Source organism: Hypanus sabinus, unplaced genomic scaffold, assembly GCF_030144855.1.
Source record: "Hypanus sabinus isolate sHypSab1 unplaced genomic scaffold, sHypSab1.hap1 scaffold_221, whole genome shotgun sequence".
In the NCBI taxonomy this organism is placed as follows: Eukaryota; Metazoa; Chordata; class Chondrichthyes; order Myliobatiformes; family Dasyatidae; genus Hypanus; species Hypanus sabinus.
In genome coordinates, this window is record NW_026780320.1 from 138,376 (window position 1) to 210,464 (window position 72,089).

At 45.9% G+C, this 72,089-nt stretch overlaps 1 protein-coding gene across 3 annotated transcripts; it reads left to right on the top strand.

The window, feature by feature from the left end:
- Nucleotides 1-3,865: 3,865 nt before the first annotated feature.
- On the top strand, nt 3,866-32,778 carry LOC132387798 (NACHT, LRR and PYD domains-containing protein 3-like). 3 transcript variants are annotated; one of them, XM_059960176.1, is made up of 11 exons: nt 3,866-4,181; nt 13,843-13,935; nt 19,316-19,410; nt 20,288-20,454; nt 21,171-21,342; nt 21,441-21,506; nt 24,822-26,559; nt 27,665-27,751; nt 31,962-32,132; nt 32,288-32,455; nt 32,620-32,778. In XM_059960176.1, exons 3-11 carry the CDS (start codon nt 19,350-19,352, stop codon nt 32,705-32,707), a joined length of 2,718 nt encoding a protein of 905 aa, XP_059816159.1. In that variant the 5' UTR covers nt 3,866-4,181; nt 13,843-13,935; nt 19,316-19,349; the 3' UTR covers nt 32,708-32,778. The 3 variants fall into 3 exon arrangements, with proteins under 3 accessions (XP_059816159.1, XP_059816160.1, XP_059816161.1); XM_059960177.1 differs by lacking the exon at nt 31,962-32,132; XM_059960178.1 differs by lacking the exons at nt 3,866-4,181; nt 13,843-13,935; nt 19,316-19,410; ... (1 more) ...; nt 21,171-21,342; nt 21,441-21,506 and adding an exon at nt 22,104-22,199.
- The last annotated feature ends 39,311 nt before the right edge of the window (nt 32,779-72,089 follow it).

Here is a 72,089-nt window from a genome sequence, read left to right on the forward strand (position 1 = left end):
GTGAGGGAAATTTGTTCACCGGAAGGAGAAATCTATATTCATGCCATCAGACGGAACATAAGGTTCTGATCTTGGACACTGAGGGTGGACTCATCTTGGCACAAGATGGGTTGACACGTCGGAACGGGAAAGGGAATCGGAATTGAAATGTTTGGACACCGGAAGTCCCCCTCGGAGCGGATAGTTCAAAGGTTAATTTATTATCAAAGCAGGTATCCATAAAGAACGCTGAGTTTTTTTTCTTTTCCAGAGAACCAAACAAAGAAGACATGAAAGTCGATCAGAGAGAAAAAAAATGAAACTCCAACCCCAACCTCCCGCATAAAAAAAGAACGGCATCCCGATTGTCAACCCCGTAAACCCACCCCTCCGCACAAAAGAAAGAAAATAGCCACACCCGGTAAAAGAACACCCCTGCCCCGCACAACTGCGGAGGAGCCGGTGTCGCCAGTGTAGAGGCGGCCACATCGGGAGCAGCGGACACAACAGGCGACCCCGGAAGATTCACAGGTGAAGTGTCGCCTCACCTGGAAGGATGTTTGGACAACGGAGAGAGTTCGACCGTCCGGCCCTTTCATTGTGACACCCCGAACTCCACATCAAATCCGTCCAAACGAATCTGGGCGAACTTTAATGACCAATAAATATAATTCCTCTCAGCGATCAGCAGTCTGAGTGATTCCCAGACTCTGAGAGGAAGGGGTATCTATGGTCCACACTGTCAGGGTGTTGAGTTTACCGGGAGACAAAGATTGCAGGGACGAGAGGTGTTCTGTTGACTGATACTCTGTGTGTGGACCCCGCTGGCAATTCTGGTGTTGTGACCCGAATCGAGACAAACACCACGCTGCCCACTCCACCAACAACACGGCACAGCCGGACACATAACAGGGGACTTTACATCCCACAACACTGGATTCAGTGATGAAACCCGTGATCAATGTTGTTGTCCCACCGAAATCATGAGAAACGACCATTTACGTGTTTTTTTTGTGTTACTAAGGTTTATTTTATCCCGTTTGATGTCAGATATAACCTGAATGGAGGAGGGTACAGTCCAGTGTGGACACTAAAATACGTAATAATTCTTTTTGTAGTCTCAATAATCCTCCGTACAAAATACAATGTTAACTTACCATGGATGTAAAAATAGCTAATGGCTAAGGGAAAGAGTGCCTCAATAATATACTTACTTAAACCAATGACAGCTTCCACAGTGACTAGTGATATTTGCACAAAGTAAACTGCTGAGCTGCTGCTAATTAGTGGAATTTATTCACAATTAGTAAAAGTGAAGGCAGCGTCTTTATCACCACCACGGAAACTGATACAGGAAAAGACACTGTGATGATCTTTGCAGCGTGGAGCACATTGAACTTCTAGATGATGCAGGAGAAATCAGCTTCGCTGAAAAATATGGTGGCACTGTATCAGACTACTCCTGATCTCCAAAAGGGATAATTTCTTCTCTCAGAAATAAAATCAACTGTCTCTTCCTCCCAATCATCCAGCTGATCAGTGTCAACAGCTCCCCGGGGCTCTAAGCGTTGGAGGAGCCGGAGGAAGGTTTCAGTGATCCTGAAGGCTTCGTGGATGATGCTATCTCCGACGAGGAATTGCCGGGTGATATTTTAAACAATCAACCTCCAGAAGATAATGGAATCGATTCTGTTATTGTTGTGGATAATGGACCACAAGTTGAACCAGATTGGCTAGAGAAACGTCGAAATGTTATCCAGAAGATCTTTTCCAAGTTTGGGGATATTACAGATGGATTTTACTCAGGGACAGATGGAAGACGATAGGGAATACAGTTCACCAGCTTTTGCTGTGGGTGCGGTAAAAAGATGCAGATGGCTGCAAGTTAGACAGCAGCAATACCTTTCGTGTCAATTTCTTCACAGACTTTGATAAGCACATGGGTATTGATGATTGGGGAATTCCAGAGAAACAGCCTTTCAAAGATTTTGGGAATCTTCGATACTGGATAGAGGATCCCGACTGCAGAGACCAATGCAGTATTATCTATGAATCCGGAGACAGAACAGCTATCTTGTGGAATGATATTAAAGAACCAGTCAGCGTGCACGCTGGGCAGAAAAGCAACATTTCATTTATGTGTTTTTAAATAGGAGTGCTCCCCACAAGTGACGTCACACAGGCTCCCTCACGCGCTTGACGTCACACATGGGCTCCCCACACCGGGATCTGCACTCACGTGCGCGGTGTCTTACGTCACCGGTGAGCTCCAGCATTATCGGTTTAACGGCTGAACTACTATTCGCGTGACCAGCCCTTCCCCCACCGCCGACTGCCCACGCTGCAGTAGCTGCGCTATTGTCATTGGTGCGCGGGAATGTTAATCACTGGTTGCACCCAATAGAGGAGACGGACCAGCGGAGAGGGCGTTATCCCGGCTGAGTTCGTCTCCAGCTGTGGAGCCGAACTCTCGGAGGAGCGGAACAAATCCCAAAGTAAATTTCCTGTTTTTTCATTTATTTCCATTTCCCTCCGAGGGAAGTTGGGGGCGTTTGTGAAGCATCTCCGACGGCCGGAGTCTGATGTATCGCTGAGAGGAAGGAGACCGCTCGGCCCATCGGTTTGATGCCGGTTCCCCATGGAGGGAGAGGGGTGATTATATTGAAAGGATGAAGATGGTGAGAGAGGGGGCGGACAGAATGTTTGTCCCGGTGGGGACAGGAGGGGCTCATCAGTGGAAATGTCTGGGCGCACGGTGGCGTCGAGCAGAGAGATTCACCATATTGGGGGCAAACACTGGCAGACTGTTGCCCTGCAAGCGGAGCCAATGGTCCGGGCAAAGTGACTATTATTAGTGATTTGTTGAGATTGTACCTGGAATATGGTGTAAAATCCCGCTCCCCATATTAACACGGGTTATACAGAGCAAAGAACAAACTGCCGGAGGAACTCAGTGGGTCGGGCAGCATCTGTGGAGGGAAATGGACCGTCAACATTTCGGGCCGAGACCCTCCCTCTGGACTGAGAGTGGACGGGAAATAGTCAGAGAAAAGAGGTGAGGGGTCGGGATGGGGCAAGAGCTGGGGAGTGAGAGGTGGATCCAGGTGAGGGGGGAGGTGGGAAGGTGAAAATAATGACGGGGTGGGAGGTGAGTGGTTGGGGCAACACGGGGCTGCAGAAGATGGAAATTAATTCAATAGAGGATTAAAAAAAAGGCTACAGAGTATTTGTTATAGAGAGTGCAATGAATATTCACTAGACTGATCCCTGGAGTGGTGGGGTCATCATTTGAAGAAAGATCAAATGCGATAACCCTTTCATTTAGAGAATCGAGGACTGAGAGGTGAACACATTGAAATACTCAACATCATTTCCGGTTGAAACAGGGATCCCAGTCTCTGAAAAAGGGGGTGGACAATCCGGGACTGAGATGGGGGGAAATGACTCCACTCCGAGGGTGGTGAATGTCTGTAAATCCACACCACAGAGGGTGGTGAAGACTCAGTGATCGTGATCACGTAAAACAGAGGCCGGCAGATGTGTGGAGTCCTAAGTGATCGAGGAAATGAGGATCGGGCAGAAACATGTGGATGAGATGGGAGAACATCCGCCATCTTGCTGATGGTTAGAGGGGCTGAATGGCCACCTCCTGCTGTTTCAGTGTTCCTGTCCGGTGATCCCGGAGGAATGTGAAGAGGAATGAGTGTTTATAATCATAGACTGATTTAAATGAAACTTGCACATTTCCTGTGTGGGTCTGAATTGTGTGTCGGGATGGGATGGGAATCGAAACTCTAACTCTGTGACCTGGGGATGGAGGGAAAAACTAAATACGCATCTGTTGTAAATAGGGAAATAATTAAATAATATGGGAGATGCGGCGATGGGTACGGCAGTGTATGAAGGGCGAGGAGCAGTCACCGGATCACGTGGGACCCTCCAGCGTCATGTGATCCCGTTTAGCTCAGATCGGCAGCAACATCTGCGGGTTTGATTCCGAGGCCCCGCCCACCACCTGTTGACGCAATAAGCACATTGCGCATGCTCACAGTCCCGGGGTCCGGAGTGTTGTTTTTTCGTTCTGTGTGGAAGCGGGTCGACAGAGGGATCGGGATCGGGATCGGGAGGGGGTCCTCGCCCCCTTGGACTGGGAGCCGGAGACGGATTATTCTCTGCGGGGCAACACCAAAAATTTCCCTTCGGTGAGTATTGACGCCTGTCCCGAGCGGGGAGGTCTGACGTTGGGTCGTGGATTAACTTTCCTGAACTCAAACAAAGAAAATCTGCAGATGCTGGAAATGCGAGCAATGCTGGAGGAACTCAGCAGGCCGGGCAGAATCCAGGAAAAGAGTACAGTAAACATTAGCGGCCGAAACCCTTCGGCAGGTCTGGAGAATAAAAGGTGGGGGTGGGGATGGAGAGAGAAACACAAGATGATCGATGAAACCTGAAGGGGGAGGGGATGAACTTTCCCGAACTGGCGGCCTCGCCTCGCTTCCTTCACAGAATCTGCCGGGGTCGGTCTGGGTTGTGAGACCTTCTCACCGAACCGTCTGAGATGAGCCGCCGCTCAGCCCGTTGTTCTGGTCCTATTAGCAGGATGAAGTAAAACATGTTTCTATCTTGTTACCGACAGAGAATTGTATAATCTGTGTTCCGTGTGTTATCTGAATGTACTTTCCTGTGATGCTGCCACAAGTCAGTGTTTCTCTGTACCTGTACCTTCCCGTACTTGTGCACTTGGCAATAAATTCAACAGGACCTGAGAAATCTCAGTGAGATTTGATTAGTGATGATCATCTTGGCAGCTCGGTAGGTCGAATGTATGAGACAGTACACTGTTAAATGCAAAACCCTGAACAGTGTTGATGATCAGAGGGATCTTAGACTCCAAGTTCATCGCTCCCTGAAAGAGACTGCACAGCTTGATCGGGTGGTTAAGAAGGCAAAGGGCATGGTTGTCTTTATTAGTTGAAGCATTGAGTTCAAAAGTCGTGAAGTTGTGTTGCAGCTTTATAAAACTAGTTAGATCACATCTGGAGTGTTTCATACAGTTCTGGTCGCCCCCATTCTCGGAAGGATGTCGGGGCTTTGTACAGGGCGCAGAAGATGTTTACCAGGATACTGCCTGGATTAGAGGGCATGAGCTATAACGAGAGGCTGGACAAACTTGTGTTGTTTTCTCCAGAGCGGCGCAGGCTGGGGTGAGACTGGATGGACGTTTGTATGAATTTCAGAGACGTCGATACAGCAGTTAGACAATATCTTTTTTCTCAGGGTTGAAATGTCTAAGATAAGTGGGGGGGGGGGGGTAGGTTAAAGGAGATGTGAGGGGCGAGTTTGTGGTTCCCCACGGAGTCTGCTGGGTCGGTCGCTGGAATTTTCCCCCTGGGGAGACGCTCCGCTCTGATGACACAATAATCACCCTGCGCGCTCACAGTCCCCGGGTGGGCGGTGGTTTGTTTTCATCCCGTTCGTTGTTGAAGCGGATCGGGAGTGGGGGGAGGGGGTCCTTGCCCCCTCGGGCGGGGAGCCGGCGGAGAAATCAGTTTCCCATCGGTGGATATTGAGGCCCGTGTCGGGAGTCTGATGTTGGGCAGTGAGTCCCGGTAACTTCCCCGAACTGTCGGCCTCACTGAGTTATTTCTGAAATCGGTGTTTGTTACACGTGATTAGCAAATGTAATTGAATGCAGCACAAGGTCCGGTAAAGACAGTCACTACAGTTTTAGTTTCAATTTACCAAATGACCGCTGTGTTAATCTCTGTCAGAAGGAGGCTCAGCATTTAAAGTTGAGTGTGTAATTTCCTGTTTTGGTCATGTTTGGAGAGCCTCTTCCTCTGTTGCCGGGAATAGCCCACTTGACCTGCACGGAATGGTGGACGTTTTTTCGCTCTCTGGTCACGCTCCCTCAATGAGCACAGCGGCCTCGGGAGCAGATGTAACAGACTGACAGTGGGGTGGGGGATGTTGTGAGCATTGACTGTATCGATTGTATTAACCCTGTGTTGGAACGAAGACAAAACTGATGAATGTGGGCATTACATTTGTGTAACTTTGTTCAGGCCGTCACGAACATCTTGTAATCAGTCAATAGTTGTGCATCATTTAAAGTATAAAGAGAATATGCTGGAACCGTTCAGCAGATCGGGCAGCATCTTGTACAGTCCCAGTTTTGATACTGGGTCTTCTAGTGTTTCTCTTTCCACACTTCCAATCTAATGTACAGAGTTTCCAGCACTTTCAATTTCATATGAGAAGTATTTTATTCCTGTTGGCCTGATGTCCAGTTGTGCTGGGCAAGATCCCATTTAACAGTAAGATTCGTCAACTCCAGATATGCCACCAGATCTGAGTCCACTATGTGGACATTTGTATCTCACAGGAGGCTGTACAAACCCGTGTCCTTTTCTGGTGCTGAGGTCACTGACGCCGCCTCCCCCTTCCCAATCGGCACTCGCAGACCATGCTGGTGACAGATGTCCCAGACTCCGGGAGTTTGTAATAACCACAATGTTAACAGTAAGATTAGACAGTAATTAATGTGAATATCAATAAATACTCATCGGTAAATATGAATATTAATATTCATAACAATATGATTAGTTAATAAAGGGCAATTAATATGAATATTATATTAATATTAATGTAATCTTGAAAGGACACGCGAACTGAGCTGTTTGATCCGCTGGACCAGATCCTCCCTTTTTACCCGGGGTAGAAATGTCTATATCAAGATTCATGCATTTTAAGTGAGAGGGGTAGTTTGAAAGGAGATGTGGGGGGAAGTGTTTTTTTCACACAGAGTGGTGGGTTGCTGGAATGTGCTGCCTGGGGTGATGGTAGCCCCAGATATATTGGAGACATTTCAGAGATGTTTAGATAGACACATGAATGTGAGGGAAAATTGTGTAGGCAGAAGGGATTAGTTTAGTTGGCAATTTGATTAATTAAATAGTTTGAGCACAACATTGTGGGCCAAATGGCATGTTCCTGTGCTGCACTGTTCTATGTTCTGTGTCTCTTGTCAAAAGGTTTCGGGGTTACAGAGGCAAAATAAGTGAGTGGGAACAACAGGTCAGCTGGAGGCCAATGTGGGAAATTTGAGATCACCCACTTCTATAGGACAAACCGAAACCCTGAGTGTGATCGAATGGAGATGGACTGAGGTGCATTGGGTAGGGAGGGAGGCCCAAGGTACATTGTATTTATTGCAAGAGTTACTGGGTATAAGAATGAAAATGACCTTAACAGTTATTTGGGCTTTGTTGAGATTGTACCTGGAATATGGTGTAAAATCCCGCACCCCATACTGACACGGGTTATACAGACCAAAGAACAAACTGCCAGAGGAACTCAATGGGTCAGGCAGCATCTGTGGAGGGAAATGGACCGTCAACATTTCGGGCCGAGACCCTCCCTCTGGACTAAGAGTGGACAGGATATATTCAGAGAAAAGAGGTGAGGGGTGGGGATGGGGCAAGAGCTGGGGAGTGAGAGGTGGATCCGTGTGAGGGGGGAGGTAGGAAGGTGGTGAGAGTGACAGTGGTGGGAGGTGAGTGGTTGGGGCAACACCGGGCTGCAGAAGATGGAAATTAATTCCATAGAGGATTAACAAAAGAGGTCAGAGTATTTGCTGGAGAGAGTGCAATGAAGATTCACCTGACTGATCCCTGGTGTGGTGGGGTCATCATATGAGGAAAGATCAAATGCAATACCTCTTTCATTTGGAGAATCGAGGACTGAGAGGTGAACACATTGAAATGTACAACATCATTACCGGCTGAACCAGGGATCCCAGTCTCTGAAAAAGGGGGTGGACTGTCCGGGACTGAGATTAGGGGAAATGCCTCCACTCCGAGAGTGTTGAATGTCTGTAAATCCCCACCACAGAGGGAGTTGCCGTCTCAGTGATCGTCCTCACATAAAACAGAGGCCGTCAGATGTGTGGAGACTGAAGGGATCGAGAAAATGAGGATCGGGCAGGAACATGTGGCTGAGAAGGGAGAGCAGCCGCCATCTTGCTGACGGTTTGGTCAGGGAGGGGGGCTTTTTCTCACCTGCTGTTTCAGTGTTCCTGTCCAGTGAGGAATGTGAATAGAAATTAGAAACATCGAAAAACTACAGCAGAATACGGCCCTTCGACTCACAATAATGGGCTGAGCATCTCCTTACCTTAGAAATTACCCTGGGTTAACCATAGCCCTCTGTTCTTCTGTGCTCCATGTACCCCTCCAGGAGTCTCTTTAAAGACCCTATTGTATCCACCTCCACCGCCACCACCGGCAGCCCATTCCACACACTCACCACTCTCTGTGTAAAAAAACTTATCCCTGACATCTCCTCTTCCAAGCAATTAAAACTGTGCCCTCTTGTGCTAGCCATTTCAGCTGTGGGAGAAAGCCTCTGTCTGTCCACACGATCAATGCCTCTCAACATGTTCTACACCTCTATCAGGTCATCTCATCCTCCGTCGCTCCAAGGAGAATAGGCTGAGTTCACTCAACCTATTTTTATAAGGCATGCTCCGCAATCCAGGCATCATCCTTGTAAATCTCCTCTGCACCCTTTCTATGGTTTCCACATCCTTTCTGTAGTGAGGAGACTAGAACTGAGCACAGTACTCCAAGTGGGGTCTGATCAGAGTCCTAAATAGCTGCAATATTACCTCTCGGCTCCTAAATTCAATTCCACAATTGATGAAAGCCAATACACCGTATGCCTTCGTAACCACAGGGTAAACCTGCACAACTGCTTTGAGCGTCCTGTGGACTTGGACCCCAAAATCCCTCTGATCCTCCATACTGCCAAGAGTCTTTCCATTAATACTGTTTTCTACCATCATGTTTGACCTACCAAATGAACCACTTCACACATATCTGGGTTGAACTCCATCTGCCACTTCTCAGCCCAGTTTTGCATCCTATCACTGTCCCACTGTAAACTCTGACAGCCTCCACACTACTCACAACATCACGAACCTTTGTGTCATCAACAAACTTACTAACCCATCCCTCCACTTCTTCATCCAGATCATTTATAAAAATCACGAAGAGTAAGGGTCCCAGAATAGATTCCTGAGTCACACCACTGGTCACCGAATTAGTGCTTATAAACATAAAATGATTTAAATGAGACTTGCGCAGTTCCTGTTTGTGTCTGACTTCTGTGTCGGACCAGGATGGGAACTGAACCCAAAACTCTGTGACCCAGGTGTAGTGGGATGGGATATGGAAGATGCAGAGGGAAAATTACAAATGTAGCTGTTGTAAATATGAAATAGTGTTGTAGATGACGCTGTGGGTCGGGCAGCGTGTGAGGGTCGAGGAGCAGAGTCACCGGGTCACATGGGAGACTCTCCACCTGTCACGTGACCCCATTTTGCCGCAGAGCTGCAGCATCTGCAGGTTCGTTTTTGAGCCCTGCCTTCCGCACTGATGACGCAATGTTCACACTGCGCATGCTGAGTCCTTGAAGAGTGGTATTTTCCGTTCGTTGTGGAAGTGGGTCAGCAGTGGGATCGGCATCGGGAGGGGTTCCTTCTCTGCGGAGCAACACCGACAATTTCCCTTCGGTGAGTATCGAAGCCGGTCCCAAGTGGGAGGTCTGACGTTGGGTAGTGAGTTAACTTTCCCAAACTCAAACAAGAGAAAATCTGCAGTTGCTGGAAATGCGAGCAACGTGTACAAAAGCCTGGAGGAACTCAGCAGGCCGGTCAGAATCTAGGAGAAGAGTACAGTCACATTAGCAGCCGAAACCCTTCGGCAGGACTGGAGTATAAAAGGTGGGGGTGGGGAGGGAGAGAGAAACACAGAGTGGTCGGTGAATCCTGAAGGGGGAGGGGATGAACTTTCCCGAACTGGCGGCCTCGCCTCACTTCCTTCACAGAATGTGCCGGGGTCAGTCCGGGTTGTGAGACCTTCACACTGAACCGTCTGAGATGAGCCGCCGCCCAGCCCCCGTTGTTCTGGTCCTGTTAGCAGATGATGTAAATATGTTTCCATATTGCACAATCTGTGTTCCGTGTGTTATCTGAATGTACTTGCCTGTGATGCTGCCACAAGTCAGTGTTTCTCTGTCCCTGTACCTTCCCGTACTTGTGCACTTGGCAATAAATTCAACAGGACCTGAGAAATCTCAGTGAGATTTGATTAGTGATGATCATCTTGGCAGCTCGGTAGGTCGAATGTATGAGACAGTACACTGTTAAATGCAAAACCCTGAACAGTGTCGATGATCAGAGGGATACGCTTCACTGAACTCAGAGAAATTTCTTTAGCCAGTGTGGGTGAATTTGTGGAATTAGCAGAGGCAGCATTGGAGGCCAGGTTGGGGGTATTTAAGATGGAGGTTGATATGTTAATTGGATGTGGTGAGAAGGCCGGGGAGTGGGGCTGAAGAGGGAAAAAGGATCAGACATGATTGAATGCTGGAACAGACTCGATAAGCCAAATGGCCTAATTATGCTTGTATGTCAGTTCATTGTTGGGGAGAACCACCCATGGTCTGTTGATACATACTTAATGACTGTTGTGTCTTCTCCCCAATGGTGTGGGTGAGAAAGGAGTATGTCTCGGGTTGTGGGGATCTTTGATTTTACAGAGGGAGTGGGAAGTCCAGAAGGAGTTCATGTAGGGGAGACTGGTTTCTGTGATGAGCTGATCTGTGTCCGTAACTTTGCAGTTCCTTGCGGCCATGGGCAAAGCAGTCACCATACCAAGGCGTGGAGTATCCGGATGGGAAACTTTTTATGGTGCATTGATAAAATTTGGTGATTGGCAAAGCATATATGACAAAGTTCATACAGTTTGTTCTAGCATTGTCATTTTTGTTTCTTTTATACAGTGGTATTGTGGTGAGCATTTGGTCCATAATGACAGCCAAGGGCGCTGATTAATCTCAATAATGGTTTTATTATGATAAATGCAAAACAGACTGGGCACCGTGACCCGGAGAGTGAACCCAACCAGTCTCCAACTGATGGGGGAGGTGACCATCACACACCCCGATTACAGTCAGTCTGACCCACAAACAACACAAAACAGACTGGGCACCGTGACCCGGAGAGTGAACCCAACCAGTCTCCAACTGATGGGGGAGGTGACCATCACACACCCCGATTACAGTCAGTCTGACCCACAAACAACACAAAACAGACTGGGCACCGTGACCCGGAGAGTGAACCCAACCAGTCTCCAACTGATGGGGGAGGTGACCATCACACACCCCGATTACAGTCAGTCTGACCCACAAACAACACAAAACAGACTGGGCACCGTGACCCGGAGAGTGAACCCAACCAGTCTCCAACTGATGGGGGAGGTGACCATCACACACCCCGATTACAGTCAGACTGACCCACAAACAACACAAAACAGACTGGGCACCGTGACCCGGAGAGTGAACCCAACCAGTCTCCAACTGATGGGGGAGGTGACCATCACACACCCCGATTACAGTCAGACTGACCCACAATCAACACAAAACAGACTGGGCACCGTGACCCGGAGAGTGAACCCAACCAGTCTCCAACTGATGGGGGAGGTGACCATCACACACCCCGATTACAGTCAGACTGACCCACAAACAACACAAAACAGACTGGGCACCGTGACCCGGAGAGTGAACCCAACCAGTCTCCAACTGATGGGGGAGGTGACCATCACACACCCCGGTTCCAGTCAGTCTGACCCACAAACAACACGAAACAGACTGGGCACCGTGACCCGGAGAGTGAACCCAACCAGTCTCCAACTGATGGGGGAGGTGACCATCACACACCCCGATTACAGTCAGTCTGACCCACAAGCAACACAAAACAGACTGGGCACCGTGACCCGGAGAGTGAACCCAACCAGTCTCCAACTGAAGGGGGAGGTGACCATCACACACCCAGGTTACAGTCAGTCTGACCCACAAACAACACAAAACAGACTGGGCACCGTGACCCGGAGAGTGAACCCAACCAGTCTCCAACTGATGGGGGAGGTGACCATCACACACCCCGATTCCAGTCAGTCTGACCCACAAACAACACAAAACAGACTGGGCACCGTGACCCGGAGAGTGAACCCAACCAGTCTCCAACTGATGGGGGAGGTGACCATCACACACCCCGATTACAGTCAGTCTGACCCAGAAACAACACAAAAGAGACTGGGCACCGTGACCCGGAGAGTGAACCCAACCAGTCTCCAACTGATGGGGGAGGTGACCATCACACACCCCGATTACAGTCAGACTGATCCACAAACAACACAAAACAGACTGGGCACCGTGACCCGGAGAGTGAACCCAACCAGTCTCCAACTGATGGGGGAGGTGACCATCACACACCCCGATTACAGTCAGTCTGACCCACAAACAACACAAAACAGACTGGGCACCATGACCCGGAGAGTGAACCCAACCAGTCTCCAACTGATGGGGGAGGTGACCATCACACACCCCGATTACAGTCAGTCTGACCCACAAACAACACAAAACAGACTGGGCACCGTGACCCGGAGAGTGAACCCAACCAGTCTCCAACTGATGGGGGAGGTGACCATCACACACCCCGCTTACAGTCAGACTGACCCACAATCAACACAAAACAGACTGGGCACCTTGACCCGGAGAGTGAACCCAACCAGTCTCCAACTGATGGGGGAGGTGACCATCACACACCCCGATTACAGTCAGTCTGACCCACAAACAACACAAAACAGACTGGGCACCGTGACCCGGAGAGTGAACCCAACCAGTCTCCAACTGATGGGGGAGGTGACCATCACACACCCCGATTACAGTCAGACTGACCCACAAACAACACAAAACAGACTTGGCACCGTGACCCGGAGAGTGAACCCAACCAGTCTCCAACTGATGGGGGAGGTGACCATCACACACCCAGGTTACAGTCAGTCTGATGCACAAACAACACAAAACAGACTCATTACCATAAAAAAGCATCATAAATACACAACACAGAATACAGTTCTGATTATGAACAGATCCATGGCTCCTACACTCGGGCTCAGCTCTGATACAGGGTCTTCCACCTGAAATATTAACATGCTCTCTGTCTTGCTGAATCCTTCCAGTATTTAGTTTTAGTTATATTGATGATTTTTCCCAACAGGCTGTTTTGGGAGTATGGAATGTCGACATTGTGTTTAACAAGGTGTCATATAACTATCTGATAATACATAGGTGGTATGCTCAAAGAAATCTTAACCGAGTTTTGCTGCTAATAATGGTCTCAAAGTCCTGCTGGAAGAACTATACTGGTTCAGGGCAAAATGTCATGATGCTATGTGTGACATTGCATTGTTCAGGTTGTCAGAGTGTTTCTCTGTAGACTCAATTCATATAAAGCCATAGGTGTCAATGCCAGACAATGTTAAACCGAAAGGAGATGGTGAGAATCAGGTGTGACTGAGAAATCTGTATAATCCAGTGACGAGAGGAATAGAAGTTTCATCATCAGCAGAAATGATTCAGCCCACACTGCTGTAACACTTGTCCATTACTCACCACAGCGCCACCAGTGGTAGGAGGGCCAAATCAGCAGGTGCTTTCTGCTCAACCTGCCTTGCCCATTCCTTTGACACATCATTTCTGGTCCAGGACACAAGATTGGTTCCTAAAAGGGAATTGCGTGTAATATAGTGAGTAGATACCCTGCAGAATCCCGGCTCAGTGTACAATCCATGGATAGTGCAGAAATGGAAATTTTGTTACTGTGACTGGACCAGGCAATGTCACGGCTTCAGTGGACAGGCCCAATATTTTTTCAAGTGTTTGCCTCAGTTTAAAAACAAAACGGTGTTCTCCTTTAAACCCCAATGAATGTTTGACCCTCCTTTTTGTTTGTTACAGAGCAGCAAAAACTGATCACAGCTGTCCTCAAAATGGATCAAGGTGCGAGCAGTGAAGGAGTTCCAGTGATGTCAACATTGGGAAAGGACACGGGTATGTTGATGAGTTATTTTAATTTATAAATACTCTGCTCATTCTGTGTCTGGGTTTACTTCAATATCGACAATTCATAAAATATTGGTGAAAACTGAACAGAGAGATGAGAGTGAGTTAACATCTCGGGGGAAACACTGTCACACGTGGAAGGAGTCCAGTTACCGTCTGCTCCAGCTCCTCTAGCAGATTGTGATGCACATTAAAATAGCGAGTTACTGCAGATGCTGTAAGTTTTGGGCAACACAAAGACACGCAAAAGATTTGCAGAACTCAGCAAGTGAGGCAGCATCCATGGTGAGGAATAAACATTTGATGTTTTGGATCAGGACCACAAGGAATAGAATGTAGTGTGACAATATCTATAATTTCTGTCGCCTCATTTCCAGTCCGATGAAGGGCCTTGGCCCGAAACGTTGATTGTTTATTCTTCTCCATAGATGCTGCCTGACCTGCTGAGTACCTCCAGCATTTTCTGAGAAATCCCAGAGATTTGCTGAGGAAGGGGTTGAACAGGCAGGCAGGCAGTTACCCAGAGCAATCCAGTGGTGATGCACAGTACCAGGAGAGTGATGGTAATGGGTTACTATATTCCCAGGAATAAGCAGAGTCCTTTGAAAACAGAGGTACATACCTGGAGACAAGAAAGAACAGCCTTCAACAGATGGAACACCCCAGCCTGAGCCCGTTCCAGACCGGGATCTGACGCCACTCTGCCTGCCTGCTGTCACGTGTGCGTTCCACACACCGGGATATGACGTCACGTGTGCACTTCTTTATGCCACACTGTCGCTGAGACTGTTGAGCTTTACCGGCTAAGGGAACAATTACCTGAACCACCCACCCCACCCCACAGTCAACAGAGGAGTTGCACTCTTCCCATTGGTGCGAAGCGATGTCAGTCACTGGTTACACCCAATAGCAGAGATGGGCCAACCGAGAGGGCGTTACCGCCACTGAGCACATCTCACACTCCTGCTGCGAATGCTCAAAGTGGAACAAACCCCAAAATGTCCCACTTTTTGAATGATTTCCCTTTCCCTCCGAGGGAAGTTGGGGGTGTTTATAAAGCGTCTCATGGGGCCAGAGTCTGATGTATCGCTGAGAGAGAGGAGGAGACCGCTTGGCCCATTGTCTCAATGCCGGCTGCCTGGGGAGGTAGGGAAACCAGCAGGAGGAGGAGGGAGAGGGAATTAACTGTGAGGATAAATATGGTGTGAGGGAATCGACAGAAGAGGGTCTGAGAGGTTGTTTGTCCCAGTGGTGGATTAGGGAGTAGGACGGGGGAAGGAGCCCATTGACAGCGGGGCAGAGACATGAGGGACTCGTCTATGGAAACGTGACAGCCCAAGAAGGTGGCAAGAAGAGTTATTCACCACTTCAGTGGGCAAACTGTGGCAGACTGTATTCTCATATTGTTAGTGACACAGAGTTGTATAATTTGTGTTCCGTGTGTTATCTGAATGTACTTGCCTGTGATGCTGCCACAAGTCAGTGTTTCTCTGTCCCTGTACCTTCCCGTACTTGTGCACTTGGCAGCAAATTCAACAGGACCTGAGAAAGCTCAGTGAGATTTTAATGGTGATGATTATCTTGGCATCTCGGTAGTTAAAATGTAAAGAACATAGATCAAAGAAACCTAAAGCACATTACAGGCCCTTCAGCCCACAATGTTGTGCCGACCATGTAACCTATTCTAGACATTGACTAGAATTTCCTTGTAGCATAGACCTTTATTTTTATAAGCACCATGTACCAATCTGAGGGTCTCTTAAAAGACCTCATTGGAAGCATTAAAAGACCTCCTCTCTCTCAGCGATACATCAGACTCTGGCCCCATGAGACGCTTTATAAACACCCCCAACTTCCCTCGGAGGGAAAGGGAAATCATTCAAAAAGTGGGACAGTTTGGGGTTTGTTCCACTTTGACTGAGCATTCGCAGCAGGAGTGTGAGATGTGCTCAGTGGCGGTAACGCCCTCTCGGTTGGCCCATCTCTGCTATTGGGTGTAACCAGTGACTGACATCGCTACCCTCTACCACCATCGCTGTCAGTGCATTCCACACACACACTCCTCTCTGTGTGAAAAACGTAACCCTGACATCCCCCTTGTACCTACTTCCAAGCACCTTAATAGTATGCTGTCCCTTGTTAGGCATTTCAACCATGGGAAAAGCCTCTGGCTATCGACACAAGCAAAGCATCTCATCTTATACACCTCTGTCAGGTCACCTCTCATCCTGCATCCTTGTAAATCTCCTCTGTCTCTCTCTATAGCATCCATAACGTTTGCTGTAGTGAGGCGACCAGAACTGAACACAGTGCTCCCAAGCAGAATCTGATCAATGTCTTAGAACAGATCACAATGGAACAATATTAGTCACCGTCATCCATGCAGAATACGAACCATCTGCAACGGACTTATGCCGTCTATTGTCAAGCTAATTCTGGATTCACAACGCAATATCTCCTTGGATCCCATCCCTCATTATTTTCTGAATGAGCTTTCCATGGGGAACCTTAACTAACCTCTTACTGAAATCCATATACAGTACTTCCACTGCTCTACCTTCATCAATGTGTTTTGTTACATCCTCAAAGAATTCAATCAGGTTCATAAGCCATGCTGACTATCCCGAAGCAGATTATGTCTCTCTAAATGGTCATAAACCCTGCTTCTCAGGATCTTCTCCAAAGCTTGCCACCACTGAGGTAAGACTCACTGGTCTATAATTTCCTGAGTTATCTCTACTCCATTTCTTGAACAAGTGAGCAACATTTGTAACCTTCCAATCCTCTGGTACTTCTCACACCTAACTGATGATGCTGTGGTGACCCACTTCCCATTCACTGACACCACGGCCGATTCCTGCGCCTGAGCCCTGATTGCAACCTGGCTAGCACGCTTTGGGGTACCGGCCCACATTACCTCCGACAGAGGTGCCCAGTTTACCTCCAGCTTGTGGTCAGCGTTGGCCAGCCTGTTGGGAAAGCAACTGCCTACCACCCACAGTCGAACGGACTAGTGGAGCGTTTCCACAGTCATCTGAAGTCGGCTCTCATAACCCGCCTGAAAGGGCCTAACTGAGTGGACGAGCTTCCTTGGGTCCTGCTTGGAATCTGCACAGTGCCCAAACAGGATCTGCACACCTCATCGGCCAAGTTGGTGTACGGCGACCCCCTGGTCATCCCAGGAGAGTTCATACCAGCCCCAAGGGGGCAAGAGGACGAACCCGCAGCAGTCCTGGACAGACTACGCGAGAGGCTCGGCAGCCTGGCCCCCGTACCGACTTCACAGCACGGACAGATCCCGACCTGCAGAACTGTAAGTTTGTATTTGAACAAAGGGGCGGACACCGGGCACCGCTACAGAAGCCGTACGAGGGGCCGTTCTAGCTGATTAAGAACAACGGTTCCATGTACGTTCTGGACATTGGGGTGAAAGAGAAGGTTTTCACGGTGGACCGGCTCAAACCAGCCCATGTGGACTTGGCGCTGCCGGTCAAAGTTCAGGCACCGCGGCGTTGCGGCAGACTGCCGAAACAGAGACTGGTCCTGACTGTGGAATTTGGGGGATATATCGCCGGTTCTGGGTTGGGGGGTTATGTGGTGACTCACTATCTAGGCAGGCGAACCATCTCACAAATAGCCCGCGCGCGGGAAGAGACTTTTGTAATGAATCGCTGACGTCATATCCGCCCGGAGAGGACGGGAACAGTACTGAGTAAAGCCAGTGCCGTGAAGTTTGAATAAACTGGTTTTGAGTGCAGCTTACTGACTGAGTGTCGTTACTCCTAACTCTGCGTGCAGCACATCGCTACAATGCAAAGGTCATCTTCAGAGGCTCAGTACTCTCCTTACTCAATATCTACAGTAGCATGGAGTATATCTCGTTAAGTCCCTGTGACTTATCAAACTTAATACCTCTCAAAAGATCCAGCACATGCTCTTTCTTAAAGTCCATACACTCATGCGTTTCAGTCTGTGGCAAGTCATCCCCACAATTGCCAAAATCCTTTTCACTGTGAAAACTGAAGCAAAATACTCAGTATCTCAGAATATTTCAATGATCGGCAGGTTGAGAAGCATCTGTTGAGAATGTAGTGGTGAGATTTACCCAAGCTAATTTGCCATTGCTGGCGACTTCCCACACCCCCCCCCCCCCCGCATATCTGTTATACTTGCATGACACACCCTCAGCTCCCATGCTGATTGTTACAAAAGTCGGTGATATGTATTGGGTCCTTTATTAGCAATCAGCAAACATACAAACGTGTGCCCATGAAACTGAACTGTACCCAAGTGTAAGTTTATCGTACTTGAGTGGATAATAACAAGATACATTGCATCCGTCTGTCCCCAGCTGTGTACTCCACTGAAGAAAGCACAAATGTGTAACTGATACCCCTTGCATTTACCACACTGTAACTGATGTGACTAGTTCCCATAAAAAGCATCATAAATGCACAACACAGAATACAATGCTGATAGAGAACAGATACATGGCTCCTACACTCATCTCAGCTCTGATACAGGGTCTTCCACCTGAAATATTAACATACTGTCTGTCTTGTTGATTAATTCCATTTTTTTGTTTTAGTTATATTGACGATTTTTCCCAACTGGCTGTTTTGGAGGTATTGAATGTCGACATTGTGTTTAATAAGGTGTCATATAGCTAACTATCTGATAATAGCCTGGTGATATGCTGACAGAAATCTTAACCAAGTTTTGATGCTAATATTGGACAAATTCCTGCCGGAAAAAAACTATAGCGGTTCAGGGCAAGATGTCACGATGCTATGTGTGGCATTGCATTGTTCAGGATGTCAGAGTGTTTCTCTAAAGACTCAAATCATATAATGCCGTAGGTGTCAAGGCCAGGGACTGATAACCTGAAAGGAGACGGTGAGATTCAGGTGTGACTGAGAAATCTGTATAATCCAGTGACAAGAGGAATAGAAGTCTCATCATCAGCAGAAATGGTTCACTTCACACTGCGGTAACACTTGTCCATTACTCACCACAGCGCCACCAGTGGTAGGAGGACCAAAGCAGTGGGCGCTGACGGCTCAATCTGCCTCTGCATTCTGTAGACGCAACACTCCTGGTCCAGGGCACAAGATTGGTTCCTAAAAGGGAATTGCCTGCAATACAGAGAGTAGATACCCTGGAGAATCCTGGTGGAGTGTACAATCCATGGAGAGATCGGAAATGGACATTGTGTGACTGTGGGTGGATGGGTGCAGGTGGATCAGTCCATGACAAAGCTTCAGTGGATCGGCCCAAGATGTTTGGAAGTGTTTGCCTCCGTTTAAAAACAATACAGTGTTCTCCTTTAATTAATGTCTGACCCTCCTGTTATTGTTTTGTTTTGTAGTAGAACAGTAAAACTGATCACGCCTGTCCCCAAAATGGGTCAAGGTTCGAGCAGTGGAGGAGTTCCAGTGATGTCAACATCGGGAAAGGACACAGGTATGTTGGCGAAATATTTTAATTTATAAATACTCTGATGATTCTGCGTCTGGGTTTAATGCAATATAGGCAATTCACAAAATACTTGTGAAAACTGAGCAGAGAGATGAGAGAGAGAGAGTTGACATCTCTGGGGAAAACACAGTCACACATGGAAGGAGGACAGTTACCGTCTGCTCCTGCTCCTCTGACAGATTGTGATGCACATTAAAATAGCGAGTTACACCAGAAGACAAGACTTTCTCCGGATGATGTAAGTTTCAGGCAACAAAAAGACACACAAAATATCGGCAGAACTCAGCAGGATCCATGGAGAGGAATAAACAGTTGACATTTCAGATCAGGACCACAAGGAATAGAAAGTAATGTGACAATATCTAGAATTTCTGTCCCCTCATTTCCAGTCCGATGAAGGTCCTTGGCCTAAGACATTGATTGTTTATTCTCCTCCATAGACGCAGCCTGACCTGCTGAGTACCTGCAGCATTTTGTGAGATATTCCAGAGATTTGCTGAGGAAGGGGTTGACCAGGCAGGCAGACAGTATCCCAGAGCAAAGAGCAAAGTGGTGGTGATGGGCAGTACCAGGAGAGTGATGGTGATAGTTACTGTATTCCCAGCAATACGCAGAGTCCTTTCCAAACAGAGAGGTATACTCCTGGGGACACGAAAGAGCAGACTTCAACAGATGGAACTGTGCCACCTCCTACACCCCCGGTGACCCCCACCCCCCAGCCCAAACCCGTTCTTCTCCCCCCCCCCCCCCATATATATATATCGGACTGTGTTTTGTGGTGATCTTTAGGTTCCAGAGAAAAAGTTACTACCAAGTATGGTGTATTAATTTCTTTAATGCTCCTAATTATTTTCCTTCACAGGTCCGAGCTCAGTGATCACCGAGCTCCTGGCAAGCTGGGACGATTTCCAGCTCCTGCAGTTGACGAACTTCTACCGGGACAGGCTGGAGCAGGCGATGGAAGGAGGGGTGCATGGAGTGAGCCTGGCGTTAACGGCCGAGAATCAGTTCAGCGGAGAGGAACATCGGGTGAGTGGGAGGGAGAATGGGTTTAAATTTTCACACATCACCGGACGGATGGGTGTCGGGACTCTCACTCATCGGATAATAGAGCATAAAAACAAATCAGAAATAAATAAATATAATTCTTAAAAATGTGAATCTCAAGCAATGATTGAAAAACTTGTAAATACCCATGCTGGCAGCTCAATGCTCAGAATGAGTGTAGGCAACAGTTCTATGATGTTGCAATAAATGAGCTTAAGTGGAAATACGACAGGAATTTTTACTTCGGGAAGACTGTACAGCGTGACGGCAGGATTCAGTGAGAACCGGGGCATTACGACTGGATGCCACAGGAGCTCGAGTGTGTTTTGTTCTGGGTGGAGATCATTCCGTTACAATCTGTAACTGCAAACAGTGTCGACAAGGGAATACTGCCATGTTGTAATGTGTAATCACTGAATAAACCTCCACTGGAAAAGGCAAAGGAAAGGCATCAGGTGTCAGCCGGTAATCTACTGTCATGTTGGACACAGGCGGACTGAGGAGGTGAATCACATCATCTTTTCTGCAACTTCCCAGAGGTTGCTTACTCTGTTATAAAAACCCTCCTGACTTCCAGACAGGATCAGCGCCCGTCCGGGTGACTGCTCAGTGTGATCCCGTTACAGAGCACATAATTTACTTCTAATTCTCTGTGTGAATCTGTCAGTCCCCAATATGTTCACTGTTACTCTTCACAGAAAATCTCTGATCTCGCTGATAAGGGAGAGCGGGCGGACAGTTCTAAACTCCTCCTGAGCCTGGTGATGGAGAAAGGCTCCCGCGCCCGGAGGGTGATGTGGGAAACCTTTGTGAAAATGCGGATTGGTGTCCCAAAGCTGGACAAAATACTGAAGGAAATACAGATATATGGTGAGATAATATCAGAGATTAATTCAAGTTTGGATTGAATACAGCACACTTTAAAATTTTACAAAAATGATTTCCTTAATTTGTTGATATTCAAATAGGTTGTGATCCTTCCCATCAAACAATTCCCGGTCAAATTTTACTAAAGGTTCCTAGTGCGCAGAAAGGTAAGTGAACATGCATTAAACATTGAAGAGTATAACACAGGAATAAACCATTAGGCAAATAATATTGTGCTGGAACAGCTATGAAATAAATCAAACAAAACTGAAGTCTAATCTCTCCTTCCTGCAGCATGTCCCCATGCCTCCATCTTCCTTACATCCATGTGCCTGTCCAAAACTCCCTTAAAAGCTTCTAATACTTTGCTTCTGCCACCTTACCAGGTAGTACATTCTAGGCAGCCACAACTCTCTGATTAAAAAAAATAGCTATCCCTCACATCCCACTTCATTCTACACCTTCTCACCTTCCTCTCACCTTCTGTATATTCCCTCTGGTAATAGACATTTCAACCGCGGGAAACCGATTGTCTCTGTCCACTCTATCTATGCCTCTCGGAATCTTGTCGTCCTGTGTCCGAGCTCCTCTCAGCCTCCGATGAACCAGGGAAAATCTAATTTTATCCAGCCTCTCATGATAGCACATGCTCTCTAAACCAGGCAGCATCCTGGTAAACCTCTTCTGCCCCCTCTCTAGAGCCTCAACATTCCTCCTGTAGTGGAGCGATCGGAACGGTACACAATCACCCAGATGAGGCTGAAGCGAAGTTCATAAATTTGAAACTTGACCTCCGTTGCCACCAGCGGTTGTAATTTGCGTCCGGCGGTTCAGTTGTTGCGCCACGAGGATCTGACCAGGTAAATACTGGCACTGTGACAGAGAACACAGTGAGACACAGAGAAACGTGTTTCCTAGAGGGAGAGTTTTCACAGGACAGTTTGAGGAAAGAGGCAGAGAGCTGGCGAGTTTGAGGAAGGTGGTCACACCGCTCTGAGGCCTGCAACTACAGATTCCCACCGGAGTCTGAGTGGAGAAGGGGCGATTTGGAGATGGGGTGAAAAAAAACTTATATTTCCTCACAGCAAATAGTGAAAACCTTCCCTTGCCAGCCACTGCCCCTCCTGAACAGCCTCATCCTGAACCATTTTCCAAACTCCCCCCGTTCCCGCAGATTATCTTTTCTCAGAGTTGGGTCCTGACACAGTGTGAGACTCCACACACCACTGACAGGTCTCCGACCCACTGTAAAACTCCAAATATACCCGACAGGGTCCTGACACTGTGAGACCCCACAACACCCTGAGAGGGTCCTGACACACCTTGATACACGACACACCCTCGACAGGGTCCTGACACTCTGTCAGAACCCACACTCCCCTGGCAGGGTTGTGACACACTGAGAGAACCCACACACCTCTGACAGGGTCCTGACACACTGAGAGAACCCACACACCCCTGACAGGATCCTGACACACTGAGAGACCCCACACACCCCTAACAGGGCCCCGACACACTGGGAGACAACACACACCCCTAACAGGGTGTTGACACATTATGAGACTCCACACACACTTGACAGGATCCTGACACACTGAGAGACCACACACACTTCTAACAGGATCCTGACGAAGATTGAGACCCCACACGTCCCCTGTTAGGGTCCTGACACACAGATAGAACATACACACTCCTGTTAGGGTCCTGACACACTGTGAGACTCCACACACCCCTGACAGGGTCCTGACACACTGTTAGACCCCACACACACCTTCAGGGCCTCTCACACAGTGGGCCCCCACACTCACTTAGTAGGGTCCACAGAAACTGTGAGACCCACACACGATTGGCAGGGTCCTGACACACTGCAAGGTCCCACACACCCCTGACATGGTCCTGACAGACTGTGAGACCCCACACACCCCTGACAGGGTCCTGACAGACTGTGAGATTCCACATACCTCTGAAAGGTTCCGGACATACCGTGAAAACCCACACACCCCGACAGAGCTCTGACACACGATGAAACTCCTGGCAGGAGCCTGAGACACTTTGAGTCCTCATACACATCTGGCAGTGTCCCGGCACACTGGGAGACTCCGCAACCTCCGAAGATGATCCTGACAAACATTGAGACCCCACGATCCCTTAGCATGCTCCCGACATGCTGTGAGATTGCACACACCCTTGGCAGGTTCCCAACACACTGTGAGACACCACTGCCCCCTGAAAGAGTCCTAAGACAAAGTGAGACCCCAAACACCTTGTAAGGGTCCGGACACGCTGTGATATTGCACACACCACTGACAGGAACCTGACCCACTGTCCGACCCCAGAAAACCCTGACAAGGTGCTGACCCAATGTCCAACCCCAGAAACCCGACAGGGTCCTGACACATTGTGAGACCGCACACAAACCCGGCAGTGTCCGGACACACTCTGAGACCCTGCGGGCCCCTGGCAGGTTCCCGACAGACTATGAGATGCCACACACACATACAGGGTCCTAACACACTGAGAGACACCACACACTCCAAAGGGGATCATGACAAACATTGAGATCCAACATACTCCTGATATTGTCCTGACACACTGTGAGACCACATTCCTCCCCCCCTGCCCCCCCCCCCCGACAGGGCGTTGACATATTGTGAGAGGCCAGACACCCCAGACAGGGTCCTGTCACACTGCGAGACCCCACACACCCCTGACGTGGTCCTGACACCCTTTGATACACTACACACCCTTGACAGGGTCCTGACACACTGAGATGACACACACCCCTGACAGGGTCCTGACACACTGAGATGCCACACACCCCTGACAGGGTCCTGACACACTGAGATGCCACACACCCCTGACAGGGTCCTGACACACTGTGAGACCTCACTCACCCCTGACAGGGTCCTGACACACTGAGATGCCACACACCCCTGACAGGGTCCTGACACACTGAGATGCCACACACCCCTAACAGGGTCCTGATACACTGTGAGACCCCACACACCCCTGACAGTGCACGTGCTGATGCGCAAAGTTACTTCTTTGAATCAGTGATGGTGGGAGTGGAGGGGGAGCTGTGATTCTCCGACCTGTTCCTTTGACAGAATGCCCACTGCCCGCTTCTCTATCTCCATACGCCACATCAACACTGGGGATGAAAAGTTTCTTCCTCAGGGAAAAATGACAGCTGTGACAGTAGTGGGAGATTCTCCAGTACGGGACAGTCAGGGGTCAGTAAACTACCAGGGAAATAGTCACCTTCACAGCACAGTTAATGTGGAAATGAGAAGACTTGGTGTTTATCTGGACCAGGCCTCTCTGTCCGGTCAGCAGTCTGGTAAATGAAATTACTTTACTGTACGAACATCCATTGGTGAGTCCAATCAATACAATAGATCTGAGCTAACTCCTGTGTGCTTAAATACTGAGTTCTGAGTTGAGGCATCTAACAGTTTGTCCACTGTCTGTTCCCATGGAAGATGTTCAACAGAAACACAAGGAGACTCTGCGGGCACAAACTGAAACACTGAGAGTAAACACGATCCTGATGAGGGAGAAAGTGAAGGTTTTCCAGCTGGTTGATCGATACGCTGAGCTCACGGTCATTTCTACTGTTCGAGATCGGAGACTGGTGGAACATGAGTTACTGGCAAGAGGCAGAGACCACGAGGAGTGGAGAGAAAAACATCTCCGCAGAGAGCTGGAGAAAATCCGAATGGATCAGCTGTTCCAGAGCAGCTTTTCGCAAAGTAAATCCGAATCTGGGAGTTCGGCAGCAGTGGCCGGCGTCCCGGGGATCGGGAAAACAACAATGGTACAAAAGATTGTTTATGACTGGGCCATGGGGAAAATATACCAACAATTCCAGTTTGTCTTCAGTTTCAAATTCCGGGATTTAAACTCCATTAACTGCAGAATTAACCTGAAGGAACTGATTCTGGATCAGTATCCTTACTTTGGGAATATCCTGAGAGAGGTCTGGAAGAACCCAGAGGGATTGCTGTTTATATTCGATGGTTTGGATGAATTCAATGACAAAATTGATTTTTCTGACAGTCAGAGAGACACAAAACCTCAGTCCACATGCACAGATCCTGAATTCAAGTGTAAGGTGTCTGACATTGTGTACAGTTTAATCCAGGGCAAGCTGCTCCCAGGGTGTTCAGTGCTGGTGACCACACGTCCCACCGCATTACATTTATTGGAAAAGGCTGAGATCGGTGCCTGGGCTGAAATCCTGGGATTTTCTGGTGAGGAACGGAAGAAATATTTCATCAGACATTTTGAAGATCAGACGGTGGCGGCAGCTGTTTTCAAGCACGTGAAGGAGAACGAGATCCTGTACACCATGAGCTACAACCCCTCCTACTGCTGGATCCTCGCTCTGGCACTGGGACCCTTCTTTACACAAAGAGTCAGGGACCCACAGCGAGTTCCCAAGACCATCACCCAACTGTACTCCTACTATATTTACAACATCCTAAAAAACCACGGCCGTGAGATTGAGAAACCCCGTGATGTGTTTCTCCGGGTTGGTCAGATGGCCTTCAGAGGAGTGTCCGAGAGGAAGATTGTGTTTACAGATGGAGATTTGATGAAGTACAATCTGCAGCCTTCCCAGTTCCTGTCCGGGTTCCTGATGGAGCTTTTGGAGAGAGAGGTTTCTGCCCGGAGTGTGGTCTACACATTCCCACACCTCACCATCCAAGAGTTTGTAGCTGCAGTCGCACAATTCCTGACTATACATCCCGAAGAAATCCTGAAATTCCTCACTGATCTCCACAACACGACAGATGGGCAATTTGAGGTTTTTCTCCGTTTTGTTGCTGGGCTCTCCAACCCAATGACAGCTTGGGGCCTGGAGGAGTTTCTGGGTCCATTCCCTCATCAAACAACCTGCCGGGTGATTGACTGGTTGCAGGAGGAGGTTAAACGCCAGAGTGGAAACACATGGAGTGTAGGTTGTAAAATGAGCCTCCTGAACACATTGCACTACCTGTTTGAGTCTCAGAATCGTGGACTGGCAGAGGCCGCACTAGGATCTATGGAAGCACTTCCACTCAGTGGAATGATACTGACCCCGATTGACTGCGCGGTCCTGTCTCATGTCATCGGACTCTGTGATACAATAAAACACCTCGACCTGGAGAACTGCCACATTCAGTGTGAAGGAATACAGCGGCTGGGATCTGGGCTGCACAAGTGCCAGGAGTTGAGGTAACTTGATTTATCTCTCACTCTGAACTGTGAACCTGCCTCATTGTGTTGTTTCAATGTAAAGGAATTTTTGTAAATTTGTTGTAAATCAGATTGTGAAGATTTGTGACAAATGACCAGGGGATCGGTCAGTAAATCCCCAGGGACGGGAGGGTTCTGTGGATTCTTGTGAAGGGATTTTGGAGACTTCATCAGATCAGTGAACAATGACCATTGGTTTAATGGTAGTAAATCACAGGAATGGCTGTGTTTCCTGCTGCCTGTGACACGTCCATTTACAATGTTCCTTCTCACTGTTACTGACACCCAGACCGGCACTGACTGCAGAAGTTGAGTCAGAGATTCACACCATCTTCCCGGTGAGGGACAAGAGACCGTCAGCAGACTGTCCCAGTGAGAAGGAATGAAATGCCATTGTGAATTTGTCCTCCCCTGCCTCTCCCCGTGTGTGACTATCACCATCAGTCCACCTGTGTGACTGTGCTCAGCTTCAGATACCCAGACGCCATGGGTGCAACTCCTCTCCTGATTGTGGGCCTCAGTTCAGGCCCACCCCTCCCGTACAATCTATTTCTGGATCATCTCATCTTGTGGGGTTATCTTTTCTCATCGGTATACTGCTGTGGGACTTCTCATCCCCATTCCCCTTCCACCTGTGGGATCTCTCATCATTATCTCCTTCCGCCTGAGGGATTTCTCTTCCCCATCCCCTTCCTATCATAGTTTCTGTCTTTCTATCCCTTTTCCTCAGGTGGGGTCTCTTCCACCGTCTCCCATGGACACTTACACAAATCTTCCTCACTGGGGGACTTTCTCCCATCCTTCCTCCCTGCCCCTCCTGACGCTCTCACATCGGGAACACATTTCTAACCACTGGGGAATGAGACAGTATATGTGGAGTTTACAGAGTCACACCAACAGACTAAAGTACTGACATTCGGTGAATACCCTGGAGCTGGGCAGTGAGGGGCATTGACAGTGATGGAAACTCTGATCAGTGATTTACTGAAGGGTTTAATGTTTCCTGAAATATCCGAGGGAGAGAATTTCCCCCCAGACCCTGGTTTGAATTACTTTGTTCATCAATCTGTCTATCTGTGTTTAGACTTGGGGAGAATGAACTGGGAGATTCAGGAGTGAAACTGCTGTCTGTGGCTCTGAGGAACCCGGAGTGTAAAATCCAGACACTGTGGTAAGTACCAGACTGTGGGAGATTGTGTTTACAGTCACTGGGTGTCTGACAATGAACATTAATGTAATCAGTAGGAACACAGAAACATAGAAAATATACAGCACAATACAGGCCCTTTGGCCCACAAGCCTGTGTTGAACATATCCCTACTTTAGAACTACCTAGGCTGTACCCATGGCCGTCTATTTTTCTGAGCTCCAAGTAGCCATCCAGGATTCTCTTAAAGACCCTATCGTTTCCCCCTCCACTGCTACTGCCGACAGCCCATTCCACGCACTCAGTACTCTCTGCGTAAAAAAAAACTTACCTCTGACATCTCCTCTGTACCTGCTTCCAAGTGCCTTAAAAATGTGCCCTGTCATTCTAGCCATTTCAGCCCTGGAGAAAAGCCTGACTATCCACACAATCAATGCCTCTCATTATCTTGTACACCTCTATCAGGTCAACTCTCATCTTCCATCACTCCAAGAGAAAAGGCCGAGTTCACTCAACCTATTCTCATAACGCATGCTCCCCAATCCAGGCAACGTGCATCTAAATCTCCTCTGCACCCTTTCTATGGCTTCCACGTCCTTCCTATTGTGACGCAATCAGAATTGAGCAGAGTACTCCAAGTGGGGTCTGTCCAGGGTTCTATATAGCTTCAACATTACCTCTCGACTCTTAAACTCAATCCCATGATTGATAAAGGTCAATATACCGTACTGCAGATTCAACCTGCGTAGATGCTTTGGGTGACATACGGACTCGGACCGCAAGATCCCTCTGAACCTCCACGCTGCCAAGTGTCTTACCATGAATACTATATTCAACCATCATCTTTGACCTACCAAAATGAACCACCTCACACCTATCTGGGTTGAACTCCATCTGCCATTTCTCAGCCCAGTTTTGCATTCCATCAATGTCCTGCTGTAACCTCTGACAGCCCTCCCCACTATCCACAACACCCCCAATCTTTGTGTCATCAGCAAATTTACTAACCCATCCCTTCACTTCCTTATCCAGGTCATTTATAAAAATCGCAAAGACTGGGGGTCTCAGAACAGATCCTTGAGTCACACCACTGCTCACCGACCTACGTGCAGAATATGACCCGTCTGCAACCATTCTTTGCTTTCTGTGGATCCACAAAACACTGTCCTCTTGGATCCCATGCCTCCTTACTCTCTCAATAAGCTTTGCATGGAGTACCTTATTAAGTGTCTTGCTGAAATCCATATACACAACATCTACTGCTCTACCTTCATCAATGTGCTTAGAAACATCCTCAAAAAATGCAATTGGGCTAGTGAGGCACGACCTGCCTTTCACAAAGCCACACTGACTATTCCTAATCATATTTTGCCTCTCCAGATGTTCATAAATCCTGCCTCTGTGGATCTTGTCCATTAACTTACTAACAACTGAAGTATGACTCACTCTTCTATAATTTCCTGGATTATCCCTATTCCCTTTCTTGAACAAGGGAACAACATTCGCAACCCTCCAATTCTCTGCAACCTCTCATGTCCTCAGTTATGATGCAAAGATCTTTGCCAGAGGCTCAGCAATCTCCTCCCTCGCTTCCCACAGTAACCTTGGGTACATCCCGTCATCTTCTGGTGACTTATCCAACTTGATGCTTTCCAAAAGTTCCAGCACATCCCCTTTCTTAATATCTACATTGTAAAGCTTTTCAGTCCACTGCAAGTCATCCTTACAATCACCAAGATCATTTTCCGTCGTGAATACTGAAACAAATGATTCATTAAATACCTCCGGTTCCATACGCACTTTTCCATTGTCACACTTGTTTGGTCCTATTCTCTCACATCTTATCCTCTTGCTCTTCACATACATGCAGAATGCTTTGGGGTTTTCCTTAATCCTGTCCGCCAAGGCCTTCTCATGACCCCTTCTCGCTCTCCTAATTTCATTCCTAATCTCATTCCTGCTAGCCTTATAATCTTCCAGATTCATATTATTATCTAGTTTTTTGAACCTTTCGTAAGCTCTTCTTTTCTTCTTGATAGATTTACAACGGCCTTTGCACACCACGGATCTTACCCTACCATCATTTCCATGTCTCATTGGAACGTACCTACTCAGATCCCCACACAAGTATCCCCTCAACATTTTCTACATTTCTTTGGTAACTTTCCCTGAGAGACTCTGTTTCCAATTCATGCCTATAAATTCCAGCCTGATAGCCTCACAGTTCCCCTTACTCCAATTAAAGGTTTCCCTAACTTGCCTGCTCCTGTCCCTCGCTAATGCTGTGGTAAAAGAGATAGAATTGTGATTACTATCTCCAAAATGATCTCCCACAGAGAGACTTGACAAACGGCCAGGTTCATTTTTCAATAGCAGATTAACTACAGCCTGGCTTCTTGCAGGCTTATCTACATATTGTGTCAAGAAACCTTTCTGAACATACCTAATGAACTTCACCCCATCTGAATACCTCAATCTAGGGAGATGCCAATCAATATTTGGGAAATTAAAATCTCACACTTCAACAACCCTGTTATTATTACTCCTTTCCAGAATCTGTCTTCCTATCTGCTTCTTGATGTCCCTGTTACTGTTGGGTGGTCTATACAAAACACCCAGTGGAGTTATTGATCCCCTTCCTGTTCCTAACTTTCACCCACAGACACTCCATAGATAACTGCTCGATGAAGTCTTCCTTTTCTGCAGCCGTGACACTATCTCTGATCAACGGTGCCTCACCCCCACCTCTTTTGCCCCCCTCCCTATTCTTTCTGAAACATATAAAGCCTGGCACTCGAAGTAGCCATTCCTGTCCCTGAGCCATCCGAGTCTCTGTAATGGCTACAACATCATAGCTCCAACAGCTGGACCACGATGTGAGCTCACCCACTTTGTTCATCATACTCCTTGCATTAAAATAGACTCATCTCAAACCGTCAGTCTGAGAGCGTCCCTTCGCTATCACCTGCCTATCTTCCCTCTCGCACTGTCTCCAAATTTTCATTATTTGTGAGCCAACCTGCCTTTCCTTTCCCACGCCCAGCAATTCTATTTAAACTCTCCGCAACAGTCTTGGCAAACGTTCCTGCCAGGATATTGGCCCCCTGGGATTCAAGTGGAACCCATCCTTTTTGTGCAGGTCACACCTGCTCCAAAAGAGGTCCCAATTATCCAGAAATCTGAATCCCCATCTCCTGCTTCAATCCCTCAGCCACGCATTTATCCGCAACCTCATTCTATTCCTATTCTCACTGTCATGTTGCACATGCAGTAATCCCGAGATTACTACCTTTGCGGTCCTGTTACTCAACTTACTTCCAAACGCCCTGTAGTCCGTTTTCGGGACCTCTTACCTTTTCCTACCTATGTCATTTGCCCCAATAAGTACCACAACCTGTGGCTGTTCTCCATCCCACTTAGAATATCTTGGACGCAATCTGAATCATCATGGCACCTGCGAGGCAAACTACATCCGAGTTTCTGTCCTGTGTCCAGAGCAACGCCTGTTTGACCCACTAACCGTAGAGTCCCCTTTCTCTACTGCCATCCTCTTCCTTTCTCTGCCCTTCTGATCCACAAGGCCAGGCTGTGCCAGGGGCATGGCCAGTGTTACTTCATCACCCCAGCCCCCAAGCTGTCACCCCCTCCAGCCGTACTGAAACAGGAGTACTTATTTTCAAGGGGTACAGCCACAGGGGTACTCTCTAGTACCTGCTTCTTGCCCTTCCCTCCTGACCGTGACCCACTTCTTCAGTCTCCTGTGGCCCCGGTGTGACCACCTGCCTGTAACTCCTCTCTATCACCTCCTCGCTCTCCCTGACCAGATGAAGGTCATCGAGATGCATCTCCAGTTCCCTAACTCGGTCTCTAAGGAGCTGCAGCTCGACACACCATGTGCAGTCTCCAGGATCTCCCACATCTGACACTGAGCACAGAAAACCAGCCTCACACACATGCTCTCTGTCTGTATTGTAAACAGATAACCTACCTCGCCTCGACCCTTTATCGCCGAAGCCCCGTTGAGCCAAAGCCTTCCTACTCTGTCTCCCGCTCCTCTGACGCTCGCTCTGTAAATCTGTCTTCCTTTTAAACTCTTCTCGTTGTTCTCAGTGGCCGACTTGCGCAGTCGTGCTGCAGAAAGAAAAATCAGTAATTGTGTTACTGATAAACACTGGGAATTTGTACCTTCTCCTGTCTCTCTGTGTCCTTCACCCTCACTCTCTCTCATCTCGAGGCTGGACACTGTCGGTCTCACAGATTCTGGTGCTGAGGATCTCGCCGCTGCTCTCAGTACAAACCCATCACTAATGGAGCTGAACCTGAGTTATAACGAACTGGGAGATTCAGGAGTGAAATTAGTATCTGCAGCTTTGGGGAACCCGGAGTGCAAAATACTGAAACTGCAGTAAGTACCAGACTGTGGGAGATTGTGCTTACAGTCTCTGGGTGTCTGACATTGAACATTAATGTGATCAGTAATTGCGTTACTGATAAACACTGGGGATTTGAACCATCTCCAATCTCTCTGTGTCCTTCACCCTCATTCTCTCTCATCTCCAGGCTGTGGAAAGTCGGTCTCACAGATTCTGGTGCCGAGGATCTCGCCTCCGCTCTCAGAACAAACCCATCACTGACGGTGCTGGACCTGAGATACAACTGTCTGACAGACCGATCTGTCCCTGCTCTCCGCCACCTTATACTGACCCTCCCGAGTCTGGAGCGGATCCTGTGAGTGTTTGTGTTAATGTTCAATGTGATAAAATATCAGCGGATCCGCGGGTTTTCTGGTGATATTTGTCTGTGAGTGTTGTTGAAACATTAACCCCGGTCCCCTGTTATTGACACTGTTGTGTAATCTGTTTATTTTATATTTATTCTCCCATCTGTTTCAGGCTGTACAGTAACCGGTTCAGTTGGACCGGGGAGAAGGAACTGAGATCTCTGCAGGAACCCAGACCCGGACTGAGAGTGATCGTGTGAACATCCCCGCCCACGGGATGGGGACATCTTGGCCGATTCCCTGCCCTCAACTTTAACACCCTCCCTTACCTTTAATGGCCATGCGCCGGGGGTGATTCTCAACGCTTTTAATGGAACCGGCTCAGACCTCGCGCTGTGCGTCGCTCGGAGCGGTCCCACTGTGATGTGTTTCCGCCTGTTGTTCGACGGGTCAGCTTCCGCCGGATGTGCGTGTTTGAGACTCCCTCGTGACACCCCAGAGAATTACCCATCTGCACCATTCCATCACTCAATTCATTCCACCCTGAAAAATCTCATTTCAGGGAAGCAGGCACCATCAATTTGTGGGAGACTCCTGGGAGTGCTGGGATGTCTGCAATAGAGACATTAACTCCTTAGCAGCCAGCCAGCTAGTTTAAATAGCGTTAGCTATGCTAGTGAACGAATGACACCGTTAAACTCACCTCAACAGTGATTTAACCTCCCCATGGGCAATAGAAGACTCAATGTTGCAAACAGTGCAGCGAACAACACTGTCATTATTCCTGACCCCTATTAGGCAGGGGTACACTTCAGTGTAGTCTGGGGTGAAGTACGTTTTATATTTTTTTTTAACTCTGCCATGGCAGAGTATTCAATTCTCTCTCTCATTCTCAAAAAAATCGATTTGCGGGATATCGTATATAATTCGCGGCCGTCAGGGAGCCACTATCAATCTGCGGGAGACTTCCGGGAGAGGTGGGTTGTCCGACGCTTCACTTGAAATTGCCGCTGGGGAGAGAGTGACGGCTTTGGTAGAAGTGAGTGCAAGAGAGGGAGGGACGCGTTGATTTAAAATGGGTGAATGGGTGAAGAGGGAGGAATCAGATCGAGGAGGGTAGGAGATGAGACCCACTCCCTCAGCCTCTCTCTCTGTCCCCTCTTCTCTCTCCATCTCTTCCCCCACCTCTCTCTCCCCACCTTATCCTCTCTGCACCCTATCCTCCTCTCTCCACCCTATCCTCTTCTCTCCACCCCTGCCCCACGCTATCCTCTCTCCACACCTCTTCCCACCCTATCCTCTACCCACCCTTTTATTACTTTTCTGCCCGCATCTCTCTCTACACCTCCCGCTCTCTTGATCCCTCCCCACGCTGTTCACCTCCCCCATCTCTTAAACCCATACCTCGCCGCCGACACACATATCCCCCATGCACAGGAAGATTCCAATCACCACCGGAGGCTGTGCGGCGCAGCACTCGGGGTCCCTGCAGTTGGCGATGACCGTTAGGACTGACATCACCAGCGAGACCAAGCAGTTGACCAGCAAGATCACCGTGATCCCGCTGACAAACCTCTGCAAGATTCGGTGTTTGGCGGAGGCACAGAGCGGAGGAAGCATGGGAGGGGGAAGAGAGCAAGACGGAAAGAGAGGAGAGGAGAGAGAGAGAGAGAAATGGGGTGAGAGACAGAGGAGAGAGAGAGAGAGGGAGTGAGGGGCATGGGTGGAGATGGCCGGGGAAGAGAGAGGGGTGAGGGAGAGTGGGTATTGGGGTAGGCGGAGGTGGGGAGACCCAGACGGGGAGGAAGGGAAGGGGGGAAATGGGTGAGGAAGAGAGGGGGTGGGGGGGAGAGAGATGGGGGTAGGGAAGGGGGAGAAATAAGAGGTGGCAGAGGACAGTTGATCGAGGGAGAGACATGAGAGTCAGATGGGGGAGAGGGAGGTGAGAGGCAGGAGATGAGAGAGGTCGGACAGGGAGTGGAGAGAAAGGTGGAAAACAGAGGGGGGCAGAGACTGAGAGTGAGACATGGGCAGGGAGTTTCAAGATGGCGACGTAGACATTTGCCTTTTAGGCAGTCTTCATTTTTCAAACTATAAGCCCCCTTTAATCAAATCTTTTCGTATTTAATCATATGGGTTGATACGATTTACCATTTTTTAAATAAACTACCCTTGATTTAACCTTTTCAAACTTAAAATGGCTACAGTCAAGAAATCGTCTAAAGAGCCTGTATCGCTCGAGGCAATTTCTAACCTTCCGGATACTAAACTAGCAAGTTTGGAACGTAAACTTGTGAGTTTGGAAAGCAAACTGGTAAATTTGGAAAGTAAACTTACCTCGAAAATGTCTGAGCTTGAAGAAGTTGTTAGATCGCTTGATACCAAGTTGCAATCGCTGGCAGCAGATATTCAACGACATGAAAATAACTTCGCGACTCTTGAAGAGTTAATTCATCAACAAATACGTACAATTGAAACATTGGAGAAAAAGGTAGTGTTGCCTACTCTAAAAGTAGAGCATTATAAGTTTAAAGTCACCGATCTTGAAAACCGATCTCGCAGACAGAACTTGCGAATCATTGGACTTCTCCAAAATGTCGAGTCTGGTGACTCAATTGACTTTTTCTCTAACTTGCCGTGGGAAGTTTTTGGCGCTGATGCTTTGAGTGTTAAACCCACTATTGATCGCGCCCACAGAGTTTCGAGATTCTCGGCCTCGAGCGACAAGCCACGGGCTGTGATTGTTCGTCTCCATTATCCTCGGGAAAAAGCGCTCTTAATCCGCTTAGCTCGTCAGAAAGGTATGCTTTCTCACAGAAAAAAACAAATTTGTTGAAGATTATTCGTATGAAGTAATGAGAGCAAGAATCGCTTTAAAACGAGTGATGGCAGAGATTCATCAGGTCGGACTTAAACAAGCTTTAAGATATCCAGCGAATCTCAGAGGTACTTTGGGCGACGGTAACCTGCGCTTCTTTAAAACTCTGACAGATGCGAAGAAATTCCTCGAGGAATATCGATCTTCTAACATAAGTTGAACGATGTGTTATATCTTTGTTGATTCTCCTCAATGGTTTTTTATTGTGAGAAAATTTGGCTGTTTTCCTTAAAAAATGCCTGCAAATGTTGAAGAATTTTTGGAGAGAAGATGCCATTTCTTTTTGTGCTTTAATCCATGAAGCCACGTTATAGTTTTTTACTTCGGTCTGTAGACTGGGTATTTTTATATCATGGTTATAGATGCTCTTTTAATTTTATTATAATGATATTTTTTCAATTCTCTTTTTCTGAATTGTGTATACACATAATAAGAATTATTTTTAAGATGTTGTTTCTTCTTCCCATAAGACTTTGTTTGTCGATCTCGTTTATTTATCTGCTTGTATGTGAATATGGGATGGATGTTTTGGATTTTTAGACTTTTTTGTATTGTAGTGATTATTGAATCCTCCTTCTATTCTACTTTGATGACTTTTTTTTTACTTTTTTGATCGATTGCTGAATTTACATTTATATTTTGTAATATGAGTTTTTTTCAAAATGTCGCTTCTTCATCCCATAAGTCTTTGCCTTTGGAACATGTCATCTATTTATATTTGAATATGGGATTTTTCTTAAAAGCATATTTCACTTTTCTTTAAATTTTAATGATTATTCTTTTTTTATTAATGACTTTTTGTTTTATTATATTACTTTTTTTCTCTCTGTTTTTCTTGATTGATATATCTTTTTTTTATCAACCCTTCATCTAAACCTGGGTGTTGTATTGTATAGTCTTTTCTTACCTTTTCGTGGAGTTGCCATCTTGAAATGGGGGTAATATTAGTATTAGTTTGTGCGACTGCCGCTTGGCTTTTTTTCGTGGGTTTGGGGGAGGGGGCAGGGGTCTTTTTCATGCTTTTCCTTTTTATTTTTTTGCTTTTAGTTTATGGGCCGACTTTAAATTGTTAATACTGTTGAAGTGTCATGTTCTCCGGTTGCTCCTGAATCATTTCCCCTTCTTCCTGAGTTATGGGTTACGTGTCTTTTTTAACCTTTTATGAAATATACAACTAATACTGGCATGATGGATAAGTCTATTAATTTTATCTCCTGGAATACTAATAGTTTAAACCATCCGATTAAAAGTAAAACAATATTTAAAGTATTCCATAGACTAAATGCTAATATTATTTTCGTACAAGAGACCCATATTAGGAGGGACGATAAGCAACGCTTTTTTAGGTTCTGGAAGGACCAACAATTTCACTCAAATTTTACTGCCAAAATTAGGGGCGTGTCTATTTTTATAGACCCCTCAATTTCGTTTACACATTATGAAACTATTTCTGATCCACAGGGCAGGTTTTTGCTGATTACTGGCTCACTCTTTAACCGAAAACTGGCTTCAGTTAATATTTATGCTCCAAACTTTGATTGCCCTGAATTTTTTAAACGTTTATTTACATCCCTTCCTAATTTAAATGAATATATGTTGATTATGGGTGGAGATTTTAATTGTTGTTTAAATCCCTTAATGGATAGATCTAAAACTATTCGAACTCTTCCGAATAGATCAGCCTTACTTATTAATTCCTTTAAGGTTGACTCGGGAATTACTGTAATATGGCGTCTTTTGTATCCCAAAGATAAAGAATTTTCGTTTTTTTCACATGTATATTATAGTTATTCTAGAACTGATTATTATCTTATTGATCACCGTTTATTAACAGATGTTATTGATTATAAATATGATTCTATTGCCATCTCGGATCATGCTCCTTTGAAGTTATCTATTAAGGTATCGGATTCTTCCATTAGATCTTGGAGGTTCAATGTTACGTTGCTTCAGGATCCAGAATTTATTACCATCATAGAACAGCAAATTGACTTGTCTTTTTTTTTAACAAATGATATCAAAGAGATTGACAGAGGAATACTCTGGGACTCTTTTAAGGCTTTTATTCGTGGACAAATTATTTCATATTCCGCTGGTAAAAGAAAACAAAGGTATCTTGATATAGCTATGTTGGTGGATAAAATTAAAGAAATTGATAAGATTTATTCTGTGACTCCTGCCAAAGAACTTTATAAGAAGAGAGTTGAGCCTCAAATGGAACATAGCTTATTATTATCTTCTTCAATTGAGAATCAATTAATTAAGACGACGGCTCAATTTTATATTCATAGTGATCGAACTGGTAAATTGTTAGCTAACCAATTAAAAACTATTTCGACTAAGCGACAAATTATTAAAATTCGTAATCAAGATGGTAATCTGACTACTGATCATAAAGAAATTAACACAACTTTCCAAGATCTTTATAAATTATATCAATCAGAATTTGATGGCGATATGTCCATGATGGATGATTATTTTTAATAATTTGAACGTTCCCAAACTGACAGATCAAGATCGGCGCTTGTTTGATGCTCCTACTTTTGTGGCTGAAGTAGGAGAGGCTATTTCATGAATGAATTCAGGGAAAGCCCGAGGCTCTGATGGATATATCATGGAATTTTTAAAAACTTTTTCTTCTTTGCTTTCCCCATGGCTATGTGAAATTTTTAATGATGCTTTTATCAAGAAGAGATTACCTCAGTTTTTCTATGACGCTACTATCTCTTTAATTCTTAAAAAAGATAAGGATCCTACCCTATGTGCATCCTATCGCCCTATATCATTATTAAATGTAGATTCTAAGATTCTTACAAAAATTTTAGCTATTAGGTTAGAAATAATACTGTCACAGATTATTTCAGAATATCAAACTGGGTTTATTAAGAATCGGTATTCCTTTTTCAATGTTAGAAAATTGATTGATATAATTTATACCTCTTCACCCAAAACCCCAGAATGTGTCATTTCATTAGATGCTGAAAAAGCTTTTGATAGAATTGAATGGACATACTTATTTAATACGTTAAACAAAATTCAACTTCAGTTCTAAATTTATATCACGGATTAAACTAATATATTATAAACCTGTTGCTTCTGTTCTTACTAATAATTATAGATCCTCTTTTTTTCAATTAACTCGTGGTACGAGACAAGGTTGTTCTTTAAGTCCTCTATTATTTAATATTGCATGAGAACCTTTAGCCATTGCTATTCGTGAATCACCTGATATTTTTGGTATTACCCGTAATGAGAAGTTATATAAGTTATCACTATATGCTGATGACTTGCTGTTATATATTTCTGATCCTGATAGGTCTATTCCCGCTATTCTATCCTTGTTAGTTCAGTTTGGTAGCTTCAATGGTTATAAATTGAATTTGAATAAGAGTGAATTATTCCCTCTAAATGAGCAAACTTTACTGAATGACAGGGTACCATTTAAAGTTGTTACTGATAACTTTACTTATTTAGGTATAAAGATTACCAAGAAACATAAAGATTTATTCAGATTGAATTTTTTACCTCTGCTTCATCAAATTCAACAACTTACTACTAGATGGTCTCCCTTATCCTTATCATTGGTTGGTCGGATCAATGCTATTAAAATGATGATTTTACCGAATTTTTTATATTTATTTCAAGCTCTACCAATTTTTATCCCTAAATCTTTTTTTTGATAGCATATATTCAAAAAGTTCCTCATTTGTGTGGCAACATAAAAACCCCAGGTTAAGTTAAAAACAGTTACAGAAACCTAAAAAAGATGGTGGCTTAGCTTTACATAACTTTAGATTTTATTACTGGGCGAATAATATTCGAAACTTAATATATCGGAAACATGATTTGGATTCACCAGTATGCCCACAGTGGGTAAATTTGGAATGTAATGATGCACGAGGATATTCTTTATTTTCCGTTCTTGGATCTTCTCCCCCGTTGATTTAGTCAAGTTTAATAAACAGATATCTAACCCTATTGTCAAACACACATTACAAATTTGGTTTCAATTTCGTAAGTTTTTCACTTTGAGAAATTTTGTTCTTGATAGCCCTATCTTATTTAACTTTTTTTTAAACCCTCCTTAATAGATTGAGCCTTTAGTGTATGGAAAAGGAAAGGTATAAAATGTTTTCGTGATCTTTTTTTTTGAAGGTAGTTTGATGTCTTTTGATCAACTTTCTAACAAAATTAAATTACCAAAAACTTATTTTTTTAGATATTTACAAATCAGAAACTTTTTATATAAAGTTTTACCATCCTTTCACAATTCAACCCCGATGGATTTTTTAGATATAATTTTTAATTTGAACTCTTGTCAGAAGGGTTTAGTGGCTCTTATTTATAATATGATCATGAAGATACAACCAGAGGTGTCAGGTAGAATTAAATTACAGTGGGAAAAAGAGCTTCAATATACTATATCAACAGAAAAAAAGGAAAAAAATTATACAAATGTAAATAAAAATGTATTCTTTTATATGTGCTAAACATGCTTTAATACAATTTAAGGTGGTACATAGAGCCCACATGTCTAAAGATAAACTTGCTCGATTCTTCTCCCATATTAACCCTCAATGTGACAGATGTCAATCAGAAGTTGCTTCATTGACCCACATGTTTTGGTCATGTCCCACCTTACATAATTATTGGAAGGATATATTTGCTCTCATTTCCTCGGTTTGGAATATTGATTTACAACCCCATTTTATCACTGCAATTTCTGGTATACCATTTGAGGATGATAGTCAATTCTCCCCTTAAATTAGACGAACGATCGCCTTTGCAACTTTAATGGCCAGAAGGTCTATATTACAAAATTGAAAATAAGTAAACCCTCCTACCACATTTCAATGGTTCTCTCAAACTATTTCTTGTTTGAGCTTAGAAAAAATTAGAAGTACTATTTTTGATCCATCAATTAAATTTGAAGAAACTTGGGGACCGTTTATTCGACATTTTCATATGAGTTAACTTGATCCCTTCTGGATCTTTTCTCTTTTTATCCTTGTTCTGGTATGGAGTTCCGGAGTTTTTGACACTATCATGTATATATAAACTATTATTATTGCCCATGTTAGTTTAGGGTTTTTTGCTTTATTTTAATATATATATATTTTTCTATTTTTTTTTCTTTTCTCTCGTTTTGTGATTATCCTTTTTTATATACAATATAGGTTTGATTGATTATTTTATGGTGTTCTTTGTTGATATCTTACTAAGATATTGGTATACCATTATTAATATAACTTCAAGCCCAGTGTATTTATAACCTATTCAATAATATGTTATGTTATATTATTGTTTTTTTTTGTATATGAAATTTAAGAAAAAGATTTAAAAAGAAAAAAGAAAGAGACATGGGCAGGGTGAGAGGCGGAGAGGGGTGAAAGAGGAAGAGGGGTGAGAGATGGAGAACTTTAGCCTCTGATTAACGGAACGTGCCAAGTTTTGGTTTATAAGCATATAACAATTACAGCACGGAAAGAAGCAATTTCGGCCCTTCTAGTCCGTGCCGAACGCTTCCTCTCACCGAGTCCCACCGACCGGCACTCCGCCCATAACCCTCCTTTCCTTTTCTGTCCATATGACTATACAGTTTTACTTTAAGTGACAAAATCGAACCTGTCTCTACCACTTCTACTGGAAGCTCGTTCCACATAGCTACCACTCTCTGAGTAAAGAAGTTCCCCCTCGTGTTACCCCTAAACTTTCGCCCCTAACTGTTTACTCATGTCCTCTTGTTTGAATCTCCCCCGCTCTCAATGGAAAAAGCCTATCCACGTCAACTCTATCTACCCCCCACAGAATTTTAAATACCTCTATCAAGTCCCCCCTCAACCTTCTACACTCCAAAGAATAAAGACCTAACTTGTTCAAACTTTCACTGTAACTTAGGTGCCGAAACCCAGGGAACATTCTAGTCAATCCCCTGTGTACTCTCTCTATTTTGTTGACATCTTTCCTAAAATTCGGTGACTGTACACAATACTCCAGATTTGGCCTCACCAATGCCTTGTACAATTTTAACATTACATCCCAACTCCTGTACTCAATGCTCTAATTTATAAAGGCCAACATACCAAAAGCTTTCTTCACCACCCTGTCCACATGAGATTCCACCTTCAGGGAACTATGCACCATTATTCCCAGATTCCTAGATTTTCCTAGATTTATGGTTCCCTGGAAGTGGGGTCACAGTCAGACGGGGCTGAAGGCGGCGTTTGGCATCACCGCCATCGCCGGACAGGGCACCGTGTACCGGAGGCGGAAGTTCACGGGGATTTACGAGGGTGTCGCCGGGTCTCGAGGGGCTGTGTTACGGAGAGAGCACGGGCAGGTAGGGACTTCATTCCCTGGAGCGTAGGGGGAACCTCACAGAGGTGTGAAAACCACGAGGGGAATAGATGGGTGAATGTGCACAGACTGTTCCCCAGGGTCGGGGAATCTTGAACCAGAGGGCACAGGTTTTAGAGATTTGATAGGGACCCGAGGGAAAACGTTTTCACCCAGAGGGTGGCCCGTCTGTGGAAGGAGCTGCCGGAGGATGTGGTCGAGGCAGGTTCATTAACGACACTCGGACAGGGACATGGATAGGAAAGGTTCAGAGGGATACGGGTGGTCCGTCTGTGGAAGGAGCTGCCGGAGAAAGTGGTCGGGGCAGGTACATTAACGACACTCGGACAGGGACACGGATAGGAAAGGTTCAGAGGGATACGGGTGGTCCGTCTGTGGAAGGAGCTGCCGGAGAAAGTGGTCGGGGCAGGTACATTAACGACACTCGGACAGAGACACGGATAGGAAAGGTTCAGAGGGATACGGGTGGTCCGTCTGTGGAAGGAGCTGCCGGAGAAAGTGGTCGGGGCAGGTACATTAACGACACTCGGACAGGGACACGGATAGGAAAGGTTCAGAGGGATACGGGTGGTCCGTCTGTGGAAGGAGCTGCCGGAGAAAGTGGTCGGGGCAGTTACATTAACGACACTCGGACAGGGACACGGATAGGAAAGGTTCAGAGGGATACGGGTGGCCCGTCTGTGGAAGGAGCTGCCGGAGGATGTGGTCGAGGCAGGTTCATTAACGACACTCGGACAGGGACATGGATAGGAAAGGTTCAGAGGGATACGGGTGGTCCGTCTGTGGAAGGAGCTGCCGGAGAAAGTGGTCGGGGCAGGTACATTAACGACACTCGGACAGGGACACGGATAGGAAAGGTTCAGAGGGATACGGGTGGTCCGTCTGTGGAAGGAGCTGCCGGAGAAAGTGGTCGGGGCAGGTACATTAACGACACTCGGACAGAGACACGGATAGGAAAGGTTCAGAGGGATACGGGTGGTCCGTCTGTGGAAGGAGCTGCCGGAGAAAGTGGTCGGGGCAGGTACATTAACGACACTCGGACAGGGACACGGATAGGAAAGGTTCAGAGGGATACGGGTGGTCCGTCTGTGGAAGGAGCTGCCGGAGAAAGTGGTCGGGGCAGGTACATTAACGACACTCGGACAGGGACACGGATAGGAAAGGTTCAGAGGGATACGGGTGGTCCGTCTGTGGAAGGAGCTGCCGGAGAAAGTGGTCGGGGCTGGTACATTAACGACACTCGGACAGGGACACGGATAGGAAAGGTTTAGAGGGATACGGGTGGTCCGTCTGTGGAAGGAGCTGCCGGAGGAAGTGGTCGGGGCAGGTACATTAACGACACTCGGACAGGGACACGGATAGGAAAGGTTCAGAGGGATACGGGTGGTCCGTCTGTGGAAGGAGCTGCCGGAGGAAGTGGTCGGGGCAGGTACATTAACGACACTCGGACAGGGACACGGATAGGAAAGGTTTAGAGCGATACGAGTGGTCCGTCTGTGGAAGGAGCTGCCGGAGGAAGTGGTCGAGGGAGGGAGGGGGAGGAGAGGAGAGAGTGGCCGCTACAACAGAGGGGATGGAGGGTTCGGAGGAGGCTTGGCGTGTAGTGAGGGAGCGCTACCGCGAGGGGAGCAAGATAGTGCCGCGGGAGAGGGGGAAGGCCGTGGGTGCGGTTGGGGGTGTCTGGATGAGGGCTGGCTCGCTGGCGTGTGTGTGTGTGTGTGTGTGTGTGTGTGTGTGTTAGGGGGCGGGCGGAACACTCACCATCCGGCATCCGGTGTAGCAGTACCCGATTAGGGGAAGATGCGGACGTTCAGAGAGTACAGGATGAAGGCGGGAGTGCAGGCGAGGGCGCAGATCACTTTCGCAACCAGGCAGGCGATGGTCTGCCGTAGAGAAAGAGAGAGATAAATTGAGAAGTGACGGGGTGGGGGTGGAGGTGAGACAGAGAAAGAGAGATGGTGAGAGACAGTGAGAGAGATAAGTTTGAAAGGGACAGTGGATGTGTGAGAGAGGGGAGACAAAATGAACAGGGAAAGCAGCGAGACGGGGAAGCGAAGGAGTGTGTGTGGAAAGGGTGCGGGAGGAGGGACAGAGAGAGAGAGAGAGAGAGTGGGAGAGGAATTGAAAAGGGAGGAGAGACAGAGAGGGAACATAGAGAGTGGGTGAGAGACAGAGGGATGAAGAAAGTGAGGAGGACGGGGGTAAAAAGAGATAAGAGACGGGGGGTGATGGAGAAAGAGAGGGATGGGGAAAGAGAGAGAGAGAGCCAGAAAGTTGGAAAGATGAGGAGATAGGAACAGGGAGGGAACAAAGAGAAAAAGAGAGAAATTGAAAGGGAGCTGGGGGGGGGGGGGTGAGAAAGACTTGTTTGCTATGGTGAGGGTGGTGGTGTTGTCTGATGGACATGAATGTTTTTCCCTGCGGCTTGTTTTGAATAGAACACGACAGCACAGTACAGGCCCTTCAGCGCCCTCCATGTTGTGTCGACCCATATAAGCCTTAAAAATAGTACTAAACCCACACTACCCCGTAACCCTCCAGTTTTTCCATTTCATTTCATTTTTCAATCTTTTTATTGATCTTCCATTAAAGAATATACAAATCAGAGAAGGAGTTTAGCAAACAGATAATATAAAAGACATATAAACAGTAATACTAATCAGAACGTATATAATGTCAAAATCAGACAGGTAAAATGTTACGCTGTTATATATACAATGGTCAGAAAATTACAACTCCTCTTAGCAATCATAAAAAAAATTGGAATTTTTATTTGTTAAAGGGAACAAAAACCCTACTAACTAAACTGAAACAAAAAAAAAAAGAACGAAACAAATAATGAAAAAGAAAGATTGGGCAGTCCAATTGAGGATAAAATTTTTAAAAAGTGAGAGAAAAAAAATCCTTCCAGTTATCTCTGAACCTTCACGGATAAGGATTTTCCCGAAAGAGAATAAAGAAAAATAAATTATATCATTAAATCCATTTTTCATTCATCCATGCGCCTGTCCAAGAGGCTCTTAAATACCCCCTAATGTTTTAGCCTGCACCACCATCCCTGGCCTGTCATTCCAGGCACTCACAACCCTCTGTGTAAAAAATTACCCCAATGCCTTCCCTAAACTTCCCCTCTTAATTTTGTACTGATGCCCTCTGGTGTTTGCTGTTGGTGCCCTGGGAGAGAGGGACTGATCATCCACCCTATCTATGCCTGTCATAATCTTGTAGACCTCTATCAAGTCCCGTCTGAATCTTCTACACTCCAAAAGAAAAGTCCTAGCTCTGCTACTCTTACTTCATGTGACTTGTTCTCCATACCCGGCAACATCCTGGTAAATTTCCTCCGCACCCTCTCCATTGCTTCCACATCCTTCCTATAATGAGGTGACCAGCATTGAACACAATACTCTAAGTGCAGTCTCACCAGAGATTTGTAGAGTTGCAATACACAAGGATACAGTCAGAGTCGAGTTGGCTTCGGTCAATGAAAGGCACCAGTGGGTGGGGTGGCTGGTTTAAACTCAGCAGTTTAAAAGGGGTGAGTGGAGATCGATCCAGAGTGTTGATAAATGACTGTCACAAGTGCTGCAGCCGGAAGAAGTTTGCAGAGAGGAGAGGAAGGTTTGAAACAGAGAAAACCTAGTGACAAAGAGATCACTGTTTGACTCTCCCTCCAAGTAGCCTGTGAGTGGTGATTTCGATTCCGTTCGAATACAGAAGTGTGATTGTCACACCGTTAATCCACAGGATGGGTTCTCTGGTGAGGGGGAAGCCATTGTGAATACCACTTGCGTGTTTACCCTTGTCTGGGCGAGATAGTTCACTGAAGAAGGCAAATCACTGTTGGTTACTTCGTACGTCGCGGAACAGGATCAGTTGCTGTCACAGTGTGGGAACTACCGGAGTGTTTAACCCCTACCTGGGTCGTTCTCTTTACCACCTGAAATGGTACCCTTAGTGTAGTCAACACTTGGCTCACCTGAAGGATTCGGAGAGCAACGGGAAGATCAGCGACACCTGTCTATTCGGGTTACAAATACCTCTCTCTCTCGCCTCAGTTCAGCGGAGTGAATGGAACTTCCTTACGTACCATCGTAAGACTGTAACTCCTGCCACCTGAGCTTGAATGAGATTGAGAACTTTATTCTTCCTCTATATATGCATAACATTGCTAACACTTGGGCTGCATCCAGACTACACTGGATAATTTTGGAAACACCAATTTTGCGTAAAAACAATAGGCGTCCACACTACGCGTTTTTGAAAACATCTCTGTCCACACTGAAACGGAGATTTCGGCGAATCTTCTCCTGCTGCGCATGCGCAGGACACAGCTACCGAAAACAAGCGACATGTTTGGTGTCGAATCTCGCCGTAGAAGTGCGGGTTTGTATAGTTACAGACAGAAAAACTTAAAACGTCGGACAGCTGTTGTCTCTCGCGCAGGAGAAATTAAAACTTAAAAAAAATACTGGAGCGTACGGCAGCATCCGACAGGGGGTTCAAACGCAGCTTGATCCGGCGGACGACGAACATTGACAGACTGACTAACTCTGTTGCGTTAATAAAGCGCCTTTTTAAACGTAGAAAACATGTCAGTGTTATCTTGTTTTTCCATACAATGTTACATTAGGCTGTTACACATCGATTGTCAGAGAAGTACTTGCATAAATGGTAAACCACCTTCATACGAGCAAGGACAGAAAACAAGGAAAAGTGAGTATATTCTCACGTACCCCGTGACCGGGTTACCAAACCAGCAGAAATGGAATGATTCGTTGGAGTCTGGTGGTACTGTAACTAGAAGTGCTTATTAGTAAACTAAGTAATACAGTATCAAAAATGCAAATATACATATACAACAGGTTAGCAATGATAAATACAGAAGCGTAGAAATAGGAATCAAAACCAAGCTCTATCACAGTCTAGGGGTAAATGAATAGTCTTAAAATAATACAGAGTTCAGTTCAGTTCAGTTTGTGACGTTGGGGAGAGAGAGAGAGAGAGAGAGAGAGAGAGAGAGAGAGAGAGAGAGAGAGAGAGAGAGAGAGAGAGAGAGAGAGAGAGAGAGAGAGAGAGAGAGAAGGGGGGAAGTGAGAAAGTGAGAGAGTGAGCGAGAGATGAGCATCTGCAGCAGGCAAATCTTCTGTCGTCTTCTTGTTCCATTGTACTGATGTGGTCATTCGGTTATGCCCCCTCCGTTCTTGGCAAAACTCATCTTCTGTGGTGGACTCGTCACTGACGTGAGTGGACACACACACACACACACACAAGCCCCCACCGGTCCTGCCGTCACACTGTGAGCTTTGTGACCGATCTCCTGATTCTGTCCAACAAGCCCCCACCTTCCTGTGGGTGCACAACACTCTTGCAGTGTCTCGTGGCGTGTCTCCCGGAGTCTCAGCAGACCCGTCTTTTATCTCCCCTGACGCGGTATAAGCCGTCCATCAATTGACCATGTGCGTGTTCATCAGACTGACCACTCCCTCCTCTCTCAGCAGGCAAATGGCTTCACTCTGCTGTGTCAGCAGGGAACCACACAAACAGGCCAAATGTCCTTGTCGTTAAAATCAACAATTAGCAAAGAAGCCATAATACTAAATCATCCATTTTAATCCTGGTCTCTCTCTCTCCCATCTGCAAGAGAATGCATCCACCCTTCATCTCTCTCTCTCGTTAGCAACATAGTTCACAGGGGGGTCAACTCTGGACCCCATCTCTAAATGGTTTTCTCATCACACATAACACCCCCACCCTTAGAAGTATTTTTACCCGGGTGAAAAATTCAATATTCAGGCACATTGCAGAATCTAATATGATACAGATGCAGTCATTAACCAACAGAGTAACACACATATAATTTCAAATCTAACATCTAGATAAACCATCAGCAATTACACTGTCAGTTCCCTTTACGTATTGTATTTTAATATCAAATTCTTGAACATCAGACTCCAACTTCATAACCGTCTGTTTTTATTCTTCATGTTCGTCAAAAATACCAAGGGGTTGTAATCAGTATAAACTATCGATGGCTTCTGTGCCGGACAAATGTAAACCTCAAAATGCTGTAACGCCAGAATAAGTGACAGTAATTCTTTGCCTACAGTGGAATAATTTCTCTGGTGCACATTGAACTTCCTAGAGAAATAAGCCACTGGGTGTTCAATTTCGTCCACAGCTCTCTGCAGTAGGACTGCCCCTGCAGCTTCGTCACTTGCGTCGGTTGCCAGGGAGAAGGGTTTCGAAGTCAGGTGCTTTTAACACAGGATGGTAACATAATGTAGTTTTCAGCCCCTCAAAGGCTTCTTGGCAATGATTGCTCCACACAAACTTGTCATTCTTTTGTAAGGGCTTTGTAAGAGGGAGGGCAATATCCGCAAAGTCCTTACAAAACTTCCGATAGTACCCGACCATTCCCAGAAACCTTCTCAGTGCCCTCTTATCAGTCGGGACCGGAACTTCAGAAATAGACTGTACTTTCGCCTGCACAGGAGCCAGATGCCTCTGTCCTATCACATACCCCAGGTATGTGACCGTGGCATGGCCGAACTCACTTTCGGCGAAGTTAGCAGTGAGATTGGCTGCAGACATTCGTTTAAACAGTTCCTCCACAGCGTCAATGTGCTCGTCCCACGTATCACTTCTGTTATGAGTGATGAACAGACCTGATGGACAATGGGGTGAAGAGTTAACCAAACCCCCCCCCCCCACTCCTGAGCACCTCGAACTATTACTGTTGCTATGCTGACCATGAGAAAGAGACGAAAAACAGGCAAGAACATCTGCGACAGATCAGAGAGGGGGGTATTGCTGATTAACCGTAATGTGACTCATTTTTGAAATTATTTACTGTTTCACTGCAAGGACAATAGTTTGCTCATAAACATTCCTCAGTGGACTGAAGGAGTGGCCTTATTTGATGGACACAGTCATTCAGAGTTGATCGATAGCTGAGTCCCCGTGAGTGGGGATAAAAGGCAGGTCTGGAGAGACACCCTCCAGAGACACCAGTGGACACTGTTTGAGTGTCGGAACCCACAGGAAAGGTGGGGGCTTCCAAGACCGAAACAAGAGGTCGGTCAGTAAGGCTATCAGTGTAAAAGCAGGGTCGGTGGGGACTTGTGTGTGTGTCCACTCATGCCAGAGTGACGAGTCCACCACAGAAGAACGGTTTGGCAGAAAGACGGAGAGGTCATAACTGAATGAGCACAACGGTACGACGGATTTAGAAAGCAAAGGAAGGTTTAGCTGCTGTAGCTGTTACATCTCGCTCGCTCTCTCTCTCTCTCTCTCTCTCGCTCTCTCTCTCCAATGATTACAATACAACAACCATAACTACCTCAGCACTCATGAACTGATCTGAACTTTATACTTTTCTATGACAATTCATTTACCCCTAGACTTCGATAGAGCTTGTTTATTATTGATTATTGTTATTCCTACATTTTGAGGTTTATTACTGCTAACTTGTTTTAGATGTATATTTGCATTATTGATATGGTTTTTGCTTATTTTTATTAATAAACACCTTTAGTTTGGTACCAACAGACTCCAACGGATCCTTCTTTCTCTGCTGTTTAAATACCCCGTTACAGGGTACGTAATACTCCAAACCAATAAATCATCAATGTAAGTCCCGTATTCTGTAACCCTTTAATCACTGAGTCAATCATTCTCAGAAATGTCCCTGGAGCTTTTTTCATTCCAAAAGGCAAGACATTATACTCATAGAACCCTGACGGAGTGACAGATGCGGAAACATCTCGACCCCTGTCAGTTAAAGGAACACACCGGTTTCCTTTTAGCAAGTCAATCTTGGTGATGTATCTCGCCTTACCCACTTTATCAATGCAATCATCCACACTTAGGATAGGGCACGCCTCAGTCTTTATGACGGTGTTCACCTTCCTGTAATCTGTACAGAACCTTACACTACCATCAGGCTTCGGGACAACCAGACATGGAGATGCCCACGCTGAGGAAGATTCCTGGATAATACCAGCAGCTAGCATATGTTCAATTTCTTTTTCCACCAGCTTGCTCCTTTCTAAATTCATCCGATAGGGGGCTGCTTAATAGGCTGGGCTGAAGTAACAATAACATCATCTGTTGTTCCCTCGCATCTTCTCGGAACGTCTGGGCATAAATCTGCATGCCGGTTAATTAGCTTTGTCAGCTTCTCCCATTGTCCAGGCTTCAAATGACTGACCTTATCAGCAAAATTGGCCAAAATAACATAGTTCTCTAGTCTGGTGGGCACTATGTTTATCTATTCAGATGCTCGGGCCCCTCATTATCAATCCTTACAGCCTCGTTTGTTTTCGTGACAGCACCGATTGGCGCAGCTTTTGAATCACGGTAACCTTTCAGCACATCGACGTGTACCAATCGGCTCGGCTTTCTCCTGTCAGGGGTTTCGATAACATAGTTCAGAGAGTGTATTTTCTTAATTACCTTGTACGGACCTTGGACGTTCGCCTATAGGGGGTTGATCACTAATGGGAACAGATCCAAGACCTTACCTCCCACTTGAAATACCTGTTCACGTGCTCGTCTATCATACCACTGCTTCATTTTAATTTGGGAGTCTCGCAGATTTTCCTTGGCAAGGTCACATATTCTGCTGAGCCTCTCTCGGAATTTCAAAACATAGTCAATCATATTGACATGCACTGTCGGGTTAGACCGTTTAACTTTAAGGCCAGAGGTCCCTCGGGCCTGTGACCGAAAACAATCTCAAATGGGCTGAACCCCAGAGACTCATCAATCGTGTCCCTCTTAACCCAATGTACCGTTTCCCTTGTGGGCCAGGTTCAACATGTCGTCCCGATGAACCTTCGGAAACACCACCTGGTGTACCACCGCCCATTCCTCATCTGCCGGCAAGGTGGTCGGTCTCCACTTTCTCATTAATACCCCCTCCTTCATATAGTAGCCCACTGGTTCCTTCCTAAATCCCGCCTCAGAGAAAGTTGTCTCCTTCAATGCCACAAGCTCCTCATCACGTCTCTGCTCTTTTATAAGTTCCTTCCTCGCTAATGGTAAATCCACCACCTCTCCCTACACAGCTCCACTATCCTCTTTCATCTCATCCTCTAACCCCTTCCGATACAGGGTCGGTAAAAACGTCTCAGCTTAATCCACGTCTGCTGCAGATACCTCAGCGCCTTTTCCAGCCGCCCTTTTCACCGTGCTTCGGGTGACTGCGCAGGCGGGATAAACTTCAGAATCTGTAGGCGGGTCCTCAGCAGCCACAAGCTTACTCGTCAGCTGAAATGTTAAATTGACTTCTCCCTGACCAGGTGCCAAATTAATGTTTACCACACTCAGCACTGTCATTAAGCTTAGAAAGACCATGTTTACATTCAGAAAGTTCCCAAACCGTCCATCAAATCCGCTTTTTCGACCTTTACTTCGATTGGTCCCCACAGTAAACCAGACAGGTGGCCTCTCAAACCCAAAACCAAAACAATCCTTTTTCTCTACATTGTAATCTTGAACAACAGCCCCTTTCTCAATATTGTCCATAAAATTCACATCGCCAGCTTTCATCTGATCACTAGCTTTTAGAACACTTTCTAACACAAGTGACTGAGAATCCTCAATTTCCTCTGGTGCCAGGGTTAACCGATTTCTCACTGAACCAAGTCCATCTGACCCAAAAGGACTGCATTCCCTTTTGGCCAAATCAGACACCTCAGACCTTTCCTGAGTTTCAACACAAGTTTCAGTACCCGGTGAACCCACAGGTACCACCATAACCTGAACACAGGCAAACGGGACACCTGCCTCTTCTAGGCTATCAATACCAGTCCCAGCTTCAAATTCCAAGTTCCCCTGATCCTCCCAGTTACTCTCTGGGCAACTCACATCGGGAGTAAAATCAACCTTGCGGGTTAAAACAACCTCGTCTGCTAACCCAGCAGACTCCCTCAAGGTCGCGGCATCCTTTTCATCACGGAATGCCCTTACATCATCGGGAACACACTCCTTAAAATTTTCAACTACACCCAGCTCTTTCAGGCTATATAAATCATGAGGGTCCAACACTGGACCTTCAAACTGCCACATCTTCCTCTCGAATTGTCTCTGTCTTTCCCTTCCCACTCTGCGTCTCCGTGCTTCTTCCACCCTTAACTTAATTATCTCCATCCTCATCTCTTCCAGACAGGTCTGGACCTCTAGAGGAATCATTTCCACCTCCTTTTCACTAAAGCGCTTTGTAAAAATATTGTGCTCCATTATTATCATTCGGAGTTCCCCCTTCGTCATAATGCAGTGCATTAACAACTTCCGACAACTCATCCTTCTTAGCTTTCCAAAAGCCTACAGGGACTGGACTTAACAGAAATCCCTCAACATCAAAATCCATCAAATCCAATAAATCAGGCAGACAGTTCGACAGGCTTGAGTGACATTGAAGCTTGTGGAAGGGAAATGCGAGATTGCTTTGGCTCAGTCGGCTTTAGAACAGGTGAGAATCAGCTTCTCGTGCTCCTTATTAATGACCTGAATAAATCAGTTGTCACGGAATCCCGCCATTTTGGGGATGGGTTTGCTGGGCGTGCTGTGGAGCTTTGGTGAGAGTATCGCCTCCTTAAAATACGAGCCATATTAGATTTAACTAGAAAGTGAATGCGAGTAACCTGTACATGATTTAATAAAATCAGTTTGAAAAGGAAGACATCGTGTGCTTATTTATTTGTTTTCACAGAAGGTTCTCAAATATTTAGGCGCTGATCTCTGACTCCTGTAAGGGCTGATTTCCGTAACCAGGCATATCGAAGGGGTAACATCGAATATAATGTCGACAGGATCGGGAATAGAAGATCGCCTTCTATTGCGGAGGGGTGTCTGGTCAATTGAGGAGGTTCCAGTACAGCTGAGTGGCACTGCCGATCACGAAATAAATGGAACCACACAACGTAAGCGAAAATAACACAGGATCTTTTGAAAGGCAATGTAACTTCTTTCCGAAATTTGTATGCCTCCACCGATTATAGAGAAACAATATTTTCTATCCTCAATTCCAGCTGAGGATTTTGGAGGCTGTTGTGCAGCATTCGAAAAGTTTTTGTCCCTCTTTTTCGCTGTTTCACATGATACAGTTTGACAGATCGGGAAATATGGAATAAGGATGTTATTGAACGTAGCTCTCTGCTGCTTTACTGAGATCCAATGTTGGGTGCAAATAGTCTGGTTTCTGTAACATTGAAATGACGCTTGTCCTAATTCAATACTGTTCCCTCCGGCAAATTCCACGCATTCATACATTTTATTTCTACCTTGAGCTAATTCTTATCAGATACAAATGAGACACTTTCAGTTACCAGCATCGGGATGTTTTAAATGAGAATCTTTATCTTATTCTCGAACTAAAAGCGCGGATCTTTTACAAAATGTTGCCTGTTGTAAGACGTGTGCGAGCTGGAACTGAGTTCTGCTCAGGGGAAAAAGCATTAGATGATCTTACATTTGTCATGATCAATTCACGGATAAGCGTCCAAGGAGACAGTATCAACGTTTTCAACTCTGCCCTGAAGTTAGTTTGTGTCGCTGCATAAATACACGTGTTTGTACAGGAACTCATGTTCGTGAGCAGAACCCCGGTTTGAGCAGCGATATATCGGGCAGAGTTATAGTCGCGATCAAAATACATGGTTATGCTGGCGATAATATCGGTCACTGCCGACGGCAGCCAAAATAGCATGAAGCTGCCCGATACACAGAACAGTAATATGATGCCCTTTTTCCTGTTCTCCATTTCCGGGTCACGTTCAATCTTACTCTTATGGGTTCGGAAGCCCCTCCGGGATTTGCTGGTCACGAAGATATGCCTGGCCGTCATCCCGTTAAACAGAATTATTAAACCGGATGCGCACAGGTTTTGAAAGGATTTGAATCTGCTGAGCGCGACAAACGTTGGAGAGTTGAAGATGTCCAATTTCGGGCGGATACCCCACGAAATATTTCCAATTATCCGTTGAGGCTGAAATGCAAACAAGAGGGGTATATTCTCCAAGCAAAGACCCGCCAGTATTACAGCTGCCAGGATTCTGGCTGTCCTCACTCTGCAGTATTTTGGTTTAAACTTCTGACAACATATGGCAACATATCGATCACAGGTGAAGGCCACCGTGTACCACCGTGATAGTTCCAGAGTGACCGCCAGCACGTAGATCCTGGCTTTAAGGACTTCCGTATAATGCAGAAATGAACTGGACAGGCGGAATATTAAAATCTCATAGACAAGGACATTGATGAGAATGACCGATAGATCTGACACAGCCATCATCGTCATGTAGGCAGAGATGCATGTGGAAAGACCGCATTTTCCCCGGGACAGAATAATAATTGTTAACAAATTAGCTGCAACAGAAAAAAAAAACAACAGACAAAGACATCACTAAGGGAGGAATACAGGTGAATCTTACAACTTATTTCTGAAATACGTTCGGATGTATTTCTGTTTGGTCCGGTGGTCTGAGAGTGAGCAGAGGCAGGACGGAAAGGCACTTCGCAGTGTGATCTTCACCAGCTGGAAACGGGCTGAGAAACAGCCCGTGTAATTTACTGGGAGCCTGGGTAATGTGCTGCCCTGCAGGAGGGTAAACCAGGTTACCATTGTATGGTGAATGCTAGGCTGTGAGGTGCTCCGCATAAAAGAAACGGAGCTGTAAATACAGACCCGTCATTCATTTAAAGTAAAACATTGGGTAAACCGGGCGGCACAGAGATCATTTTGCACATCGGCCATCACAAATCAGGACTTTGAGCACTGAGGTTGAGTTATTGAGTTGAAGTTGTACAATACGTAATTGAAGCCGAATTCGTAGCATTGTTTACAATTCTACTCACCTTCGTACGGGAATTATATCAAAATTCGCGACAGAATTCAAAATATTTAATAGGATACTGACGGGACTGAGGAAAGTCTCCTCACCGGCCGTGTGGACACGGAACGATACAGCGACTATTGAGCATCTTGTATAATAGACACATTGCGGCGGATCTTCTGATCATACTTCATAAAAAATAACTATGTCCTGCCGAAGGCCAATAGCTGTTAGACAATGTATTAATACAACTTACCGGGTAAACCAAACACCGCTAGAACAGGGTAACAAACGTCTTTCACCTGTAGGATCGCCGGTCGACTCATGTTCGATTGCTTGAATTATCTCCCGTTGTGCAGTTCTCATCAGCGTGTGACTCGGACCACGATACCCTGCTAATTTATGGGAAACACGAATTCTCCGTCACGGGTAGGCGGGTTGTGCAATGAATGAGGTTACATACAGCCAACGAACAAACAAGGGTCGATCTTCCGCTCCGGTGCCACCTGTTCCCCAGCTGATGGACTGAGCAGCTGGATCATGAAGGTCCTTCATTCACATTACACAACATAACACCCCCACCCCCGAGGGAGTGACGTCAGCGCTCCCCTCGCCCGCGGAGAGCATCGCTCCAGGAGGGTCCTTTCGTTGTCCCACAGTAACTCAGTGAAGAGGTCCTGCTGTGTTCCGTAACTGCATTTGTTACACAGCGTCCTGCTGATTCCCACTGACTATAACATTACTGATGCTGCGTTTGCCTTTCCTTTTCACAGAATAATTCTTCAATAACTTTTCTTATCATGCGTCCAGTCTGATGTCAATCCGTTAGTCTTTGTTAGTGTTGCATCTCGGCGGAATGAATCTCTGGCTGAATGTACTCCTGTGCCTAACCAGTACATTTCTGAGTCGATGGGAGTCATTGCCTATGATAGCATGCAACTTGGACAGCATCCTCTTTTCAGACACCACCATCAGAGAGTCCAGTTCCACTCCCACAACATCACTGGCATTACGAATGAGTTTGTTGATTCTGTTGGTGTCTGCTACCCTCAGCCTGCTACCCCAGCACACAACAGCAAACACGATAGCACTGGCTATCGTAGAACATCCTCAGCATCGTCCGGCAGATGTTAAAGGACCTCAGTCTTCTCAGGAATTAAAGACGGCTCTGACCATTCTTGTAGACAGCCTCAGTGTTCTTTGACCAGTCCAGTTAATTGTCAATTCGTATCCCCAGGTATTTGTAATCCTCCACCATGTCCACACTGACCCTTTGGATGGAAACAGGGGTCACCGGTACCTTAGCCCTCCTCAGGTCCACCACCAGCTCCTTAGTTATTTTCAGATTAAGCTGCAGATGATTCTGCTCACACCATGTGACAAAGTTTCCCACCGTAGCCCTGAACTCAGCCTCATCTTTTTTGCTGATGCATCAAACTATGGCAGAGTCATTATGGTGCATTATGAATTTATGGTGGTCATTCACGAGCTTAAAGCAAGATTTTGGTGAATGATGTTTGCCACCTGATTGTATCTTTGAAAACAATCAGACTGAGTTAAACTGCTGCAGGGTCACGGGAAGTGTTGGATTGTGTTTGGATTCTCACGGCATTTTCTGCATTCATCACCTTGTTTGAAAGTATTTTATGTGTTTTTGATAATTTTTATGTTAACCACCCTGTCCTGTATCTCCATGAGGAATCTCACCTTCTGCGAAGACATCTCCCACTTTGAGTCGCGTGTTCGTGGCTTTCTTGACAAACATCGAGTCAGCTCAGACCGTTGGGATGTCTCCCATAGAGTGTCATACACGTTCCACTGGTTAGCAGTTTCTTCAAGTGATGATTCACTTTTCTAAGTTGGCCTCTCATTTAAGCTTCCTGGTGTGTACTTCAAGTCACATTTGGATACTTCCCCATGGAATGCTGAATCCTGCTTATTTTTGAAGAAAATATGCACTCAGGAATTTTAGCTGACTGTTGTGGCAGTTTTTATTGTCTGTAATTCCTCGTCCGCCTTCTGTTCTCGGTAGTGTTGATCTGAGTGCGTTTCAGTGTTAACACTGTTTTCTAAATTTGTCATTTCAGTTGTTTTTATTCTTTGTAAGTTTTCCAGATCAGAAGGGGACCAAGGTATTTTTCCTAATAAAGCCATTTATATGGGTATAGTGAAAGTGTTTACTCCCGTTGTTGTATTTGTTATACTATTGACTTCTGCTTGCCATATTTTCTTAAGGCTTGCAGTAAATTTTGTCAAACGTTTTCACTATTTGACAATATTTTCTAATTTCTTCCCTGTCGATATTCTAGTATCCAGATGAGTGGTCTTGGACTGAAACATTGGCTCCCAAGCAAGCCCGACTTGCTGAGCTCCTCCAGCACCTTCTTTGTATTCCTTTAGATTTCCAGCATCTGCAGTATCTGTTGTATCCCATATACTTGTCTGTTCCTGAAAAGGATAGAGTTTGATAGATTGTTCATTGATCAGGGCATGAACGGATACTGGAAGAGCGGAGGAGATTGGGGCTGAGAGGACAATTAGGTTAGCAATGATGAAATGGCGGAGCAGACTTGATGGGCCAAATAACCTAATTCTGCTTCTACATCTTATGGTCTTATATTTCATATCCATCTCTGCTTTCTCTCCTGTCCCATTACATTTCTTACTCTGACGTCGCCTTTCGCGCCACCCCCCCCAAAAAAAAACTTGCCAATAATTCAAAAGTATTGGGAAAGCTGAGCATAGATGGTATTACTGAGGAGAGAATGTGCTTTGTAATCTGAAAGCCCTGAGGGTAAATAAGACTCCCGGTCCAGCAGTGAGCACTCCAGTGTTCAAAACGGGGTGGTTGGAGAGTTTCTGAAGGTTTTAGAGTCAGAGAACACTCTGCAGACTTATCCCTCCATACCCCCTGCATCCATGTACCCAGTCAAAACCTCTTACATGTTGAAATCGACCCTGCCTCTTGCTCTGGCATCTCATTCAATATTCTCACTGCCTCTGAGTGAAGAACATCCCTTCTCCATCCCCCCCTCCATGTTTCTCTAAAATAATGCGTAATTGCCTTTCAAGGATCACTAGATTTGGGACTGGTTCTGGCAGACTAAACGTCTCTCCATTGTTTAAGAAGGGAAGGAGGCAGAAGAAAGGAAACAACAAGACAGTTAGTCTGACCTCAGAGGTTGGAGTCCATTCAGGAAGACTTTTCGGGTTACTTGGCGTTTCATAATAAAATAGGCCTTAGTCAGCATGGTTTCCTTCAGGGGAAATCTTGTTTGAGAAATCCGTTGAATTCTTTGATGAAATAGCAGGCAGGATAGACAAAAGAGAGACAGTGGATGTTGTTTGCTTGGATTTTCGGATGGTCTTTGACAAGGTCTTCCACATGAAGCTGCTGAACAGGATCACACCTCATGGTATTACGGGAAAGATACTAGCATCGGTCGAAGGTTGGTTTACTGGCAGGAGACGGCCAGAACAATGCAAACCGATTCTGTTTGCTGCCGGTGGCGAATGGCGTTCCGCTGGGTCGGAATTGAGACCGCTTCTTTTCATGTTAAATCTGAATGATAGGGATGACGGAATGGAAATATTAGTGAGGAACTTTGCAGTTGATCAAAGATAGGTATGGGACAGGTAGTTTAGAGAAAAGCAGGAGTCTGCAGCAGGTATTCGATAGGTTTAGGGAGCAGGCAACGAAGTAGCAGATGAAATACAGTGAATGCGAGTGTACGGTCATGTACATTTGTTAGCAGGAACAAGGGCGTAGAAAAACAATTAAATGGGAGTAAATTCAAAAGTCGGAGAGGCATAGGTGCTTGGGAATCCTTGAGCAGGAGTCCCTAAAGTTTCGCTTGCAGATTGTGTTGATGAAGGATGATAACTGTAATGTTAGCATATAAGAACTAGGATGTGACACTGTGGCTTTAAAACGCACTGGCCAGATCGCTCTTGGTGTTTTGTGAACAGTTTCCGACCTTCTATCTGAGAAAGAGATGTGCTCGTATTGGAGGGGGGGGGGGGGGTCCGGAGAAGGTTCACGAGAATGATTCCCGGAATGGTCAAGTATGAGGAGCATTATTTGGCTTTGACCCTGTACTCGCTGGCCTAGAAGAAAGAGAGGGAATGTCATTGAAACCTATTAAATATTGAAAGGCCTCGACAGAGTGGCCATGAAGTAGATGTACCATGTACTGTGTGAGTCTGGGACCAGAGGCCACGGCCTCAATATATAGGGCATCCACTGACAGCAGAGATGAGGAGGGGTTTCCTTAGTCAGGGAGTGGTAAATCTTTGGAATCCATTGCCACAGACGGAGTAGGTCATTGAGTGTATTTTAAATGGATGTTCAAAGATCATGGGGAGAAGGCAGGAGGATATAGGGTTGAGAGAGATAATCAAGTGGACACGAAAGAATGGCGGAGCAGACTCGGTTGGCTGAGCAGCCCCTGTATGATATCTCATGGCTCATGGCCTGAAGAAGAGGCTAGTGAGGTTGCAGTAGGGTCAGGGTATTGTTAGGGTATCCAGGCCTGGATTATTGTATTCGGTTTTGGTCATTCTGCTATAGGAGAGGGGATGTCGTTGGAATAAGTGGAGGGGAGATTTATGAGAATGGTGCCGGCACTTGAGGGACTGAGTTCTGGAGAGAGGTTGGGCAGGTTGGGACTTCACACCTTGAAGTCTAGGAGATTGAGGTGACATTATGCAGGTGTTCCAAACTATGAGTGTACAGAAATGGGGAATGTGTGCAGTCCTTTTTCCCCGCTGTTGTGGAATCAACAACCAGAGGACACCAGTTTAAGGTGAGAGGGGATTGATTTAATAGGAATCCCAGGGGAAAATTAGTAACCCACTCTCTCTTCCGGTTCATTGTTTAACTAACACGATGAGCGCACTCCCAGGTTGGTGGAGCAACACCTCATATTACATCCGGGTAGTTTACAAAATGATGGCATGATCATCGGTATCTTTAACCACTACCTCCATCTATTCTTTTCATCAACCCACACGGCCGTCTCCTCCATTCTGTCTCCTCACTTCTCTCTTCTCCGCTGCTGATCGTCTCCCTCTGGTTCCTCTTTTACTTCCTTTTCTCCCCATTGTCCGCTCTCATTTCCGATCAGATTCCTTCTTTTCAGTCCTTTTCATTTTCCACCTACCACATCACAGCGTCTCACTTCATCTCCCACCTCCCCCACCCACTCACCTTCACTCTTACCTGGCTTCAGCTATCACCTACCAGCTTGGACACTTTCCACTCCCCGCACCATCTTATTCCGGCTTCTCCCCACTTCCAGTCCTGATGAAGGGTCTCGGCAGGAAATCTCTGTTTTGCTTTATCCCCCTCTATATAAGCTACCAGACCTCCCGACTGCCTGCAACATTTTGTGTATGTTACTCAGCATCTCCAACATCTGCAGAATCTCATCGGGACAGAGTGCAGAATGCAGAGACTACATCGGGTCTCTCTGTTGTCGAGGAGGCCACACCTGGAAAACTGGAAACAACAGATGACCCCAACAGGCACGATGTTGAAAAGTTGCCTCAAATGGAAGGATCGTTTGGGACCCTAACTCTTCGTGAGGAGTGTAGTTTGGGGCAGGTCTAGTACTTCATCCACGTGCAGAATTGGCTCCTTATCGCCGTAAACGTCCCCCTTTTGTGGACAACACTGCCACTTGGCGGTAATTTGCCGCAATAACAGGAACCCCTGATTTGTGGACTCCATTGTCACCAGGTGGCGCTCTGCCGCAATAATTCTGAGAGACAGAAATGTGACGGTTCAGCAGCCGAAATGTTAATTCAAGATTCAGGGTTGTTTAATTCCATTTTCAGCAGACAAATGTGATGTAGGTCGAAATAATTCTTACTTCAGCTCCAATGCAACACAACAACACAATGGTGAAAACATATATTCACAACTTACATACTGTGCACGGTTTGATTGTTCATAAAGTGAATAAAATGGGGGTGGGTGAGGAAGGATACCTATCGTTCACACTGTCAGGGGGTTGAGTGTACCAGGAGACAAAGACTGCAGGGACGAGAGGTTTTCTGTTGACTAATACACTGTGTGTGGACCCCGCTGGCAATTCTGGTGTTGTGACCTGAATCGATACAAACACCACGCTGCCCACTCCACCAACAACACGGCACAGCCGGACACATAACAGGGGACTTTACAGTGCGTCGGGCAGCATCTGCGGATGGAAATGAACCGTCAACATTTCGGGCCGAGACCCTCCCTCTGGTCTGAGTGTGGAGGGAAAATAGTCAGAGAAAAGAGGTGAGGGGTGGGGTTGGGCAAGAGCTGGGCAGTGAGATGTGGATCCAGGTAAGGCGGAGGTGGGAAGGTGGAAACCGTGGCAGAGATGGGAGGTGAGTGGTTGGGGCAACACAGGACTGCAGAAGATGGAAAATAATTCCACAGAGGATTAACAAAGAGATTCGAGAGTATTTATTATAAAGAGTGCAATGAGGATTCACCTGACTGACCCCTGGTGTGGTGGGGTCATTATATGAAGAAAGATCAAATATGATAAAACTTTCATTTAGAGAATCGAGGTCTGAGAGGTGAACACATTGAAATGCACAACATTACTCCCGGTTGAACCAGGGATCCCAGTCTCTGCAAAAGGGCGTGGACTGTCCGGGACTGAGATGAGGGGAAATGTCTCCACTCCGAGGGTGGTGAATCCCCACCATAGAGGTAGAATCCCCTACCTGGAGATTCTACACCCTCCAACCCGATACAACCTCTTTCTAATGAGTTTATTTATTATTTTATCAAAAAGCAACACAACACTACTACCAACAAGACACACAAAATGCTGGTGGAACACAGCAGGCCAGGCAGCGTCTATAGGGAGAAGCACTGTCGACGTTTCGGGCCGAGAACCTTCGTCAGGACTAAGGGAAAGGAAAGATAGTAAGAGATTTGAAAGTAGTGTGGGGAGGGGGAAATGCGAAATGATAGCAGAAGACCGGAGGGGGTGGGATGAAGCTAAGAGCTGGAAAGTTGATTGGCGAAAGTGATACAGAGCTGGAGAGGGGAAAGGATCATGCGAAGGGAGGCCTCGGGAGAAATAAAGGGGTTGGGGAAGCACCAGAGGGAGATGGAGAACAGGCAAACAACTAAATATGTCAGGAATGGGGTAGGAAGGGGAGGAGGGGCATTAACGGAAGTTAGAGAAGTCAATGTTCAAGCCATCAGGTTGGGGGCTACCCAGCCGGTATATAAGGTGTTGTTCCTCCAACCTGAGTGTCTCGAAGCTCTTCGCTTCTTTTTGGATTCCAGACCTAACCAATTCCCCTCTACCACCACTCTCCTCCGTCTAAGATAATAGAACGAATCGTACGTTTTGGTTATATTACAATAACCGAGAGGACTGTCCGGTTTTGGATTCTTCAGAAGCTAACTCTGTTAATACATTTTCTATCATTTCTCTTCTCGGATCCTCAATTATGATCCAAGGTGGCGGCGTAACGCTGCTTGCAACCGCCTCTCCGGAGCTGATATCGATGATTTGACAAGCGGGGTGCCGTGCACAATCCTAATCGGATGAAAAACCGACGTGGGAGCACGGAGGAACATCTGGAAATCTCCAGGAAAGCCTCTTCATTGCTACTGCTGCGGTAAGGTCCGAGTCTCTGCTGAGAAGAACAGGCCCCCAGTCCTCGGGGTCGCAATGCCGGTGGACGTTGGCGGGGACGTCTTAATGCTCTCGGCAGAGGATGGTGCTCTGAGAAGCTGTGCCGGAGGGGATGGTCGGAGGCTCGGTGTCCGCTGCGGTCGGTGCGCGTTTACTGTGTGTTGTGTCTGCGAGGCTGCGTCCGACGGAGATTCCATTGCATGCTGCGTCTGCGAGGCTGAGTCGGGCGGCGCCTTGGAAGTCCATCGTGGGGGTACTCCCTTCTACCGCCTGCGTGGGATAACGACTCTATCGGGACCCTGAGGACTACCGGAAACTATGTGGCGATTTATTTCGAACTTATAGTCTTTTAACATCTTTGGTCTATTATTACTGTGTCCATGGTCTGTTTTTTGTTAGTTATGCTATTGTTTGCATTGTTGTAACTATGTGTTGTAACTACATGGTTTTGTGCAGGTCTTGTAGCTTTAGTTTTTGGTTTGTTGATCTCCTGACTTGGAGAGTCTGGGTAGTCTTGTTTTGTCTGATGGGTTTGGAGCTCCTTTCCGGGGATCACGCAAAGATGTTAGCGCGATATTAATACGCAGCTGCCTCTCCGGACTCTGGATTGGGGATTGTCAAACGTTGTGTGGATTTTCTGGTGCAGTCTGTTTTGTCATGTGCTCTTGTGATATTATTCTGGAGAAACGTTGTCTCAGTTTTTTAACTGCATTGCATTTGTGGTTTCCAAATGACAATAAACTGAAACTGAACTTAACTGAACTGATATTCCCTCATTATTGAGTAAACTAAATGATAGCTTTGTAGTTAAACATACTTTGAAGATTAGGGTACAATCTGAAACATGTTTTGGTTTATTGAGATTTTCTCTTTCCCATTTTTTCTATTTTTTTTTTACCTTCTATGATTGATGTATTTTTAAAGATTGGGATAGACTGGGTATTAAATGCTCTCAGGATCTATTTGATGGAAAAATTCTCTTTTCGTTTTAGGACTTGTCAGCTAAATATAGCTTACCAAAAACTCACTTTTTTCGATATTTACAGACTTAAATTTCTGAGAAGTCTTGGAACGAATTCTTTAAATTGGTTAACACCTTATCGCTATGTGTCCGTCACTTCCACCTGTAATTTAAAGTGGCCCTTTGGGTCCACATGACTAAAGATAAGTTGTCTCGTTTTTTTGCGGATATATCTCCCTATTGTGACAGATGTAACAATGGAGAGGCTTCATTAATTCATACGTTGTGGACATGTCCGAGTCATGAAAAATACTGAAGGGAAGTATTTCAAACTTTTTCTGTACTTTTCAAAGTAAAATTTAAACCAGACCCTTTTGACTGCCTTATTTCATATTGTTGTAGTTCTTTTCATCGATCATTCACTCCTTCTTTGTCTAGCATCGACGCCATGTCAGCAGTCGATTATACCCTTGCTATGGACCAGGATTACATCACATATGCTCCCACTCTGTTGCCTTGGGTTTGTTCTTGGATTCACAAACTTCTCTTGCTCTCTCTCCCCCCCCCCCCTCTCTCTCTGTCTGTCTCTCTCTCTCTCGCTCGCTCGCTCTCTCTGGCGGTTGTTTGTTTTCTTGTGGCGACCTTCAATGGAGGGTAAATTGTACACCTTTACAGCTTTCACCTTTGCTTGGCAATGAATACAAAATCATTTCGTAGAAAGACTTTGATGCCGCTTGATTAAAGCCCATTCTGTCATGAATCAGAATCCGGGAACGGTAGCTTGGATTGAAACCGAGTCTTTACACCCAGCGGAACAGTATCAGCTGCAATCCAGTGATAACGCCAGTATGACTGCAGCGTGGCCACCTTCACGGGTACGGGTATGGGTTGTAAGGAAGATATTTTTATTCCCCTTGCTCCGTTTTGATTCAACAGCATCAGGAATTCGCAAAGAAGTGAGACACTGTGCACATGTCGAAGACTATTACTATATTATATATGACATAAGAAATACTAATCAGCCACTTGTGAAACCACTGACAGATAGTGTACAAAGAATACCAATCGACCATTCAGTGATCTGATTAACATTGGTGCCTTAAGAAACCCAGTAGCCGACAGTTAATTCCATCGTTCTTCTCTCTCTCTCTCTCTCTCTCTCTCCATTGTCGACATTTGTAAGAGAATGATTTTTTTTGCTATTGCAATTCAAAGTGACAGTCAGAAGGAGAACTATAGCCTACAGGTAGAGAAAATGAAGAAAAAGAGCATCAAAGAAATTATGGGTAATGCTGGAGCAGGCGTGATTGATACAGACGAAAACATACTCCAAGATGGCAGTTCTATCAGAACCGAGAAGCAAGGGTAACTGTTTCGCCTCGACCTTCAAATTAATCGCGGTGGCAAATCAGGAGCAACGGGGATATCCCTGTGACTCTGAGGCGAATGATTCCGTCGAGATCAGCTGAAAACAGCTGCAGTGTACTTTTTCAGGCAATGCACAAAAAGTGCTGGAGGGATTCAGCAGGTCCGGCATCATCCCTGGAACAATGTTTCGGCTCGAGAAACTTCAATAGGAATCTGATGTATGTGTGTGTTAGTTTGTATCTCGAACTTCCGCAGGTTTTCTCCTGTTTATTTCGTAACTCTGTTCATCACATGTCTTACATTAACCCACAAGTGGGCGTACAGAATGGGGAGCACAGAGCTAGCCGAATTGTAACCATTTAAAACAATTATTTTTCCCGTTTCATTAGTTTCAAAATCCGATTCAGAGGGTATGTCACCACATTTTTGAGTTCTTCTCGGAATTTGCTCTGAGTCAGGACGTAAATGCACGTGTTGGTGCAGGAACTGAGGACTTGTAGCATTGCTGCTGTCTTTTCTGTGATGTAACGTGGATCTGTGACAGAATAAACGAAATTCATTGAAATCCGCTGATAGATATAAAATACCACCTGTGTTATCCACAACAATATGAAGCTACCGGTTATGCTGAAGAGCAAAACTATCGATCTGTGTCGGTTCTCCATCTCCCGGTCCTTGTCATTCTCTTCACTCTTTTGCCCCCGGAGCCCCCTGCGGGCTCGACTGGCCGCTAGAATCCGCCTGGCAGTCTGAATATTGAACAACAAAATCAGAGAGAATGGGATACAAGGGGTTAAAATGCGGTGAAACATCGTAAATGCCGCCCATGAGGGAGAGTTTTTGTAGCTCGATATAACAGCACAATGCCAGGGAACACCATCAATCATTACCAAAGGCTCGTACACAAAGCTCCAGGGAACACATTCCAGACAGGCCAGCAGACTCACTGTCCCGATAACCACAGCCGCCGTTCTCTCGGTGCAATATTTTGTTTTCAGCTTCTCACAGCAAATAGCCACAAATCGATCGACGGTGAAAGCGACAGTCAGCCAGACTGAGGCTGCAGTGCTCGCAAAAATTAGCCATCTGCCGAGTCTGCACAGAGGGGTGAGGAGTAGGAATGATCGGGGAAAATAAATCTCAGCAGTCCCCCTCAGCAGCGGATCAGAGATAACGACCAGGAGATCGGCCGCGGCCATTCCCATCAGGTAGTGAGTGACACATTTGGAGAGACCGCACTTTCCGCGGAACAGAATCACAATCGCCACTGAGTTCGCTGGAAGAGAGACAGGAACAGCAAGTTGAAAAATACTGAGCAGAAATTAATGCTGCTGTTTAATCCTGTAATATTTGCACTTTATTGCTGCATTTAGCAGTAGAAGGGTGGAGACAGATTGTAGTGACAGCATGGACAGAGAAGGAGTTCACGCAGTAAAATAAAGTCAATGTGAGCTGAATTCAGATTCCTTACTGATGATCGTAATGTGCAGTCAGTGGAAAGCTAAAACAGGGAAATTACCACCTCACAGTCTATAGTGGATGGAATATTTTCTACCGGCGCCTTCCCGGTCTCGTGTCAACTGAGTGAATAAATTCGGACACTAATGGAGGGATTCTTCCATTAGACAATCATCGGCTTCCATGGTGTTCCTTGTCAGCGACAGAGCACCGAAGAACGGAACAGAAGCAGGAAATGCTGGAAACATTCATCCAGGCAAATCAAAATATGTGGAAAAGCAGGTAAGGTGAATATTGACTGATTCCAACAGGTACAGCGCAATCTAAATCTACCGGACAGACAGACAGGACGCCTCCCACTGACTCTAACTCAAGAAGGCGATGCAGAGCTCGATGCCGCAGTCAGATGTCTGTGTGCGTCAGAAGTGAATATAATAGAATGTATTTCACAGTATTGATAACCGTGTTTCACTGAGTCGATTGCGTCAATTGACTCAGCGACTTCATTGTACTGTCCACCACAGCTTCACATTCTGCCACAGTGCACACATTTACTTAAAAAAAAAGCCACGGGTTTCATGCAGCAACGTGGACCTCCTCACATTGGCTAAAGTGTTACGACCAACCGATAGTTCGATCGTGACACCTCTCCGCAGACAACCGCTCACACAGAAACACAAACAGTCAAATGCTCTCATCTCCGCGGGCTGTGTAAACAGAATATACCCAAATACAGTGCAGCTGCTACAAGACCAAAAGCACAGAGAACCAAGCATCCCACTATTGACCAGAAACGTCTAGAAGAACAATGCCTAATCTATTGAATTCCACAGATGTTGGCTGTTTCGTTAAATTTCTGCAGCAGTTTCTTTTCGATCTAGATTCCAGAATCCACTTTCCCAATGTTTCCTTTCCATTCCTAATACGCGGAACACGGTGACTGGGCAGCGAGAGTGGAAACCAGCGACAGGGATAATCACAAGGCTGGAATTAACAATTCCCACCAAGAGCAGCTGACACTGCGGCTTACCGAGAATTCCAAAGACTGAAATGGAAGGATAGTAAACTTCTCGAATCCGCAAGATGATTGGATACACCATTTCAGTGAGAATCTGTGACCTCTGTTAATCCGAATTCACAGCTCTGGCAGACACTCTGACCTGATACATTCAAAACGGGGCTGATTTATACAAAGGATCCGTCTCCAGAGACACGTTTATACCTCTGACTAACGTACTTATGTACAGTTACCTGAAGAAGCACTTTAATTCAACACTATAGTCTCTGATGTAACAATTAGGCCGATTGAAAACAAATAATCAGCATTCTTTGCCATTACCTCAGCAGTGACTCATCTGGCGGAAATAATGCCGGAACTCCAATTAGTTTTGTCACGCGGTGCAACTTTTTCACATTTCACTTTTTTATTGTAACAGCGTTTTTATTACAAACAGAGTTCACCGACACCGACTCAAAATTCTGCCCCTACGGTTTCCCATTTCCCATTTCCAATTGTCCGTCAGTCCTTTAATATTTTCCTGGCCACACACACACACACACACACACACACACATATACATACAAACATATTCAAACGGGCATATGCAGACACGCCGGCACATACACACAGACACAATGACTGTGCTTTTTCACAGAATAGCCACATTTACTGAGTTCCTCCAGAATTTTGTGATATTGCAGATGTAATAGACTACTATAAGCATCTCAAATCTGACAAATGTCAAAGGTAAGTTGTTTCAATATTCAAAGGAATGTGCAGAACAGCTAAATAATAAAAAAAAACACGGTGCTCTGAATTGGGAGATAAATCAATGCAGGAAGGCTGGAAGTGATTGACAAGCGACAAATATAATATTTACTGTGTGTGTGTGTGTGTGTGTGTGTGTGTGTGTGTGTGTGTGTGTGTGAGTGTGTGTGTGTGTGTGTGTGTGTGTGTGTGTGTGTGTGTGTGTGTGTGTGTGTGTGTGTGTGTGTGTGTGTGTGTGTGCATTTCTGCCTGGCTGTTTCTCTCTGTCGCTCTCTGTCTCTGTCTCTCTTTTCCTTTCTCTATGAGCCTTACCGTCTTTTCCAGAAGCGAATGAAATCTATCCCTTGGAATTCCGCCCCCCCCCCCCCCACAATTTAAATGTCATGGTGGGAAGTGCATTGTAATCCTGACTTGCCTGAACTTCCTTCCGAAACATGAGACTGACATTGTCTATTCTGACATGCATAATGCCACATGCAACTGAACCTGCGACCTGATAACTCACTGAGCTGCAGGTCACAGCGTTTGTTCTGTTGCGCTGATGGGAGGGTTAATGGCGGCAGTCTCGTTTATTACTGGCAGCAACGTAACATCGGTAAATTGCCCGAGCTGTCCTGTTTGAAAACAAAAAGGGCGTGTGACTCAGAACAAGCCCTGTACCAAGGAACAGGTCACGGAGAGATCCACTGATAAAATCGCGGGTCTACTTAATAATTTTCACTCGGAGCAGATTAATCTTTAACCCGGGTGTGTTCATTTACCTGCAGAGCCATTAGCTCAGTCTCGCAATGGTCAGTGTGAGAAGAGGATCTGGGGCCGCTCTGAAAGGTAGGAACCAGGATGTACTGATCAAAAATCACCAAAAAGGCATGATCGGCACTAGCTGTTTGAATTAGTATTTCTGTGGTTCAATACAAGCGCTGGGGAGTAGGGTGTGGAGATACGCGCCTTTATTTCTGCTGTCTCTGTTCAATATAACCACAGCCAACTTTGTTCTGAGTTGTCGCTGGAGTTTATAATCCAACAATGAACCGGTCTCAAGGTGAATAATAAATCAAAGCGACAGCACCGACCGGACCGAACCCAGGTTGTGAGTTATGATTCCTCTCGGAGCAGATTAAACATTTGGAGAGAAATGTTATCATCGGCCCCGGGCACTGAAGCGGTACTTCTGGCTCAAACATTTGGAAATTCTGGAAATAGTTGCTTCAATGTGCTTTGTGTTGGACAATAGAAGCGCTGTGAGAACAGGGAGTGCCGTGACTTGCTGATTAATGTGAAGCCCAGGTTTATCGGTGCATTATCAGGTGAACATTGTGTTCGATTACTGTTTGGAACCATAAACCTCAGGTGCTCGGACTCGCTGGAAATGAAATCAAGCTCAGCACAAGGTAAGGAAAGAGACTGTGCTGAATGGGCAATGCGATTAATACGCACACTTCTACCAGTTCATTACCGGCTTTGAAATTGCGCTGTGTTACGGATCTGTGTGTGTGTGTGTGCGCGCGCGCGCGCGCGCGTGTGTGTGTGAGTGTGTGTGTGTGTGTGTGTCTGTGTGTGTGTGTGTGTGTGTGTGTGTGTGTGTGTGTGTGTGTGTGTGTGTGTGTGTGTGTGTTGTGTGTGTTGTGTGTGTGTGTCTGTGTGTATGTGTCTGTTGGTGTGTGTGTGTGTGTGTGTATGTGTGTTGTGTGTGTGTGTGTTGTGTGTGTTGTGTGTGTGTGTCTGTGTGTATGTGTCTGTTGGTGTGTGTGTGTGTGTGTGTATGTGTGTGTGTGTGTGTGTGTGTGTGTGTGTGTGTGTGTGTGTGTGTGTGCGCGCGCGCGCGCGCCTGTGTGTGTCGGTGTGTGTGGAGGTCTGTTGTTTACTTGCAATTGCATTATATGACTATAACTGCTGAGGGAATTGCTTAGCTATTTTATTGAACAAGCTTTATAGAATTTATGCTGAAAAGTAGGATTAGTATAAGTAGGTATTATGATTGACATAAATCTGATTGGCCGAAGGTCGTCTTTCCGTGCTCTACAATTCTTGGTCCATCCGAACGAACAATCCACCAGCCTTTAGTCCGAAAGGTACCAACAATGCTTCAAAATTTGTTCGTTTGAAAGGGAGGGATTTGTTTCATTACTTTTACTGTTAATACATTTGTTGAACTGATTGTTTTCCTTTGTTCTGAATGTTTCAGGGCAGCCTGACCTATAATACTATGTTCCAGGTTTCCGCAGCATAGTCAGATGTTTATGCGGCAAAGAAAGAGGGACTAGGTCCATAATGTGTGTGCCAGAATCTGTCTCCTTCAATTCAGCATTTGTCCTGTCGCCTGCTCTGCCTCGGTGCTTCAAGTGCTTACAGAGATGGTCATTACATGGCAGCACCATCCCCTCAGGCCGTGTGTTTCCAGATCGGTACCTTCAGAGGGAATTATTCTTCAAATCCCCTCTACCCCTCACGCTCCTCTACTTAAAACTCTGTCCCTTTAGTTATATAGCTCTCTCTCTCTCTCTGGATAACAGGCTTTTAACGCACGGGAAAGTACCCTTCATTTCAACTGACCCATGCTTACCCGAGTCTGTATCATTTGTCTACCTTTGACCCATATCCCTCTGAGTCAGTCCTATCCATAACCCTCTCTATATGCCTTTCAAACTCAGGAACTGAACCCCCCTTACCACTTTCTCTAGTGACTCCTTCCACATCTCCATTACTATCTGTGTTGGAAATGTCCCTCACGTCACCTTTCAGTATTTCTCCACTTATCTAAAACCTAAGCCCTCTGGTTTTACACACTTTGTGCTTGGAAAACCTGTGGCCATTCACACTCTCTTCCAGACGGAAAATTGCTCAAGCCAATGCAGGATCTACTAGAAACGCAGACGCGCTCAATATGTCCTATTCAGTGAAGCTTCACTCTTTCTACAGTGTGGCACAAGGTACGTACACACTTAACACTGAACCCAGCACAACTGATGTTTTAAAAAGGACTTGTAAGTAGGACTACTGTTCAATACCCGGCTGACAACACATGAAATCATTAGATGCCTTTTTATCTCCCTGTTTCTGCACCTTCAAGGATCTCCTCACTTAAATATCAATGTTGGAAAAGCTGGAAGCAATTCAGAAGCCACGGGTGGATACATCCAAATAAGAAGTGTTTTAAAGCATGTCGATAGGGTGATTAAGAAGGCTTCCTTTTATTAGTCCAGATATAGAGCTCAAACGTCAGGAGGTTATGTTTGGACAGGGCGCAGAAGAGTTGTTGCGTAGTTTATAGTACATGTGCTATCAGGATAGCTGGCTAAACGTAGGGCGCTTTGTTTGCAGCGGCAGACGGTGAGGGGAGATCTAGTAGAGTTTCATAAGATAATGAAGGGCATAGAAAGGAGTAGTATGGGCATATCTCTTTCCCATGACTGAAATATCTCACGGGGTCTCAATCAGGTTGGGATGATGCAATCTTTCCCCGTCACCCAGACCACGTTGCCCTGAGGGTTTGCACGTAACCCAGTCCCCATTCCACAAAGGTGTCTCCAAGAGACGATGGCCGTTTCCGTGGCTTTGTATTGCTGAGGGGCCAGGCCACATTCCAAAAACCTTGAGGCTCCTCTCTCATTTCCTGAGTCCAAGACCCGAGTTGTTGCTGTTGAACCCACTTCCACCACTTGTTCTGGTAGCTACTTCCGGGTACTCACTGTCCTCTGTGTACAGAAGTTATCACCAAGGTCTCTTTTCAATTTTCCTCCTCTTCTCTTCTATCTGTGATCTCTCATGTTGGACTCTCCAACTTTCCAATAATGACAATCCATCTTATCAATACCCCTTATGATTTTAAACTTCTGAGGTCACCTCCCATACTCCAAGGTATAAAGGTCCAGCATGGGCAACCTCTCTGTTGCTCACGCCCTCTAGACCAAAAATACATCCTCCTAAATCTCTTCTGCACCCTCTCCAACTTGGCAGCGTCTTTCCTATAACAGGGTAACCAAAATTGAAGAGAATATTCCAAAAGTGGTCTCAACAACAACTTATGTAACTGCAAATAATGCCCCGCCCCTAAACTCTACACCATAACTGATGAAGGCTAGCATGCTAAACGCTTTTTTCACCATCTTGCTTTTCAGTGAACTATGCATTTCCCAGTGCCTTGCCTTTCATTGTATCAGCCCTACTCCATTTGAATGTCTATCACCTCACATATCACCACCTAACAATTACAGCACGGAAACAGGCCATCTCAGCCCTTCTACTCTCTGTCGAATGCTTACCCTCACCTAGGCCCACTCTCCCGCACTCAGCCCACAACCCTCCATTCCTTTCCTGCCCATATACCTATCCAATTTTACTTTAAATGATAATGTTGT

What these genes read in the sequence shown, in the direction of transcription:
- LOC132387798 (XM_059960176.1), top strand. Translation starts at nt 19,350, where the DNA reads ATGGGTCAAGGTTCGAGCAGTGGAGGAGTTCCAGTGATGTCAACATCG. An exon ending in AACATCGGGAAAGGACACAG is followed by an intron (nt 19,411 to 20,287) that starts GTATGTTGGCGA and finishes TTTCCTTCACAG; the next exon opens with GTCCGAGCTCAGTGATCACC. An exon ending in TGTAAAATCCAGACACTGTG is followed by an intron (nt 27,752 to 31,961) that starts GTAAGTACCAGA and finishes TCTCATCTCGAG; the next exon opens with GCTGGACACTGTCGGTCTCA.